This window comes from Cetorhinus maximus, chromosome 21, assembly GCF_964194155.1.
Source record: "Cetorhinus maximus chromosome 21, sCetMax3.hap1.1, whole genome shotgun sequence".
Classification (NCBI taxonomy): domain Eukaryota; kingdom Metazoa; phylum Chordata; class Chondrichthyes; order Lamniformes; family Cetorhinidae; genus Cetorhinus; species Cetorhinus maximus.
Genome location: NC_135899.1, coordinates 16152733 through 16224450, shown reverse-complemented (window position 1 = coordinate 16224450; position 71718 = coordinate 16152733). Strand labels below are relative to the sequence as shown.

The window sequence follows — 71718 nt, the reverse complement described above, 5'->3', positions numbered from 1 at the left end:
GTGTTAACCCCACTGTGTTAACCCCCACTGTGTTAACCCCGCTGTGTTAACCTCACTGTGATAACCCCACTGTGTTAACCCCACTGTGTTAACTCCGCTGTGTTAACCCCACTGTTAAGCCCCACTGTGTTAACCCCACTGTGTTAATCCCGCTGTGTTAACCCCGCTGTGTTAACATCGGTGTGTTAACCCCGCTGTGTTACCCCCGCTGTGTTAACCCCACTGTGTTACCCTCGCTGTGTTAACATCACTGTGTTAACCCCATTGTGTAAACCCCACTGTGTTAACCTCACTGTGTTAACCCCACTGTGTTAAACCCACTGTGTTAACCCCACTGTGTTAACCTCACTGTGTTAACCCCACTGTGTTAACCCCACTGGGTTAACCCCCACTGTGTTAACCCCGCTGTGTTTACCCCTCTGTGTTAACCCCCACTGTGTTAACCCCACTGTGTTAACCCCACTGTGTTAACCTCACGGTGTTAACCCCGCTGTGTTAACCTCGCTGTATTAACCCTGCTGTGTTAACCCCACTGTGTTAACCTCACTGTGTTAACCTCACTGTGATAACCCCACTGTGTTAACTCCACTGTGTTAACTCCGCTGTGTTAACCTCACTGTTAAGCCCCACTGTGTTAACCCCACTGTGTTAACCCCACTGTGTTAACCTCATTGTGTTAACCCCGCTGTGTTAACCCCACTGTGTTAACTCCACTGTGTTAACCTCGCTGTGTTAACCTCGCTGTGTTAACCTCACTGTGTTAACCCCACTGTGTTAACCTCACTGTGTTAACCTCACTGTGTTAACCCCACTGTGTTAACCCCACTGTGTTAACCCCACTGTGTTAACCCCACTGGGTTAACCCCCACTGTGTTAACCCCGCTGTGTTTACCCCTCTGTGTTAATCCCCACTGTGTTAACCCCACTGTGTTAACCCCACTGTGTTAACCTCACGGTGTTAACCCCGCTGTGTTAACCTCGCTGTATTAACCCTGCTGTGTTAACCCCGCTGTGTTAACTCCACTGTGTTAACCTCACTGTGTTAACCTCACTGTGTTAACCTCACTGTGATAACCCCACTGTGTTAACTCCGCTGTGTTAACCTCACTGTTAAGCCCCACTGTGTTAACCCCACTGTGTTAACCCCCACTGTGTTAACCCCACTGTGTTAACCCCACTGTGTTAACCCCACTGTGTTAACCCCACTGTGTTAACCCCGCTGTGTTAACCCCACTGTGTTAACTCCACTGTGTTAACCTCGCTGTGTTAACCTCACTGTGTTATCCCCACTGTGTTAACCTCACTGTGTTAACCTCACTGTGTTAACCCCACTGTGTTAACCCCACTGTGTTAACCCCACTGTGTTAACCTCACTGTGTTAACTCCACTGTGTTAACCTCGCTGTGTTAACCTCACTGTGTTAACCCCACTGTGTTAACCTCGCTGTGTTAACCCCACTGTGTTAACCCCACTGTGTTAACCTCGCTGTGTTAACCCCACTGTGTTAACCTCACTGTGTTAACCCCACTGTGTTAACCCCACTGCGTTAACCTGGCTGTGTTAACCAAACTGTGTTAACCCCGCTGTGTTAACCCCGCTGTGTTAACCTCACGGTGTTAACCCTGCTTTGTTAACCCCCACTGCGTTAACCCCACTGTGTTAACCTCACTGTGTTAACCCCACTGTGTTAACCTCACTGTGTTAACCCCACTGTGTTAACCTGGCTGTGTTAACCAAACTGTGTTAACCCCGCTGTATTAACCTCACGGTGTTAACCCCACTGTGTTAACCTCACTGTTTTAACCTCACTGTGTTAACCCCGCTGTGTTAACCTCACTGTGTTAGCCCCACCGTGTTAACCCCACCGTGTTAACCCCACAGTGTTAACCTCACTGTGTTAACCCCACCGTGTTAACCTCGCTGTGTTAACCTCACTGTGTTAACCACACTGTGTTAACCTCACTGTGTTAACCTCACTGTGTTAACCCCACTGTGTTAACCTCACTGTGTTAACCTCACTGTGTTAACCTCACCGTGTTAACCCCACCGTGTTAACCTCACCGTGTTAACCTCAATGTGTTATCCCCACTATGTTAACCCCACTGTGTTAACCTCACTATGTTTATCTCACTGTGTTAACCCCAGTGTGTTAACCCCACTGTGTTTATCTCAGTGTTAACCCCATGGTGTTTATCTCACTGTTTTAACCCTGCTGTGTTATCCTCACTGTGTTAACCCCACTGTGTTAACCTCATTGTGTTAACCTCACCGTATAAATCCCACTGTGTTAACCTCACTGTGTTAACCACACTGTGTTAACCTCACTGTGTTAACCTCACCGTGTTAACCCCACTGTGTTAACCTCACTGTGTTAACCCCACTGTGTTAACCTCACTGCGTTAACCTCACCGTGTTAACCCCACCGTGTTAACCTCACCGTGTTAACCTCACTGTGTTAACCTCACTGTGTTAACTCCACTGTGTTAACCCTACTGTGTTAACCTCACCGTGTTAACCTCACCGTGTTAACCCCACCGTGTTAACCTCACTGTGTTAACCACACTGTGTTAACCTCACTGTGTTAACCTCACTGTGTTAACCCCACTGTGTTAACCCCACTGTGTTAACCTCCCTGTGTTAACCCCACTGTGTTAACCTCACTGTGTTAACATCACCGTGTTAATCCCACTGTGTTAACCTCACCGTGTTAACCTCACTGTGTTAACCCCATTGTTAACCCCACTGTGTTAACCCCGCTGTGTTCACCTGTGTTAACCTCACTGTGTTACCCTCACTGTGTTAACCTCACTGTGTTAACCCCAGATTGTTAACCCCACTGTGTTTATCTCACTGTGTTAACCCCACAGTGTTTATCTCACTGTGTTAACCCCACTGTGTTAACCTCATTGTGTTAACCCCACTGTGTTAACCTCACTGTGGTAACCTCACTGTGGTAAACTCACTGTGTCAACCCCAATGTGTTAGCCTCACTCTGTTAACCCCACTGCCTTAACTGCGGAGCAGTCTGAGTGGGTCAGTGTTATCACTAGTTTTACTCTTACAAGGATTAAAAATGGGATAGAGTTTCTCAGTGAATGTGTTAGTGAATGTGTGCAGGTGAGACATGTCTTCAGCATCGTAAAATGACACTCGTCCTCCCTCATAGTCCAGGTAAACTCCCAACTTCCGGGGTTTCACTTTCAGCTGGGAGATGACATCTGGGATTTTCAATGATTTGCATTCAGGAAGTCGGGCGATGACCCAGAATCCATTATCAGGTGAAGGAATGATTCTTCCTTTCCTCTTGATAGACTCTCTGCAAACACCAACAATCCACTTAGACTTCTTTCCAAGACCCACCTCCCAGTAATGTCTCCCTGATGTGAAACTCTGTGAGCTCAAAACATAAAAATAGCAATCAAATCTCTGTGGCTGATCAGGAAGATTTTGCTTCTCGTTTATGCGGCTCACACTGGTCAGATCCTGGGAAATGCTGAGTAGATTGTTTGCTGTCTCTGGGTCCAGGGTGAGAGATGCTGGAACTGGAAGGGAACACGAATGGGAAGCTGTTACTATAAGAAAAACAGGAGTGAATCATGAGACGTGTACAGACGGTGATGGGACATCAGCACTTCCCTCAGCCCCAGAACTGTGGAAGATCAGAGACAGAGAGCCTGAAGAAATGTCTCCCCATTCCCTCAGCCCTATTTACTCAGCACCGATCTGCATCAATTTATATAAAATAAAGAGCTCGCTCCAGTACAACTCAGCTGTGACAAGTTGTAGGAACTCGGTCCCCGTCCCTGAGCCCAGCCTGCTGGATTCTGACACTTTCTGGCCAATGTTGATAACTTCAAAACTCTGCTGCCCACACCCTAACTCCCACTGAGACCCATTCACCCACCACCCGCGTGCTCACTGACCCATATCGCCTTCTGGACCAGCAACGTCTCAAACTTCAAATTCCCCCTCCCGTGTCTACATTGGCTCCACCCTCTTTACTCTGTGACCTCCTCCAGCTCTACAACCCCCTCTGCGATCTCAGTCAGGACAAGGGGGAGGGCTCTGCTGCTCTTCCTCAAACTCCTGCCACGGTCCCACGGATCTCCAGCTAAGAAGGTGCAAAGCCTCAGCTCAGAGACGGGGCTGCAGCACTTCCTCAGTCCTGCACCGGAGTGTGAGTCTGGATTTTCTGCTCAAGGTTCTGGGATGGAGCTTAAATTTGCTCCTTCTGACTCTGACTCAGTCCTTGACCCAGCGATGAGGTAACATGGCCGTCAGCCAAATTCCCACCAGGACTTCCACTCCATGGGAGGAGAGAGACCAGTGGAAAACGCAGATCCAAATTGCCGAGAATGGCTCGAGTTATCTCAATAAAATGGCTGCTCTGAAACTTCCTTGGAGATTCCCTGGTCTCCGTGGCAACAGGTGAACAGTGGAATTCACTCGGAACCAGTTTGTGAAGAATATTGAGGGCTGGAACTTTGAGCCGGGCCTAACAGACCGATAGACAGAAAGATATAGAATAAAAGGGACAGGAGAGTACATAAGAACAGACGAATTAGGAACAGGAGTAGGCCACTCGGCCCTTTCAGCCTGCTCCCCCATTCAATGAGATCATGGCTGATCTGATGAACAACAAGTGTATGAAACTGGCTGAGTGACAGGAGACAGGGAAGTGGTGAACGGCTGTTTTTCAGGCTGGGGGAAGATTTAGGCCGGAATTTCCCGACCCCTCCCGTCAGCCGGATCTTCCGGACCCACCGGAGCCAATGGCTGTTTGAAATGGCTCGGCACATCCGCTGCCGGGGCAACGCGCCACCGGGAGGCTGGAAAATCCCGACTGTACAGCGGGATTCCACAGGGGGCAGCGTTAGGACCCCAGCTCTTCCTGATGTACATTAATGGCCGAACCCTTGATGTCCGGGGCACAGTTTCAAAATGACACGGAACTTGGAAATATTGTGAACTGTGAGGAGGAGAGTGTAGAAGTTCAAAAGGACATGGACAGGCTGTTAGGATGGGTGGACAAGGGGAAGATGAAGTTGAATGCTGAGGAATGTGAAGTGATTCATTTTGGTAGGGAAAACATGGAGAGATGAAAAACATAAAGGGAACAATTATAAAGGGGGTGCAGGAGCAGAGAGGCCTGGGAGTATAGGTGCATAAATCATTGAAGGTGGCAGGGCAGGTTGAGAGAGCGGTTAATAGAGCACGCAGCGTCCCCGGCTTTAGTAATAGGGGCAAAAAACCATAATGGGAGTTATGTACAGGCCTCCGAACAGGAGTCAGGATGTGGGGCACAAGATACACCAGGAGATAGAAAAGGTGTGTAAGAAAGGCAAGGTTACAGTGATCATGGGGGATTTCAATATGCAGGTAGACTGGGAAAATCAGGTTGGTAGTGGATCCCAAGAAAAAGAATTTGTGGAATGTTTACGAGATGGCTTTTTGGAGCAGCTTGTGGTGGAGCCCACTGGGGAACAGGCAATTCTAGATTTAGTGACGTGTAATGAGGCAGATTTGATAAGGGAGCTTAAGGTGAAGGAACCCTTAGGAGGAAGTGACCATAATATGATAGAATTTACCCTGTAATTTGAGAGAAAAAAGCTGCAATCAGATGTAACGGTATTACAGTTGAATAAAGGCAACTACAGAGGCATGAGGGAGGAGCTGGCCAGAATTGACTGGGAGATGAGCCTAGCAGGAAAGGCAGTGGAACAGTAATGGCAGGAGTTTCTGGGAGTAATCTGGGAGACACAGCAAAAATTCATCCCTAGGAAGAAGAAGCATACTAAAGGGAGGATGAGGCAACCATGGCTGACAAAGGAAGTCAGGGACAGCATAAAAGCTAAAGAGAAAGCATACAATACAGCAAAGGGCAGTGGGAAACCAGGGGATTGGGAAGCCTACAAAGACCAACAGAGGACAACTAAAAAAGAAATAAGGAGGGAGAAGATTAAATATGAGGGTAAACTAGCCAGTAATATAAAAGAAGATTGCAAGAGTTTTTTTAGATATATAAAGGGTAAGAGAGAGGCAAAAGTGGACTTGGGGCCGCTGGAAAATGACTCTGGAGAAGTACTAGTGGGGAACAAAGAAATGCTGGAGGAACTGAATAGGTACTTTGCGTCAGTCTTCACAGTGACATCCCCAAAGTTCAAAAGAGTCGGGGGGCAGAGGTGAGTATGGTGGCCATTACCAAGGAGAAGGTGCTAGGAAAACTGAAAGGTCTGAAGGTGGATAAATCACCTGGACCAGATGGATTACACCCCAGAGTTCTGAATGAGATAGCTGGAGAGATAGTGGAGGCGTTAGTGATGATCTTTCAGGAATCACTGGAGTCAGGGAGGGTCCCAGAGGACTGGAAAATCGCTAATGTAACCCCCCCTGTTTAAAAAGGGAATGAGGCAAAAGACGGGAAATTACAGGCCGATTAGCCTGACCTCGGTCGTTGGTAAGATTTTAGAGTCCATTATTAAGGATGAGATTTCAGAATACTTGGAAGTGCATGGTAAAATAGGGCAAAGTCAGCATGGTTTCATCAAGGGGAGGTCATGCCTGACAAATCTGTTGGAATTCTTTGAGGATGTAACGAGTAGGTTAGACAAAGGAGAACCAATGGATATTATCTACTTGGACTTCCAAAAGGCCTTTGACAAGATGCCGCACAGGAGGCTGCTCAGTAAGTTAAGGGCCCATGGTGTTAGAGGCAAGGTACAAGCATGGATAGAAGACTGGCTGTCTGGCAGGAGGCAGAGAGTGGGGATAAGGGGGTCCTTCTCAGGATGGCGGCCGGTGACTAGTGGAGTTCCGCAGGGGTCAGTGTTGGGACCACAACTTTTCACTTTATACATTAATGATCTAGATGAAGGAACTGAGGGCATCCTGGCTAAGTTTGCAGGTGATACAAAGATAGGTGGAGGGACAGGTAGTATTGAGGAGGTGGGGAGGCTGCAGAAGCATTTGGGCAGGTTAGGAGAATGGGCAAAGAAGTGGCAGATGGAATATAACGTGGGGAAGTGTGAGGTCATGCACTTTGGTAGGAAGAATAGAGGCATAGACTATTTTCTAAATGGGGAGAGAATTCAGAAATCTGGAGTGCAAATGGATTTGGGAATCCTAGTCCAGGATTCTCTTCAGGTTAATTTGCAGGTTGAGTCGGTAGTTAGGAAGGCAGATACAATGTTGGCATTTATTTCGAGAGGGCTAGAATATAAAAGCAGGGATGTGCTGCTGAGGCTTTATAAGGCTCTGGTCAGACCACATTTAGAATATTGTGAGCAATTTTGGGCCCCGCACCTCAGGAAGGATGTGCTGGCCCTGGAGAGGGTCCAGAGGAGGTTCACGAGAATGATCCCAGGAATGAAAGGCTTAACATATGAGGAATTTTTGAGGACTCTGGGTCTATACTCAATGGAGTTTAGAAGGATGAGGGGGGATCTGATTGAAACTTACAGAATACTGAAAGGCCTGGATAGAGTAGACGTGGGGAAGATGTTTCCATTAGTAGGAGAGACTAGGACCCGAGGGTACAGCCTCAGAGTAAAGGAAAGACCTTTTAGAACAGAGATGAGGAGAAACTTCTTTAGCCAGAGAGTGTGAATCTATGGAATTCATTGCAACAGAAGGCTGTGGAGGACAGGTCATTGAATGTATTTAAGACCGAGATAGATAGGTTCTTGATTGGTAAGGGGATCAAAGGTTACGGGGAGAAGGCGGGAGATGGGTTTGAGAAACTTATCAGCCATGATTGAATGGCGGAGCAGACTCAATGGGCTAAATGGTCTAATTTCTGCTCCTATGTCTTATGGTCTTATGGCATAGAGCATGAGAGCAAGGATATTATGCTATACTTGTATAAAACACTGGCTCAGTCTCAACTGGAGGTTTGTGTCCAGTTCTGAGGACCACACTTTAGGAAATATGCGAGGGCTTTAGACAGGGTGCAGAAAAGATTCACCGGGTCCCAGGGATGCAGGGCTTCGGTTATGTAGAAGATGAGAGAAGCTGGGGCTCTTCTCCTTCGAGGAGGTTGAGAGGAGATTTGTTGGATGTGTTCAAAATCATGAGGGATCTGGACAAAGTAGATCAGGAGAAACTGTTCCCATAGGTGGAAGGATTGAGGACCAGTGGGCACAAATATATTTTTATTATTCATTCATGGGATGTGGGCATCGCTGGCTAGGCCAGCATATATTGTCCAACCCTAACTGCACTTGTTCAGAGGGCATTTTTAAGAGTCAACCACATTGCTGTGGGTCTGGAGTCACCTGTAGTCAGACCAGATAATGACAGCAGATTTCCTTCCCTAAAGGACATTAGTGAACAAGATGGGTTTTTACAACAATCAGCAATGGTTCTGTGGTCACCCACAAAAAATTCCAGATGTTTATTGAATTCAATTTCCACCATCTGCTGTGATGGGATTTGAACCCAGGTCCCCAGAGCATTACCCTGGGTCTCTGGGTTACTAAGGTGAGGCAAACAAACAAAAGAGACAACAGCAGCAGGAATAAAACCTTTCTCACGCTGTGAATGTTTAGGATCTGGAATGCACTGCGATGGAATCCATTTCACTCCTGGCTTTCATAGAGAATGAACATTATCTGAAGAGGAAACATTTGCAGGACTATGTAGGAAAGTGGAAGGGTGGGACTGGCTAATTGTTCTTGCAGTGAGCCAGCACAAGCACAATGGGCCGAATGATCTCCTCCTGTGTTGTAAACATTCGGTGGTTCTCTGATTCACAGAAAGAGGCCATTTCAGACCAGCGTGTGAGTGCCGGTTGATAAAGAGCCATCTAGCCTAATGCTGCTTTCCACTTCCTTGTCTGTAACCCTGTCGGCTATGGCACTGTCAGTGCATACCTGATTATTTTGTGAATAGTATGAGGGTTTCTGCAACAAGCATCCTTTCAGGCTGTGAGTTCCAGAAACAGAGCACACTCTGGGTGAAAATAATCCCCTTTAACCCTCCCATCTCTTACCCTATATCTATTCCCCCTGATTATAGACTCCTCAGACAATGGGAATAGGGGTTTCCAACCACTCTATCTAGACCCCTCATAATTTTACACACTTTAATTCGGTCTCCCCTCAGCCTCCTCTGATCCAAGAAAACAACCCCTGTCTATCCAATCTTTCCTCATAACTCAAGTTCTCTAATCCACCCATCACCCTTGTTAATCTCTTCAATAACCTCTCCATTGCATTGACCAGAACTATACAAAGTACTCTAGCTGTGGACTAACTAGTGTTTAATACAGTTCCTGCATTACCTTCCAGCTGTGATTTTCTATCCCTTAGTCAATACAGGAAAGAATCCAGTATGTTGTCTTAACCACCTTATCTACCTGTCCTGCTACCATCAGGACATAAACTCCAAGGCTCTCTGTTCCTCTTCACCCCTCAGTATATAAGCATTCATTGTATCTTCCCTTGCCATGTCTGCCCTTTACAAATACATTAACCTCACATTTCTTTGAGAATTACAAAATCTTTACAATGCAGAAGGAGGCCATTCAGCCCATCGAGTCTGCACTGGCTCACTGAAAGAGCATTCTACCCAGTCCCACTCGTGCCATATCCCCCTAACCTTACGCATTTTTTCCTTTCTGGTATCAATCCAATTCGCATTTGAATACCTCGATCGAACCTGCTTCCACCACCCTCTCAGGAAGTTCGTTCCAGACTCCAACCACCCTTTGGGTGAAAAAATTTTCCTACCATCACTTCTCCTCCCTTTGCCAATTATTTTGAATCTAGTCCCTCTAGTTCTTGATGTAGTCTTGAGCGGGAACTGTTCCTCACTATTTACCCTGTCCATACCCCTCAGCATCTTGAATACCTCCATCAAGTCTCCTCTCAACCTTCTTTTCTCAAAGGAAAACAGTTCCACACTCTCCAATCTATCCTCATAGCTACAGTTGTTTATTCATGGAATCATTCTTGTGAATACCCTCTGTACTCACTCCAATCGCTTCACTTCCTTCCTCAAGTATGGTGCCCAGAACTAGACGCAGTACTCCAGATGAGGTCTAACTAGTGTCGTATATGAATTCTTACACTCCCCTATTAATGTCCCTATTAATAAAGCTGAATATACTGTATGCTTTATTAACTGATCTCTATATAGGCCCTGCCATCTTCAATGACCTTTGTACATATATATCAAGGTCCCTCTGTTCCTGCACCTCCTTTAGAGTTTCTCCATTTATTTTTTACTCTCCCTCCACAGTCTTCCTGAGAAAATGCACCACCTCATACTTCTCTGCATTAAACTTCATCTGCCACTTGTCTGCCCAATCCACCACAATGTTTTCAACTTTCGTACCATCTGCAAATTTTGAAATCATGCCCTGAATACCACAGTCTAGGTCATTACCCCTGGGGAAATCCACTGCAGACCCTCCTCCAATTTGAAAAACAAACATTTATCACTTCTATTTGTTTTCTGTCACTCAACCAATTCCTTATCCAAATGCCTAGGCTGAACTGAATTCCATTTACTACAAGACAAAGTCCTGAGGAAGAGATAAAAGGTGAAGTCTAACAAAGTTGGGAGTTCCTGTCCTTGGTCACAGGAGGGGTCTGGCACACAGAGTGAGGGGAAATGTATCGGCCTTGACAATGGGACACGTGGGGCCCCAATCGGTGGGTCTGTGCTGATATCTGGTGATCTCACTTTGAAATGACTGAAGATCATTAAATACCTGTCTTTTCTTAACCTGGTGGCATGAAAATACCCAACAATATACCAACAACAACACCTGGGGTCATCCAGTGTGGTAGAAAAGCAGGGGGCCAAAGGGAGGGAGGAACTTAAACAACCATGATCACCAGAGAACAACTATCAGGAAAACTGATGAGACTAAGGGCTGACAAGTTCCCTGGAACCAATGGCCTGCATCCGAGGGTCTTAAAGGAAGTGGCTGCAGGGATAGATGATGCATTGGTTGTAATCTTCCGAAATTCCCTAGTTTCTGGGAAGGATCCAGAAAATTGGAAAACTGCAAATGTAGCACCATTGATCAAAAAAGGCGCCAGACAGAAAGCAGGAAAACAGGAATATATAGGCCAGTTAGTCGAACATATGTCACTCGCAAAATGCTAAAATCCATTACAAAGGAGGTAGTAGCAAGACATTTAGAAAATCATGATACAATCAGCAGAGTCAATCTAGGTTTCTGGAAGGAAAATTGTGTTTGACAAATTTATTAGACTTTTTGAAGGATGTGGATAAATGGATAAAAGGGATGTGGATGATGGATAAAAGGGAACCAGTAGTTGTTGTGTAACAAATTTGATGAATTTTTTGAGGAGGTGACCAGGTGCGTAGATGAGGGTAGTGCAGTTGTTGTAGTTTACATGGATTTCAGCAAAGCCTTTGACAAGGTCCCACATGGGAGATTTATAAAGAAGGCAAATGCACATGGGATACAGGGTAATTTAATAAGGTGGATTCAAAATTGGCTTAGTTGTAGGAGACAGAGGGTGATGAAAGAAGGATGCTTTAGTGCCTGGAAGCCAGTGTCCAGTGGCGTACCACAGGGATCTGTGCTGGGTCCCCTCTTATTTCGTCATTTATATAAATGACATAGATGACTATGTGGTGGGAGGATTAGTAAGTTTGGGGATGAGACAAAGATTGGCCGGGTGGTTAACAGTGAGGTTGAGCGTCTTGGGCTACAGGAAGATATAGATGGACTGGTCAAATGGGCAGATAAGTGGCAGACGGAATTTAACTCTGAAAAGTGTGAGGTGGTACATTTTGGAAATGAGTAATTTGACAAGGAAGTATTCAATGAATAGCAAGACACAAGGAAGTTCTGAGGAACAAAGGGACCTTGGCGTGTGTGTCCATAGATCTCTGAAGGCGGAGGGGCATGTTAGTGGGGTGGTGAAAAAGGCATATGGGACACTTGCCTTTATCAATCGAGGGATAGATTACTAAAGTATGGAGGTCATGCTGGAGTTGTATAGAACCTTGGTGAGGCCACAGCTGGACACTGAGTGCAGTTCTGGTCGCCACATTATAGGAAGGATGTGATTGCACTGGAGGGTGTGCAGAGGAGATTCACCAGGATGTTGTCTGGGATGAAACATTTAGGTTATGAAGAGAGGTTGAATCGACTTGGGTTGTTTTCATTGGAGCAGAGAAGACAGAGGGGCGACCTGATCAAGGTGTGCAAGATTATGAAATGTTGTCCAATCATGGAATCACACCTAATGTTGGACGCTGTGTTTTGAGTTTTACAAGCACGGGCTGGTTGTGTACGGTAATCTAGACTGGGCACATTTCAGGGCCGAAAGTGACCACTTTGGGCCCGTTCATGAGTTTGTGAGGTGTACAGCACAAAATGATCCTATCAGGGTGGCCATTATCCCACAGGATGCGTTTGATTAGCCCGATTTCAGCATCAAGCTCACATGGTGAGCAAATGGCTCAGGCCCTATTTACAAGGTTACCGATAAGACTAATGTTATAGTGAGAGGAAGTGTAACAATCCCAACCTGTATATTGACCAGTGAAGGTTGGTTTGCTGTAGACTGTGGTAGAGAATCCCCTGGCAGCTTCCTCAACTACTACGTTATGAAAGGGGAGTTCATTTGACTGCTTTATTTCAAAGGTGAATTTGAGTGCAGGATGGAGACATTAAGACATGTGAGGAAATTATTACTTGCAGCTGCGGATTTAAATACGGCGAAGATATCATCCACATATGTGCGAAGCATTAAGCTGATACCCAATTTAAGATTGTCAGTCGGGCTTGCAGCATGTACTGGAAGCTATATATATTAATACACAGGGCCCTGTTCTTTGCAGACAGAAAGGACATGGACACACAATACGCCTGTTTCAGATAAACAAAATAAGTCACTGGTTCGTCCCTCAGGGCAATGCTTTGACCAATCAGAGTCAAGCTACCTGGTTTAAATTTCAAACAATGCTTTGCAGTTAAATGTCATTCACCATCAACTGGTACAATCTCCATGGCAATGACTCTACCAATCAGATTCCACTTGCCAACCAAACAGTACCCTCCTCTTCTACAGTATAAATTTGTTGTTTTCCCTTAAACTGTTTTATTTTGAGAATTGTCCTGATGAGTGCAAGATGAAAAGCTTTGACAAATATCACTTTTTTCAGCTATACTCAAGTTCTGTACTACCATACAAACATTATTTAAACAGAGAGAGACTGCAGAATGCTGCAATACAGGGCATCTGGGTGTCCTTGTACATGAATCACAAAAGGCTAACATGCAGGTACGGCAAGTAATTAGTCAGGCAAATGAAATGTTGGACTTCATTGCAAGAGGGATGGAGGATAAAAGGAGGGGAGTCTTGCTCCATTTATACAGGGCATTGGTGAGACCACATCTGGAACACTGTGAACAGTACTGATCTCCTTACTTAGGAAGGATATAGTTGCTTTGGAAGCAGGTCAGAGATGGTTCACTCGGCTGATTCCCGGGATGAAGAGGATGTCTTATGAGCGATAGTTTAGCAGGTTGGGCAGATTGGAGTTCAGAAGAATGAGAGGTGATCTTATTGAAGCATATAAGATTTTGTGGAGGTTTGGCTGGGAGGATGTTTCTTGCATTGGGGGAATCTAAAGATAGGGGACATAGGTTTATAATAAGGGGTTTGGCATTTAAGATGGAGTTGAAGAGAAATTTCTTCTCTCAGAGGGTCATTAGTATTTGGAATTCTCTTCCACAGAGAGCAGTGGAGGCTGGGTCATTGAATATATTTAAGGCTGAGTTAGACAGATTTTTTTGATTGACAAGGGAGTTAAGGGATATGAGGGGGACAGGCAGGAAAGGGGAGTTTAGCCCACAATCAGATCAGCCATGATCTTATCGGATGGTGGAGTAGGCTCAAAGGGCCGAATGGCCTACTCCTGCTCTTATGTCTTATCATCCTATGGTCAGTGTATCAAACCTCATTAGTCATGTGGATCACAGTAGGGAGAAGGTGATATACAGAGAATGTTACCTGGGGAAATCACTGCTCTCATTTCCCTCCACACATTGATGTATTTGAATGGTTCATCAATTATAGTCACAGGTAACTGAGTGGAGGCAGCTCCAGGATTGTGAAACTCCATCTGACTCCTGTAAAAACAGGCCTGGAAATCAGTCCATGTTAGAGAGACAACGGTGAACAAATCACAACAGTTTCTTTAAATCTGCTTACCTCTTCAAAAGAACTTGAATGTCCTGAGGGGAAAGAAACAGGATAGATATTACTGAGTCAGATTAAAGAGCTGTTGATGTAAATCTCTTGGGAAAGTTAAGAAGAGGGACAGAATCGAGAATTTTACTTTTTCACTTCATTCCCATTTGACCTCATCTTGTCCATGAGACCCACCTCCTGTTCCCTCCATCCTATTCCCACCAAATAACTGATCACCCAACTTCCGCTCCTGATCCCCATGTTAGCCCATATTGTAAACCGTTCTCACTCATGGAGTGTTGTGTGTCTCTCCTTTAAATTTGTGTCAGCACTCCCTCCCCAAAAACAACTCTTGACCCCACCATCCTTGCAATCATCCATCCCATCACCATTGTCGCTTTCCTCTCCAAAGTCCTTGATCTCCTCCCAAATCCATGCCCATCTTTTCCAAAGTCCATGTTTGAATTCTGTTTGAATCCCTCCAATCGGGTTTTAACTCTGCCACAATACTGAAACAGCTCTTATGAAAATCGGAAATGAATGTGTTTGAATAGCTGTCTGTGACGTAGGTAAACTTTCCCTCCTCATCTTTCTCCACCTGTCTGCAGTCTTTCATACGGTTGACCACAATATCCTACTCCAACTCCTCCCCACTGTCGTCCAGCTGGATGGAACTTCTCTCATCTGGATCCATCCTTATCTATTTAACTGTAGCCACAGAATCACCTGGATTCACTTTCCTTCTCGCTCCAGCACCCTTACCTCTGATGTCCCCCAATGATCTTTCCTTGACCCCTTCCTATATCTCATTTACATGCTGCCCCTTGGCACCATCTTCTGAAGGCACAGTGTTAGTTTTCACATGTATGCTGATGACACCCAGTTCTACCTCTCCACCACCTCTCCTAACTCTCCCACTGTTGCTAACTTGTCAAACTGCTTATCCGATATCCAGTTCTGGATGAACAGAAATTTCCTTCAGTTAAATACTGGGAAGAGTGAAATCATTGGTTTTGCTCCTCGCTCAAAACTCCATTCCCTAGTCACTGATTCCATGCTTCTGACTGGCAATAGTCTGAGATTAAGTCAGTCTGTTCACAATCTTGGAGTCACATTCGAACGTGCGATGAGCTTCCAACCTCAAATTCCTGAAATATCACTAACATCACCAGTTTATCTCTGTAATAATACCTAACGTTGCCCCTGTCTCTGCTCATTAAACCCTCATCTACACCTCTAGACTGGACTATTCCAATGCACGCTTGCCTTGTCTTTCACATTCTAACCAACTTAAATTCTACCGACTCTGCTTCACCAGTGCACCCTAACCCCATCTTCAGAAGAGCCCCATCTGCACCAGTGTAAACTTCTCCAGTTCCCAGCCCTTCCCTCTCTGAGTCCAATCATCAATCAGTACCGTGGTTACACGAATTGCACTGAGGTTGCCTCACCTCATTTCCGTTGGACCCTGACTGTTAGCAGAAAGAGAAAAGCATCCTAGCAATCAGATTGGGGCCTATCCCATGCCCCAGAGGTTGAAAGTCAGTGTGTCAGCCCTCAGTCCCCTTGAATGTTTCAGGTTCCTACTTTCCTGGTCTCAGGGAGGGAGCTGTTATTTTCATTCAGTCGTCAGGTTTGGGCATCACTGGCTTGGCCAGCATTTATTGCCCAAGTTCAGAGAGCATTTAAGAGTCAACCACATTGCTGTGATCCTGGAGTAACCTGTAAGGTAGATTAGGTAAGGACAGCAGATTTCCTTCCCCTAAAGTGCATTACTGAACCAGATGGGTTTTCACAACAATCAGTAATGGTTTCTTGATAATCATCAGACTTTTAATTCCACATGTTTATGGAATCAAATTTCACCATCTGCCTGTGGTGGGATTTAAACCCAGGTCACCAGAACATTACCCTGGGAACACTAGTCTAGTGACAATACCACTACTCCATTTACCTTCCTGCACTCCCACTGACAGATATTTAATTGTTGGTTCAGATTCCCTGTACAAGGGGAGAGACACTTTGTACCTTCAGGAGCTCTGGGGCCTCTTGTATCTCCAGCCTCGAATTAAGATCTGTTATTGTTCCTTCAAGAGCAGACATTTGTTCCAAGGTTCTCTTTAAATTGTTCTCCATTTCCTCCAATATTTTATTGCTTTTTCGCTCCAACTCTGCTTTCATCAACTCTTCCTTCTCAAACAGGAACTTGTGCATCTTTTCAAATTCATTGTTGATTTCATTTCTCAGACTATCAGTTTGAGCCTGGAACACATTGAATACAGGATGGAATAAACACCGTCTATAATCCCAGTGTCTCTGGACTCTGTGCGCCCTCTACAGGATAACATCTTGTATCCAAAATGGATTTGTCATCGGTTTAAATTGAGAGTCACATTGTGTATGATAATGTATGTTACACCGGATTTGTCACTGACTGACACACAAACTGGGCTGGACAAAGAGGTTCATAAAAAAGATGACAAACAATAATAACACTGCGGGCTGACCGACGTGATGGAATATCAGCGACGTGGGAGTGAGTTACAACCAAACATAATGAAATCATTCAAATGGTTTATTATGAAATAATAGATTATAAGGAGTGAGTTGAAGACAGGAATTTGATCGAAGTATTCAGGTGGTTTATGTTCAGAATATTGGATACCAGTGAATGAGTTATAGACTGGAATTTAATCGAAGGCTTCAGGTTGTTTACAAAAAGATTAATGGATGTCTGGGAGAGAATTAAAGACTGGAATGTAATGGAGGGATTCAGATGGTTTATATATAGAATAATGGATGCCTGGGAGCGAGTTAGAGACTGGAATCTAATTGGCGGGGACACCGATTGTTTATGTATAGGATAATGGATATCTGTGAGTTGTGTGATCTGTAAGGGAAACCTGGCAGGAGAGAGGGGATCAGTGATACACGGACACTCTGCAATGTGGAAAAGGATATCTTCAAATCATTGATTGTAGTCAAACTTCCAGTTTAGATGAAGAAAGGAAATTTGTCCTTTATTCGTTACTATAATGATTATCAATTTGTGGACAGTCCCTAATATTGCAGTTCAGGGAGCAGCCTGCAGTGTGCTTTCGACAAACTGCATTTCATTCAGTAAAACTCTCTCACCCTGTGAGAAGCTCATTCACTCTCAATCACAAACGCAGGGAACTTTACACAAAGCCTAAAGGAACAATCCTACCTTCATCTGTAAAATCCCATCCTCTCCTTCTCTTTTACTTTGAAGACTGAGGTCCATTTGCTTCTGCAGAAACTCCAGTGATTTTTCTAACTTGTTCTGAAAGACAGAAAGGACACAAAGGGGTTTGTGAAGGGGAACACTCAGTGTGACTTTCTGGAGGTGTTTGCTGTTTTTAAATACACCGGCACTTGTGAAGTAGGGAAGGAGAAATTCTCAGGACTGATTACAGTCAACGTCTGGGATAAATTGATAAATAGAAACTGTCTTTTAATTTTAACTGTTGCAATTATCCTCCTCCACCTCCTTCTCCATCAGCCCTCTCCTCCCCCAAACCCTCCCCACCTCCCTCTCCTCACCCCTACCCACTCTCTCCCGCCCTCTCCTCCCCGCATTCCCTCATTCTAAACTCCACATTTCCCCACCCCCTCTCCCTTTATACTCCCCCTCCCCCATTCCCTATCTACCTGTGCCAGCAGCAGTGATACAGTACCTTGAATATCTGGGCTGCCTCCTTTATTGGGATCAAACTGTGCGACTTATGAGCCCGAGACATTCCACACACCACACAGATCGCTTCCTGCTCCTCTTCACAGAACAGTTTCAGCTTCTCCTCGTGTTCCTGACAGTAAAACTCCTCCTCTGGCTGTGTCCCCTTCACCTTGAGCAGCCTGAGTTTCTCGATGACGTTGCCCAGGGTCCGAGCGGTCCTGATGTTCTTCTGGGTGAAGACCTGCCGACACTGGGGGCAGGAAACATCTCCCGGGACCTTGTCCCAACTCTGAGAGATGCAGGACCTGCAGAAGTGATGCTCACATTCTAGAAACACCGGGTCGGTGAATGTCTCCAGGCAGATGGGGCAGGTCAACTCATGGGTGAGATCTGCAGACGCCATCTCAGTGCTCAGAGTCTCTCTCCTTCCCTGTTCCAGCACTTTCACTTTCAATTCTCGTTCAGGGCTGCACTTCCTGGATTTGACTTCACGTGATCAGAGACCAACCCAGTGTCAGGCATTTTGTCCCTGAATCAAACTGACTCCCTTTATTGTGTCCGGAGTATTTTCACTGTTATGAAGCCAGGTTGATAACAGTCTTTCCTTTTCTCTCTCTGCCAACCCACTCCTCCCCCTCCCCCGCTCCCCACCCACCCCCCTTAACCTGAACAAGTGTGAGGAGCTCACAAATTTATTTTTCAGTAATATTGAGACCATCCTCTCAGCTGCCTCAGCCCCTAACCTCCTGCCCCCTCGCCCAACGATCAACCATCACCCCCTCGCCCCCCACATCCGTCTCTAGTTTCTCTCTGTCGCTCCCCTCATGTCCTTTCCAAATTCCTCTCACCCTCCGAGACCCACCTTTTCCTCCTTCGACCCTCCCGCCAACTGCGCCCCTTTCTGGAGAAGCCAACCTTTCACCCCCTCTGCCCTCGCCAACTGCCCCCCACCCCCTCCCCCCATCTCCAGCCTCCCCAGGTTGTGTGAAGTCCGGGAAAGTGTCGCTGCCTCCCAATTCCGTGCACATCTTTCCCGCAATCGGATTTGACGCTCTCCAATCAGCTTCTCGGTGGGAAGATGAACAGCTCCTGCTGGCCTCTCCTGCAACGCTCAGGGAAACACTTGCTCAGTCTGAGGAATGGAGCTGCGGAGACAGTACATGAGTCAGGCAGCATCGCAGCTGTGGTGAGGCCATGTCAACAGTCAGCTCCGTCTGAGAGGATTGTGGGGCACAAGTTGCGGAGGAAGGGGTGACAGAGGCTTTGAGCCATCAGTCTGAAGATGTTTCAATCAGAAGAGCAGAGCTGGAAGATTGAGTGTTGCCTGGAGAAGGAAGACAAACCCGGGATCCTGAATCAGGGACGTCAGTGAAGACCAGTGAAGAAAGTTTCTCCTCCCACTATGAGGACTGATCTCCCTCCACAATCGAGGCACAAAGCCCGGTTAAAGGTTGTATTTGTTTATGTAGTAATTATGGTTTTGTTAAATGTTGCACTGTGCCTTTAAGAATAGACCGGCGATGTAAGATCAAATAATCTGTGTAAACCAGTGTGTTAGCAGCGTGGGGAACCCCCACAGTCAGTGTAGAGATAGAGATGGAGCTGAAAGCACACGTGTAGTAGCTGCTGGCTGCTTTGTAAATAAACATCATGTTTCCACTCAGAAAGTTGTCTGTACATCACATCTATTACAAATAGGCGACTTGGCGACGCTACAACAGTTTATATCTGGGTCTAGCTTATAATCGACTTGAGTGAAAAGGAACAATCCTGCATTAGAGATTCTTGCTTCTGTACAGGTGAATACCAATGCTGCCATCGAGTCCAACTTTAAAACAGTTTCACCTGAAACAAGGGCCTCGTACCCATCCCCAAACCAGGTCAGAGTGAGTCCGGCGCTGAACTGGTGGCAAAGACCCTCTGCCCACTCTCTGTTTTAACCCCTTCCCTCTTACTGTTCTCATTGAATAGTAGTGAGTTCCTCATTCTAACCACTCTCGGGGTAAAGATGTTTCTCCTGAATTCCCTGTTGGATTTGTCCGTGACTCGCTAAATCAGTTCCTGCAGTTTAAAGGCAGCTGATGGGTCATTCATAGCAGTGCCAGCAGATGGCGGTACTGCTCCATTGTAAACTCCCTTCCCACCAACATGGGGAAACTGCCCATCAGGATGAGACAGTTCAAGGGGGATTTCAGGAAGTATTTCTTCACACAAAGGGTTAAACGTTATTAACCCAAAGTGAGTAAATGTGGTTAAGATACAGATCAGCTATGATCTAACTGAATGCTGGAACAGGTTGGAGGGGCTCAATGCTCTCCACCTTTTGTAAAATTGTCCAGTTTGGATTGAGGATCGCAGGATATTTTTTAAAAGACGAGAGATTTGCAAATGTTGGGAAACAGAGGGATTTGGGTGTCCATGAAGCACAGAAAGTTAACATGCAGATAGAGTGAACAATTGGGAAGGGAAATGGTACGTTAGACTTTATTACAATGGGGTTGAAATATAAGATTATAAGTCTTTTTGCAATTATACAGGGATTTGATGAGGCCACAGCTGGAGGACTGTGTACAGTTAGGAACATACGAAATAGGAACAGGAGTAGGGCATTTGGCCCCTCGAGCTTGCTCTGCCATTTGATAAGATCATGGCTGATCTGTTGGTATTTCTGATTCCACATTCCCATCTACCCCGATAACCTTTGACCCCTTTGCCTAACAAGAATCTATCTACCTCTGCCTTAAAAATATTCAATGACCCCACCTCCACCACCTTCTGAGACAGAGAGTTCCAAGTCACACAAGCTTCAGAGAAGAACTTTCTCCTCATCTCTGTCCTAAAAGGGTGACCCCTAATTTTAAAACAATGCCCCCTAGTTCTGGACTCACCCACAAGTGGAAACATCCTTTCCACATCCACCTTGTCAAGATCATTCAGGGTCTCGTATACTTCAATCAAATCACCCCTCACTCTTCTAAACTCCAGTGGAAACAAGCCCAGTCTGTCCAGCCTTTCCTCATAAAACAACCCACTCATTCCGGGTATCAATCTAGTAAACCACCTCTGAATCTGCCTCCAACACATTGACATCCTTCCTTAAATAAGGAGACCAGAACTGTTCACAGTATTTGAGACGTGGTCTCACCAATGTCCGATATAACTGAAGCATAACATCCTTACTTTTATGTTTAATTCCTCTCACAATATAGGAAAGCATTCCATTCGCCTTCTTAATTACTTGATGTACCTGCATACCAACTTTTTGTGACTCATTAACTAGAACAACTAGATCCCTCTGAACCTCGGAATTCTGCAGTCATTCTCTTTAAGTAATGCTCTGCTTTTTTTATTCTTCCGGCCAAAGTGAACAACTTCACATCTTCACACGTTATGCTCCATCTGCCAGATTTTTACCCCCTTACTCAACCTATCCATATCCGTCTGCAACCTCCTCATGTCCTATTAAGCTCCTTAGCTTAGACGTGTGCAATGAAGCTTCATTGAATTGAATTTTGGGATAAAGGGTTGTCCTATGAGGAGAGGTTGAGTATAATGGATCTACATTCTCTGATGTTTAGAAGAGTGAGAGCTGATCTCATTGAAACAGAGACAATTCTTAGAGGTCCTGACCGGGCAGCTGCTGAGACGGGTCTGGAACTAGGGGTTCACAGAGTCTGGATAAGGTGATAAACATTTAAGATTGAGATGAGGAGAAACTTCGTCGGGACCTGGAAAAATTTATTAATTTTGCTTCCAATCTCCACCCCTCCATCATTTTCACATGGTCCATCTGTGACACTTCCCTTCCCTTCCTTGACCTCTCTGTCTCAATTTCTGATGATAGACTGTCCACCAATATCTACTTCAAGCCTACCGACTCCCACAGCTGCCTCGACTACAACTCCTCACACCCCGCTTCCTGTAAGGACTCCATCCCATTCTCTCAGTTCCTTCGCCTCCGTCGCATCTGTTCTGATGACGCTACCTTCAAAAACAGTTCCTCTGACATGTCCTCCTTCTTCCTTAACCGAGGTTTTCCACCCACGGTGGTAGACAGGGCCCTCAACCGTGTCCGGCCCATCTCCAGCGCATCCACCCTCACGCCTTCTCCTCCACTCCCAGAAACATGATAGGGTCTCCCTTGTCCTCACTTATCACCCCACCAGCCTCCGCATTCAAAGGATCATCCTCCGCCATTTCCGCCAACTCCAGCATGATGCCACTACCAAACACATCTTCCCTTCACCCACCCTGGCGGCATTCCGTAGGGATCGTTCCCTCCGGGACACCCTGGTCCACTCCTCCATCACCCCCTACTCCTCAACCCCCACCTATGGCACCTCCCCATGCCCACGCAGAAGATGCAACACCTGCCCCTTCACTTCCTCTCTCCTCACCGTCCAAGGGCCCAAACACTCCTTTCAAGTGAAGCAACATTTCACTTGCATTTCCCCTAACTTAGTCTACTGCATTCGTTGCTCCCAATGCGGTCTCCTCTACATTGGAGAGACCAAACGCAAACTGGGCGACCGTTTTGCAGAACACCTGCGGTCTGTCCGCAAGAAAGACTATAACCTCCCGATCGCTTGCCATTTTAACACGCCACCCTGCTCTCTTACCCACATGTCTTTACTTGGCTTGCTGCATTGTTCCAGTGAAGCCCAACGCAAACTGCAGGAACAGCACCTGATCTTCCAACTAGGCACTTTAAAGCTTTCCAGGCTGAATATTGAATTCAACAACTTTAGATCTTAAACTCCGTCCCCCATCCCCACCCCCTTCCAGTTTCTTCCCCCTCCCTTTTGTCTTTTCCAATAATTTATATAGATTTTTCTTTTCCCACCTATTTCCATTATTTTTAAATCTATAACTGTAATACCCTGATGTCAGTCTTTCCACCCCACCCCCACTAGAGCTGTACCTTGAGTGTCCTGCCATCCATTCTTAATTAGCACAAATTCTTAGATAATATCACCACCTTTAACCCCCGCTTGTTCCTTTTGTCAGTGACATCTTTTGATTATCTGCTCCTATCATGCCTGCTTGTCCCTACAACCACACCCACCCAATTTCTCTCCACCAACCCCACCACCAACCCCCCCCACCCCTCCCCCTCCCCCCCCCCCCCCCCCCCCGCCCCCCCCACCAACCTTAAACCAGTTTATATTTCACCCCTCCCCTAACTTTACTCAGTTCTGCCGAAGGGTCATGAGGCCTCAAAATGTCAACTCTTTTCTTCTCCGCCGATGGTGCCAGACCTGCTGAGTTTTTGCAGGTAATTCTGTTTTTGTTTTGGATTTCCAGAATCCGCAGTAGTTTTTTGTTTTTATTTATATGAGGGGAAACTTCTTCACTCAGAGAGTTGTGAATCTTTGGAATTCTCTGTCCCAGTGAGCTGTCAATGAGTAAATTCAACACCGAGATCGATATATTCTTGGTTACAAAGAGAATGAAGCGACAGGGGGATAGGGTGAGAAAGTGGATTTGATGTTGATGTTCAGCCAGGCTCTTACTGAATGGCCATGTGTCCTACTCCTGTATCTATTTCTTATATTCTCCTTCCTCATTCTTTCTACTCATTCTCTCAATCAACAATCAGCACACCCGGTGTCAGTCCAGTCTACAAATAAAACATTTATTAACTGGAGAAAATGAATTCAGATTCACAATAAGATTGATTTTATTCATTCATGGGATGTGAGGGTGACTGGTTAGGCCAGCATTTATTGCCCATCTCTAATTGCCCTTTGTTTAGAGGGCACTTAAAATTCAACCACATTGCTGTTGGTCTGGAGTCACACACAGGCCAGAGCAGGTAAGGACAGCAGAATTTCCTTCACTAAAGGACATTAGTGAACTAGATGGGCTTTTTTGACAATCAGCAATGGATTTATAGACATCATCAGACTTTTAATTCCAGATTTTTATTGAATTCAAATTTCACCCTCTGCTGTAGGGGAATTTAATCCCCAGGTTCCCAGATCATTCCCCTTTGTCACTGGAATACTAGCCCAGTGGCAATACCACTAAACCACCACCTCCCCACAGCTTGGGAGTGGGACACAGTTAGCACAATCAGGGGGTTATTTCATTTCATTTTATTTCAGTCCAATGTGTCTGGGTCCCAGTCGGTTCAGAGAGGGTCAGATAGGGACGGGTAGAGAATGTGAATTAATTGTACAGAGTAAACAACCACAACAAACACATTCAGTCCCCCACAGCACAGGGCGGAGAATCGGGGAACCGTGATCTTCTCGGGCAGTGGGGCAGGCGGCTCACCACAGCTCCGACTTCAGAAACCATGCCCACTGTGTTAACCCCACTGGGTTAACCCCACTGTGTTAACCCCCACTGTGTGAACCCCGCTGTGTTAACCCCACTGTGTTACCCCCCACTGTGTTAACCCCACTGTGTTAACCCCACTGTGTTAACCCCCACTGTGTTAACCCCACTGTGTTAACCCCCACTGTGTGAACCCCGCTGTGTTAACCCCACTGTGTTACCCCCCACTGTGTTAACCCCACTGTGTTAACCCCACTGTGTTAACCCCCACTGTGTTAACCCCGCTGTGTTAACCTCACTGTGATAACCCCACTGTGTTAACCCCACTGTGTTAACTCCGCTGTGTTAACCCCACTGTTAAGCCCCACTGTGTTAACCCCACTGTGTTAATCCCGCTGTGTTAACCCCGCTGTGTTAACATCGGTGTGTTAACCCCGCTGTGTTACCCCCGCTGTGTTAACCCCACTGTGTTAACCTCACTGTGTTAACCCCACTGGGTTAACCCCCACTGTGTTAACCCCGCTGTGTTTACCCCTCTGTGTTAACCCCCACTGTGTTAACCCCACTGTGTTAACCCCACTGTGTTAACCTCACGGTGTTAACCCCGCTGTGTTAACCTTGCTGTATTAACCCTGCTGTGTTAACCCCACTGTGTTAACTCCACTGTGTTAACCTCACTGTGTTAACCTCACTGTGTTAACCTCACTGTGATAACCCCACTGTGTTAACCCCACTGTGTTAACTCCGCTGTGTTAACCTCACTGTTAAGCCCCACTGTGTTAACCCCACTGTGTTAACCCCCACTGTGTTAACCCCACTGTGTTAACCCCACTGTGTTAACCCCACTGTGTTAACCCCACTGTGTTAACCTCATTGTGTTAACCCCGCTGTGTTAACCCCACTGTGTTAACTCCACTGTGTTAACCTCGCTGTGTTAACCTCGCTGTGTTAACCTCACTGTGTTAACCCCACTGTGTTAACCTCACTGTGTTAACCTCACTGTGTTAACCCCACTGTGTTAACCCCACTGTGTTAACCCCACTGGGTTAACCCCCACTGTGTTAACCCCGCTGTGTTTACCCCTCTGTGTTAACCCCCACTGTGTTAACCCCACTGTGTTAACCCCACTGTGTTAACCTCACGGTGTTAACCCCGCTGTGTTAACCTCGCTGTATTAACCCTGCTGTGTTAACCCCACTGTGTTAACTCCACTGTGTTAACCTCACTGTGTTAACCTCACTGTGTTAACCTCACTGTAATAACCCCAGTGTGTTAACCCCACTGTGTTAACTCCGCTGTGTTAACCTCACTGTTAAGCCCCACTGTGTTAACCCCCACTGTGTTAACCCCACTGTGTTAACCCCACTGTGTTAACCCCACTGTGTTAACCCCACTGTGTTAACCCCGCTGTGTTAACCCCACTGTGTTAACTCCACTGTGTTAACCTCGCTGTGTTAACCTCGCTGTGTTAACCTCACTGTGTTAACCCCACTGTGTTAACCTCACTGTGTTAACCTCACTGTGTTAACCCCACTGTGTTAACCCCACTGTGTTAACCTCACTGTGTTAACTCCACTGTGTTAACCTCGCTGTGTTAACCTCACTGTGTTAACCCCACTGTGTTAACCTCGCTGTGTTAACCCCACTGTGTTAACCCCACTGTGTTAACCTCGCTGTGTTAACCCCACTGTGTTAACCTCACTGTGTTAACCCCACTGTGTTAACCCCACTGCGTTAACCTCACTGTGTTAATCCCACTGTGTTAACCCCACTGTGTTAACCCCGCTGTGTTAACCCCGCTGTGTTAACCTCACGGTGTTAACCCTGCTTTGTTAACCTCACTGTGTTAACCCCACTGTGTTAACCTCACTGTGTTAACCCCACTGTGTTAACCTGGCTGTGTTAACCAAACTGTGTTAACCCCGCTGTATTAACCTCACGGTGTTAACCCCACTGTGTTAACCTCACTGTTTTAACCTCACTGTGTTAACCCCGCTGTGTTAACCTCACTGTGTTAGCCCCGCCGTGTTAACCCCACCGTGTTAACCTCGCTGTGTTAACCTCACTGTGTTAACCACACTGTGTTAACCTCACTGTGTTAACCTCACTGTGTTAACCTCACTGTGTTAACCCCACTGTGTTAACCTCACTGTGTTAACCTCACCGTGTTAACCTCACCGTGTTAACCCCACCGTGTTAACCTCACCGTGTTAACCTCACTGTGTTATCCCCACTATGTTAACCCCACTGTGTTAACCTCACTATGTTTATCTCACTGTGTTAACCCCAGTGTGTTAACCCCACTGTGTTTATCTCAGTGTTAACCCCATGGTGTTTATCTCACTGTTTTAACCCTGCTGTGTTATCCTCACTGTGTTAACCCCACTGTGTTAACCTCATTGTGTTAACCTCACCGTGTAAATCCCACTGTGTTAACCTCACTGTGTTAACCACACTGTGTTAACCTCACTGTGTTAACCTCACCGTGTTAACCCCACTGTGTTAACCTCACTGTGTTAACCCCACTGTGTTAACCTCACTGCGTTAACCTCACCGTGTTAACCCCACCGTGTTAACCTCACCGTGTTAACCTCACTGTGTTAACCTCACTGTGTTAACTCCACTGTGTTAACCCCACTGTGTTAACCTCACCGTGTTAACCTCACCGTGTTAACCCCACCGTGTTAACCTCACTGTGTTAACCACACTGTGTTAACCTCACTGTGTTAACCCCACTGTGTTAACCCCACTGTGTTAACCTCCCTGTGTTAACCCCACTGTGTTAACCTCACTGTGTTAACATCACCGTGTTAATCCCACTGTGTTAACCTCACCGTGTTAACCTCACTGTGTTAACCCCATTGTTAACCCCACTGTGTTAACCCCGCTGTGTTCACCTGTGTTAACCTCACTGTGTTACCCTCACTGTGTTAACCTCACTGTGTTAACCCCAGATTGTTAACCCCACTGTGTTTATCTCACTGTGTTAACCCCACAGTGTTTATCTCACTGTGTTAACCCCACTGTGTTAACCTCATTGTGTTAACCCCACTGTGTTAACCTCACTGTGGTAACCTCACTGTGCTAAACTCACTGTTTCAACCCCAATGTGTTAGCCTCACTCTGTTAACCCCACTGCCTTAACTGCGGAGCAGTCTGAGTGGGTCAGTGTTATCACTAGTTTTACTCTTACAAGGATTAAAAATGGGATAGAGTTTCTCAGTGAATGTGTTAGTGAATGTGTGCAGGTGAGACATGTCTTCAGCATCGTAAAATGACACTCGTCCTCCCTCATAGTCCAGGTAAACTCCCAACTTCCGGGGTTTCACTTTCAGCTGGGAGATGACATCTGGGATTTTCAATGATTTGCATTCAGGAAGTCGGGCGATGACCCAGAATCCATTATCAGGTGAAGGAATGATTCTTCCTTTCCTCTTGATAGACTCTCTGCAAACACCAACAATCCACTTAGACTTCTTTCCAAGACCCACCTCCCAGTAATGTCTCCCTGATGTGAAACTCTGTGAGCTCAAAACATAAAAATAGCAATCAAATCTCTGTGGCTGATCAGGAAGATTTTGCTTCTCGTTTATGCGGCTCACACTGGTCAGATCCTGGGAAATGCTGAGTAGATTGTTTGCTGTCTCTGGGTCCAGGGTGAGAGATGCTGGAACTGGAAGGGAACACGAATGGGAAGCTGTTACTATAAGAAAAACAGGAGTGAATCAGGAGACGTGTACAGACGGTGATGGGACATCAGCACTTCCCTCAGCCCCAGAACTGTGGAAGATCAGAGACAGAGAGCCTGAAGAAATGTCTCCCCATTCCCTCAGCCCTATTTACTCAGCACCGATCTGCATCAATTTATATAAAATAAAGAGCTCGCTCCAGTACAACTCAGCTGTGACAAGTTGTAGGAACTCGGTCCCCGTCCCTGAGCCCAGCCTGCTGGATTCTGACACTTTCTGGCCAATGTTGATAACTTCAAAACTCTGCTGCCCACACCCTAACTCCCACTGAGACCCATTCACCCACCACCCGCGTGCTCACTGACCCATATCGCCTTCTGGACCAGCAACGTCTCAAACTTCAAATTCCCCCTCCCGTGTCTACATTGGCTCCACCCTCTTTATCTCTGTGACCTCCTCCAGCTCTACAACCCCCTCTGCGATCTCAGTCAGGACAAGGGGGAGGGCTCTGCTGCTCTTCCTCAAACTCCTGCCACGGTCCCACGGATCTCCAGCTAAGAAGGTGCAAAGCCTCAGCTCAGAGACGGGGCTGCAGCACTTCCTCAGTCCTGCACCGGAGTGTGAGTCTGGATTTTCTGCACAAGGTTCTGGGATGGAGCTTAAATTTGCTCCTTCTGACTCTGACTCAGTCCTTGACCCAGCGATGAGGTAACATGGCCGTCAGCCAAATTCCCACCAGGACTTCCACTCCATGGGAGGAGAGAGACCAGTGGAAAACGCAGATCCAAATTGCCGAGAATGGCTCGAGTTATCTCAATAAAATGGCTGCTCTGAAACTTCCTTGGAGATTCCCTGGTCTCCGTGGCAACAGGTGAACAGTGGAATTCACTCGGAACCAGTTTGTGAAGAATATTGAGGGCTGGAACTTTGAGCCGGGCCTAACAGACCGATAGACAGAAAGATATAGAATAAAAGGGACAGGAGAGTACATAAGAACAGACGAATTAGGAACAGGAGTAGGCCACTCGGCCCTTTCAGCCTGCTCCCCCATTCAATGCGATCATGGCTGATCTGATGAACAACAAGTGTATGAAACTGGCTGAGTGACAGGAGACAGGGAAGTGGTGAACGGCTGTTTTTCAGGCTGGGGGAAGATTTAGGCCGGAATTTCCCGACCCCTCCCGTCAGCCGGATCTTCCGGACCCACCGGAGCCAATGGCTGTTTGAAATGGCTCGGCACATCCGCTGCCGGGGCAACGCGCCACCGGGAGGCTGGAAAATCCCGACTGTACAGCGGGATTCCACAGGGGGCAGCGTTAGGACCCCAGCTCTTCCTGATGTACATTAATGGCCGAACCCTTGATGTCCGGGGCACAGTTTCAAAATGACACGGAACTTGGAAATATTGTGAACTGTGAGGAGGAGAGTGTAGAAGCTCAAAAGGACATGGACAGGCTGTTAGGATGGGCGGACAAGGGGAAGATGAAGTTGAATGCTGAGGAATGTGAAGTGATTCATTTTGGTAGGGAAAACATGGAGAGATGAAAAACATAAAGGGAACAATTGTAAAGGGGGTGCAGGAGCAGAGAGGCCTGGGAGTATAGGTGCATAAATCATTGAAGGTGGCAGGGCAGGTTGAGAGAGCGGTTAGGAGAGCACGCAGCGTCCCAGGCTTCAGCAATAGGGGCATAGAGTACGAGAGGAAGGATATTATGCTAGACTTGTATAAAACACTGGCTCAGTCTCAACTGGAGATTTGTGTCCAGTTCTGAGGACCACACTTTAGGACTATGCAAGGGCATTAGAGAGGGTGCAGAAAAGATTCACCGGGTCCCAGGGATGCAGTGCTTCAGTTATGTAGAAGATGAGAGAAGTTGGGGCTGTTCTCCTTCGAGGAGGTTGAGAGGAGATTTGTTGGATGTGCTCAAAATCATGAGGGATCTGGACAAAGTAGATCGGGAGAAACTGTTCCCATTGGTGGAAGAATTGAGGACCAGTGGGCACAAATATATTTTTATTATTCATTCATGGGATGTGGGCGTCGCTGGCTAGGCTAGCATTTATTGTCCATCCTTAACTGCACTTGTTCAGGGGGCATTTTTAAGAGTCAACCACATTGCTGTGGGGCTGGAGTCACATGTAGGCCAGACCAGATAATGGCAGCAGATTTGCTTCCCTAAAGGACATTAGTGAACAAGATGGGTTTTTAAAACAATCGCCAATGGTTCCGTGGTAACCCACATAAAATTCCAGATTTGTATTGAATTCAATTTGCACCATCTGCTGTGATGGGATTTGAACCCAGGTCCCCAGAGCATTACCCTGGGTCTCTGGGTTACTAAGGTGAGGCAAACACACAAAACAAACAACAGCAGCAGGAATAAAACCTTTCTCACGCAGTGAGTGTTTAGGATCTGGAATGCACTGCGATGGAATCCATTTCACTCCTGGCTTTCATAGAGAATGAACATTATCTGAAGAGGAAACATTTACAGGACTATGTAGGAAAGTGGAAGGGTGGGACTGGCTAATTGTTCTTGCAGTGAGCCAGCACAAGCACAATGGGCCGAATGATCTCCTCCTGTGTTGTAAACATTTGGTGGTTCTCTGATTCACAGAAAGAGGCCATTTCAGACCAGCGTGTGAGTGCCGGTTGATAAAGAGCCATCTAGCCTAATCCTGCTTTCCAGTTCCTTGTCTGTAACCCTGCCGGCTATGGCACTGTCAGTGCATACCTGATTATTTTGTGAATAGTATGAGGGTTTTTGCAACAAGCATCCTTTCAGGCTGTGAGTTCCAGAAACAGAGCACACTCTGGGTGAAAATAATCCCCTTTAACCCTCCCATCTCTTACCCTATATCTATTCCCCCTGATTATAGACCCCTCAGACAATGGGAATAGGGTCTTCCAACCACTCTATCTAGACCCCTCATAATTTTACACACTTTAATTCGGTCTCCCCTCAGCCTCCTCTGATCCAAGAAAACAACCCCAGTCTATCCAATCTTTCCTCATAACTCAAGTTCTCTAATCCACCCATCACCCTTGTTAATCTCCTCAATAACCTCTCCATTGCATTGACCAGAACTATACAAAGTACTCTGGCTGTGGACTAACTAGTGTTTAACACAGTTTTTGCATTACCTTCCAGCTGTGATTTTCTATCCCTTAGTCAATACAGGAGAGAATCTAGTATGTTGTCTTAACCACCTTATCTACCTGTCCTGCTACCATCAGGGATCTCTGGACATAAATTCCAAGGCACTCTGTTCCTCTTCACCCCTCAGTATGTTAGCATTTATTGTATATCCCCTTGCCATGTCTGCCCTTTACAAATACATTAACCTCACATTTCCTTGAGAATTCCAAAATCTTTACAGTGCAGAAGGAGGCCATTCAGCCCATCGAGTCTGCACTGGCTCACTGAAAGACCATTCTACCCATTCCCACTCCTGCCTTATCCCCCTAACCTTACGCATTCTTTCCTTTCTGGTATAAATCCAATTCGCATTTGAATACCTCGATCGAACCTGCTTCCACCACCCTCTCAGGCAGTTTGTTCCAGACTCCAACCACCCTTTGGGTGAAAAAAATTTTCCTACCATCACTTCTCCTCCCTTTGCCAATTATTTTGAATCTGTTCCCTCTAGTTCTTGATGTATTCTTGAGCGGGAACTGTTCCTCACTATTTACCCTGTCCATACCCCTCAGCATCTTGAATACCTCCATCAAGTATCCTCTCAACCTTCTTTTCGCAAAGGAAAACAATTCCAACCTCTCCAATCTATCCTCATAGCAACAGTTGTTTATTCCTTGAATCATTCTTGAGAATACCCTCTGTACTCACTCCAATACCTTCACTTCCTTCCTCAAGTATGGTGCCCAGAACTGGACGCAGTACTCCAGATGAGGTCTAACTAGTGTCTTATACAAATTCTTACACTCCCCTATTAATGTCCCTATTAATGAAGCTGAATATACTGTATGCTTTATTAACTGATCTCTCTATAGGCCCTGCCATCTTCAATGAGCTTTGTACATATATATCAAGGTCCCTCTGTTCCTGCACCTCCTTTAGAGCCTCTTCCTTTATTTTTTACTCTCCCTCCACAGTCTTCCTGAGAAAATGGACCACCTCACACTTCTCTGCATTAAACTTCATTTGCCACTTGTCTGCCCAATCCACCACAATGTTTTCAACTTTCGTATCATCTGCAAATTTTGAAATCATGCCCTGAATACCACAGTCTAGACAATTAATATATATCAGGAGGAGAAAGGGTCCCAACACTGACCCCTGGGGAAATCCACTGCAGACCATACTCCAATCTGAAAAACAAACATTTATTACTTCTATTTGTTTTCTGTCATTCAGCCAATTCCTTATCCAAGTGCCTAGCCTGAACTGAATTCCATTTACTACAAGACAAAGTCCTGAGGAAGAGACAAAAGGTGAAGTCTAACAAAATTGGCAGTTCCTGTCCTTGGTCACAGGAGGGGTCTGGCACACAGAGTGAGGGGAAATGTATCAGCCTTGACAATGGGACACGTGGGGCCCCAATCGGTGGGTCTGTGCTGATATCTGGTGATCTCGCTTTGAAATGACTGAAGATCATTAAATTCAGATCTTTTTCTTAACCTGGTGGCATGAAAATAGCCAACAATATACCAACAACAACACCTGGGGTCATCCAGTGTGGTAGAAAAGCAGGGGGCCAAAGGGAGGGAGGAACTTAAACAACCATGATCACCAGAGAACAACTATCAGGAAAACTGATGGGACTAAGGGCTGACAAGTTCCCTGGAACCAAAGGTCTGCATCCTAGGGTCTTAAAGGAAGTGGCTGCAGGGATAGCTGATGCATTGGTTGTAATCTTCCGAAATTCCCTAGTTTCTGGGAAGGATCCAGAAAATTGGAAAACTGCAAATTTAGCACAATTGATCAAAAAAGGTGCCAGACAGAAAGCAGGAAAACAGGAATATATAGGCCAGTTAGTCGAACATATGTCACTCGCAAAATGCTAAAATCTATTACAAAGGAGGTAGTAGCAAGACATTTAGAAAATCATAATACAATCAGCAGAGTCAATCTAGGTTTCTGGAAGGAAAATTGTGTTTGACAAATTTATTAGACTTTTTGAAGGATGTGGATAAATGGATAAAAGGGATATGGATGATGGATAAAAGGGAACCAGTAGTTGTTGGGTAACACATTTGATGAATTTTTTGAGGAGGTGACCAGGTGTGTAGATGAGGGTAGTGCAGTTGTTGTAGTTTACATGGATTTCAGCAAAGCCTTTGACAAGGTCCCACATGGGAGATTTATAAAGAAGGCAAATGCACATGGGATACAGGGTAATTTAATAAGGTGGATTCAAAATTGGCTTAGTTGTAGGAGACAGAGGGTGATGAAAGAAGGATGCTATAGTGCCTGGAAGCCAGTGTCCAGTGGCGTACCACAGGGATCTGTGCTGGGTCCCCTCTTATTTCGTCATTTATATAAATGACATAGATGACTATGTGGTGGGAGGATTAATAAATTTGCGAATGAGACAAAGATTGGTCGGGTGGTTAACAGTGAGGTTGAGTGTCTTGGGCTACAGGAAGATATAGATGGACTGGTCAAATTGGCAGATAAGTGGCAGTCGGAATTTAACCCTGAAAAGTGTGAGGTGGTACATTTTGGAAATGAGTAATTTGACAAGGAAGTATTCAATGAATAGCAAGACACAAGGAAGTTCTGAGGAACAAAGGGACCTTGGCATGTGTGTCCATAGATCTCTGAAGGCGGAGGGGCATGTTAGTGGGGTGGTGAAAAAGGCATATGGGACACTTTCCTTTATCAATCGAGGGATAGATTACTAAAGTATGGAGGTCATGCTGGAGTTGTATAGAACCTTGGTGAGGCCACAGCTGGATACTGTGTGCAGTTCTGGTCGCCACATTATAGGAAGGATGTGATTGCACTGGAGGGTGTGCACAGGAGGTTCACCAGGATGTTGTCTGGGATGAAACATTTAGGTTATGAAGAGAGGTTGAATCGACTTGGGTTGTTTTCTTTGGAGCAGAGAAGACAGAGCGGCGACCTGATCAAGGTGTGCAAGATTATGAAATGTTGTCCAATCATGGAATCACACCTAATGTTGGAAGCTGTGTTTTGAGTTTTACAAGCTCGGGCTGGTTGTGTACGGTAATCTAGACTGGGCACATTTCAGGGCCGAAAGTGACCACTTTGGGCCCGTTCATGAGTTTGTGCGGTGTACAGCACAAAATGATCCTAACAGGGTGGCCATTATCCCACAGGATGCGTTTGATTTTCCCGATTTCAGCATCAAGCTCGCATGGTGAGCAAATGGCTCAGGCCCCATTTACAAGGTTACCGATAAGACCAATGTTATAGCGAGAGGAAGTGTAACAATCCCAACCTGTATATTGACCAGTGAAGGTAAGTTTGCTGTAGACTGTGGTAGAGAATCCCCTGGCAGCTTCCTCAACTACTACGTTATGAAAGGGGATTTCATTTGACTGTTTTATTTCAAAGGTGAATTTGAGTGCAGGATGGAGACATTAAGACATGTGAGGAAATTATTACTTGCAGCTGCGGATTTAAATACGGCGAAGATATCATCCACATATGTGCGAAGCATTAAGCTGATACCCAATTTAAGATTGTCAGTCGGGCTTGCAGCATGTACTGGAAGCGACATATATTAATACACAGGGCCCTTTTCTTTGCAGACAGAAAGGACATGGACACACAATACGCCTGTTTCAGATCAACAAAATAAGTCACTGGTTCGTCCCTCAGGGCAATGCTTTGACCAATCAGAGTCAAGCTACCTGGTTTAAATTTCAAACAATGCTTGGCAGTTAAATGTCATTCACCATCAACTGGTACAATCTCCATGGCAATGCCTCTACCAATCAGATTCCACTTGCCAACCAAACAGTACCCTCCTCTTCTACAGTATAAATTCGTTGTTTTCCCTTAAACTGTTTATTTTGAGAATTGTCCTGATGAGTGCAAGATGAAAAGCTTTGACAAATATCACTTTTGTCAGCTATACTCAAGTTCTGTACTACCATACAAACATTATTTAAACGGAGAGAGACTGCAGAATGCTGCAGTACAGGGCATCTGGGTGTCCTTGTACATGAATCACAAAAGGCTAACATGCAGGTACGGCAATTAATTAGTCAGGCAAATGGAATTTTGGCCTTCATTGCAAGAGGGATGGAGGATAAAAGGAATGGAGTCTTGCTCCATTTATACAGGGCATTGGTGAGACCCCATCTGGAACACTGTGAACAGTACTGATCTCCTTACTTAGGAAGGATATAGTTGCTTTGGAAGCAGTTCAGAGATGGTTCACTCGGCTGATTCCCGGGATGAAGAGGATGTCTTATGAGCAATAGTTTAGCAGGTTGGGCCTATACTCATTGGAGTTCAGAAGAATGAGAGGTGATCTTATTGAAGCATATAAGATTTTGTGGAGGTTTGGCAGGGTAGCTGCTGGGAGGATATTTCTTCCATTGGGGGAATCTAAAGATAGGCAACATAGGTTTATAATAAGGGGTTTGGCATTTAAGATGGAGTTGAAGAGAAATTTCTTCTCTCAGAGGGTCATTAGTATTTGGAATTCTCTTCCACAGAGAGCAGTGGAGGCTGGGTAATTGAATATATTTAAGGCTGAGTTAGACAGATTTTTTTGATTGACAAGGGAGTTAAGGGATATGAGGGGGACAGGCAGGAAAGGGGAGTTTAGGCCACAATCAGATCAGCCATGATCTTATCGGATGGTGGAGTAGGCTCAATGGGCCGAATGGCCTACTCCTGCTCTTATGCCTTACCATCCTATGGTCAGTGTATCAAACCTCATTAGTCACATGGATAACAGTAGGGAGAAGGTGATATACAGAGAATGATACCTGGGGAAATCACTGCTCTCATTTCCCTCCACACATTGATGTATTTGAATGGTTCATCAACTATATCCACAGGTAACTGCGTGGAGGCAGATCCAGGATTGTGAAACTCCATCTGACTCCTGTAAAATCAGCCCTGGAAATCAGTCCATGTTAGAGAGACAACAGTGAACAAATCACAACAGTTTCTGTAAATCTGCTTACCTCTTCAAAAGAACTTGAATGTCCTGAGGGGAAAGAAACAGGATAGATATTACCGAGGCAGATTAAAGTGATGTTGATGTAAATCTCTTAGAAAAGTTATGAAGAGGGACAGAATCAAGAATTTTACTTTTTCACTTCATTCCCATTTGACCTCATCTTGTCCATGAGACCCACCTCCTGTTCCCTCCATCCTATTCCCACTAAATTACTGATCCCCCAACTTCCGCTCCTCATCCCCAAATTAGCCGATGTTGTAAACCGTTCACACTCATGGAGTGTTGTGTGTCTCTCCTTTAAATTTGTGTCAGCACCCCCTCCCCAAAAACAGCTCTTGACCCCACCATCCTTACAATCATCCATCCCATCGCCAATGTCGCTTTCCTCTCCAAAGTCCTTGATATCCTCCCAAATCCATGCCCATCTTTTCCAAAGTCCATGTTTGAATTCTGTTTGAATCCCTCCAATCGGGTTTTAACTCTGCCACAATACTGAAACAGCTCTTATGAAAATCAGAAATGAATGTGACTGAATAGCTGTCTGTGACGTAGGTAAACTTTCCCTCCTCATCTTTCTCCACCTGTCTGCAGTCTTTCATACGGTTGACCACAATATCCTCCTCCAACTCCTCTCCACTGTCGTCCAGCTGGATGGAAATTCTCTCATCTGGATCCATCCTTATCTATTTAATCTTAGCCAGAAAATCACCTGGATTCACTTCCCTTCTCACTCTAGCACCCTTACTTCTGATGTCCCCCAATGATCTTTCCTTGACCACCTCTTATATCTCATTTACATGCTGCCCCTTGGCACCATCTTCTGAAGGCACAGTGTTAGTTTTCACATGTATGCTGATGACACCCAGTTCTACCTCTCCACCACCTCTCCTAACTTTCCCACTGTTGCTAACTTGTCAAACTGCTTATCCGATATCCAGTTCTGGATGAACAGACATTTCCTTCAGTTAAATACTGGGAAGAGTGAAGTCATTGGTTTTGGTCCTCGCTCAAAACTCCATTCCCTAGTCTCTGATTCCATCCTTCTGACTGGCAATGGTCTGAGATTAAGTCAGTCTGTTCACAATCTTGGTGTCACATTCAAACGTGCGATGAGCTTCCAAACTCAAATTCCTGAAATATCACTAACATCACCTGTTTATCTCTGTAATAATACCTAACTTTGCCCCTGTCTCTGCTCATTAAACCCTCATCTACACCTCTAGACTGGACTATTCCAATGTACGCTTGGCTTGTCTCTCACATTCTAACCAACTTAAACTCTACCTACTCTGCTTCACCAGTGCACCCTAACCCCATCTTCAGAAGAGGCCTATCTGCACCAGTGTAAACTTCTCCAGTTCCCAGCCCTGCCCTCTCTGAGTCCAATCATCAATCAGTACCGTGGTTACACCATGTATAGGACTTGCACTGAGGTTGCCTCACCTCATTTCCATTGGACCCTGAAAGTTTGCCGAAAGAGAAAAGCATCCTAGCCATCAGATTGGGGCCTATCCCATGGCCCAGAGATTGAAAGTCAGTGTGTCAGCCCTCAGTCCCCCTGAATGTTTCAGGTTCCTACTTTCCTGGTCTCAGGGAGGGAGCTTGTTATTTTCATTCATTCGTCAGGCTTGGGCATCACTGGCTTGGCCAGCATTTATTGCCCAAGTTCAGAGAGCATTTAAGAGTCAACCACATTGCTGTGATCCTGGAGTAACATGTAGGGTAGATTAGGTAAGGACAGCAGATTTCCTTCCCCTAAAGTGCATTACTGAACCAGATGGGTTTTCACAACAATCAGTAATGGTTTCTTGATAATCATCAGACTTTTAATTCCACATGTTTATGGAATCAAATTTCACCATCTGCCTGTGGTGGAATTTAAACCCAGGTCACCACACCATTACCCTGGGAACACTAGTCTAGTGACAATGCCACTACTCTATTTACCTTCCTGCACTCCCACTGACAGATATTTAATTGTCCGGTCAGATTCCCTGTACAAGGGGAGAGACACTTTGTACCTTCAGGAGCTCTGGGGCCTCTTGTGTCTCCAGCCTCGATTTAAGATCTGTTATTGTTCCTTCAAGAGCAGACATTTGTTCCAAGGTTCTCTTTAAATTGTTCTCCATTTCCTCCAATATTTTATTGCTTTTTCGCTCCAACTCTGCTTTCACCAGTTCTTCCTTCTCAAACAGCCTTCTTAATTACTTGCTGTACCTGCACACCAACTTTTTGTGACTCATGAACTAGAACACCTAGATCCCTCTGAACCTCGGAATTCTGCAGTCGTTCTTTTTAAGTGATGCTCTGCTTTTTTTATTCTTCCGGCCAAAGTGAACAACTTCACATCTTCACACGTTATGCTCCATCTGCCAGATTTTTCCCCCCTTACTCAACCTCCTCATGTCCTATTAAGCTCCTTACCTTAGAGGTGTACAATGAAGCTTTATTGAATTGAATTTTGGGATGAAAGGGTTGTCCTGTGAGGAAAGGTTGAGCACAATGGATCTACATTCCCTGACGTTTAGAAGTGTGAGAGCTGATCTCATTGAAACAGAGACAATTCTTAGAGGTCCTGACAGGGCAGCTGCTGAGACGGGTCTGGAACTAGGGGTGACAGAGTCTGGATAAGCTGATGAACATTTACGGTTGAGATGAGGAGAAACTTCGTCGGGACCTGGAAAAATTTATTAATTTTGCTTCCAATCTCCACCCCTCCATCATTTTCACATGGTCCATCTCTGACACTTCCCTTCCCTTCCTTGACCTCTCTGTCTCAATTTCTGATGATAGACTGTCCACCAATATCCATTACAAGCCTACCGACTCCCACAGCTACGTCGACTACAGCTCCTCACACCCCGCTTCCTGTAAGGACTCCATCCCATTCTCTCAGTTCCTTCGCCTATGTCGCATCTGTTCTGATGACGCTACCTTCAAAAGTATATCCTCTGACATGTCCTCCTTCCTTAACCGAGGTTTTCCACCCACGGTGGTTGACAGGGCCCTCAACCCTGTCCGGCCCATCTCCCGCGCATTCGCGCTCACACCTTCGCCTCCCTTCCAGAAACATGATAGGGTCCCCCTTGTCCTCACTTATCACCCCACCAGCCTCCGCATTCAAAGGATCATCCTCCGCCATTTCCGCCAACTCCAGCATGATGCCACCGCCAAACACATCTTCCCTTCACCCCTCCGGCGGCATTCCGTAGGGACCGTTCCCTCCGGGACACCCTGGTCCACTCCTCCATCACCACCTACTCCTCAACCCCCACCTATGGCACCTCCCCATGCCCATGCAGAAGATGCAACACCTGCCCCTTCACTTCCTCTCTCCTCACCGTCCAAGGGCCCAAACACTCCTTTCAAGTGAAGCAGCATTTCACTTGCATTTCCCCTAACTTAGTCTACTGCATTTGTTGCTCCCAATGCGGTCTCCTCTACATTGGAGAGACCAAACGCAAACTAGGCGACCGCTTTGCAGAACACCTGCGGTCTGTCCGCAAGAAAGACCCAAACCTCCCTGTCGCTTGCCATTTTAACACGCCACCCTGCTCTCTTGCCCACATGTCTGTCCTTGGCTTGCTGCATTGTTTCAGTGACGCCCAACGCAAACTGGAGGAACAGCACCTCATCTTCCGACTAGGCACTTTACAGCCTTCTGGGCTGAATATTGAATTCAACAACTTTAGATCTTAAACTCCCTCCCCCATCCCCACCCCCTTCCCGTTTCTTCCCCCTCCCTTTTGTTTTTTCCAATAATTTATATAAATTTTTGTTTTCCCATCTATTTCCATTATTTTTAAATCTATAACTGTAATACCCTGTCGTCAGTCTTTCCACCCCACCCCCACTAGAGCTGTACCTTGAGTGTCCTGCCATCCATTCTTAATTAGCACATTTTCTTAGATAATATCACCACCTTTAACACCTCTTTGTTCCTTTTGTCTGTGACATCTTTTGATTATCTGCTCCTATCACTGCTTGCTTGTCCCTACAACCACCACCCCCCCCGCAACTTCTCTCCCCTCCCCCAACCTTAAACCAGCTTATATTTCACCCCTCTCCTAACTTTACTCAGTTCTGCCGAAGGGTCACGAGGACTCGAAACGTCAACTCTTTTCTTCTCCGCCGATGGTGCCAGACCTGCTGAGTTTTTCCAGGTAATTCTGTTTTTATTTTGGATTTCCAGCATCCGCAGTAGTTTTTTGTTTTTATTTATATGAGGAGAAACTTCTTCACTAAGAGAGTTGTGAATCTTTGGAGTTCTCTGTCCCAGTGAGCTGTCAATGAGTAGATTCAACACCGAGATCGATATATTCTTGGTTACAAAGAGAATGAAGTGACAGGGGGATAGGGTGAGAAAGTGGATTTGATGTTGATGTTCAGCCAGGCTCTTACTGAATGGCCATGTGTCCTACTCCTGTATCTATTTCTTATATTCTCCTTCCTCATTCTTTCTACTCATTCTCTCAATCAACAATCAGCACACCCGGTGTCAGTCCAGTCTACAAATAAAACATTTATTAACTGGAGAAAATGAATTCAGATTCACAATAAGATTGATTTTATTCATTCATGGGATGTGAGGGTGACTGGTTAGGCCAGCATTTATTGCCCATCTATAATTGCCCTTGTTTAGAGGGCATTTAAAATTCAACCACATTGCTGGTGGTCTGGAGTCACACATAGGCCAGAGCAGGTAAGGACAGCAGAATTTCCTTCATTAAAGGACATTATTAAACCAGATGGGCTTTTTTGACAATCAGCAATGGATTTAGAGACATCATCAGACTTTTAATTCCAGATTTTTATTGAGTTCAAATTTCACCCTCTGCTGTAGGGGAATTTAATCCCCAGGTTCCCAGATCATTCCCCTTTGTCTCTGGAATACTAGCCCAGTGGCAATACCACTAAACCTCCACCTCCCCACAGCTTGGGAGCGGGACACATTTAGCACAATCAGGGGGTTATTTCATTTCATTTTATTTCAGTCCAATGTGTCTGGGTCCCAGTCGGTTCAGACAGGGTCAGACAGGGACGAGTAGAGAATGTGAATTAAATTTACAGAGTAAACAACTACAACAAACACACTCAGTCCCCCACAGCACATGGCGGAGAATTGGGGAACCGTGAGTTCCTCGGGCACTGGGGCAGGCTGCTCGCCACAGCTCCGACTTCAGAAACCGTGCCCACTGGGTTAACCCCACTGTGTTAACCCCGCTGTGTTAACCTCACTGTGTTAACCCCGCTGTGTTAACCTCACTGTGTTAACCCCACTGTGTTAACACCGCTGTGTAAACCTCGCTGTGTTAACCTCACTGTGTTAACCCCACTGTGTTAACCCCACTGTCTTAACCTCACTGTGTTAACCCTACTGTGTTAATCCCACTGTGTTAATCCCACTGTGTTAACCTCACTGTGTTAACTTCACTGTGTTAACCACCCTGTGTTAACCCCACTGTGTTAACCCCACTGTGTTAACACCGCTGTGTTAGCCCCACTGTATTAACCCCACTGTATTAACCCTACTGTGTTATACATATACCCCCACTCCCTTAACCTCACTGTGTTAACCCCACTGTGTTAACCCCACTGTGTTAATCCCACTGTGTAATCTCACTGTGTTAACTTCACTGTGTTAACCCCACTGTGTTAACCCCACTGTGTTAACCTCACTGTGTTAACCTCACTGTGCTAACGCCACAGTGTTAACCCCACCGTGTTAACCTCACCGTGTTAACCCCACTGTGTTAACCCCACTGTGTTATCCCCACTGTGTTAATCCCACTGTGTTTATCCCACTGTGTTAACCTCACTGTGTTAACCCCACTGTGTTAACACCGCTGTGTTAACCTCACTGTGTTAACCCCGCTGTGTTAACCCCACTGTGTTAACCCCGCTGTGTTAACCCCACTGTGTTAACCCCACTGTGTTAACCCCACTGCGTTAACCTCACTGTGTTAACCCCACTGTGTTTACCCCGCTGTGTTAACCTCACTGTGTTAACCCCTGTGTTAACACCGCTGTGTTAGCCCCAGTGTATTAACCCCACTGTATTAACCCTACTGTGTTAACCCCACTGTGTTAGCCCCACTGTGTTAGCCTCACTGTATTAACCCCACTGTATTAACCCCATTGTTAGCCCCACTGTATTAACCCCGGTATTAGCCCCACTGTGTTAACCCTACTGTGTTAGCCTCACTGTTTTAGCCTCACTGTGTTAGCCCCACTGGGTTAGCCTCACTGTATTAACCCCACTGTATTAACCCTACTGTATTAATTCCACTGTGTTAGCCCTACTGTATTAACCCCATTGTGTTATCCTCACTGCATTAACTCCACTGGGTTATCCAGTGAGCAATCTGAGTGGATCAGTGTCATCAGCAGTGTTAGTCTTACAAGGATTAAAGATGGGATAGAGTTTCTCAGTGAATGTGTCAGTGAACGTGTGCAGGTGAGACATGTCCTCAGCATCGTAAAATGACACTCGTCCTCCCTCATAGTCCAGGTAAACTCCCACCTTCCGGGGTTTCACTTTCAGCTGGGAGATGACATCTGGGATTTTCAATGATTTGCAATCAGGAAATCGGGCGATGACCCAGAATCCATTATCAGGTGAACGTGTGATATTTGTTTTCCTGTTGATAGACTCTCTGCAAACACCCACAACCCACTGAGACTTCATTCCAAGACCCACCTCCCAGTAATGTCTCCCTGATGTGAAACTCTGTGAGCTCAAAACATAATAATAGCAATCAAATCTCTGTGGCTGATCAGGAAGATTTTGCTTCTTATTTCTGAGGCTCACACTAGTCAGATCCTGGGAAATGTTGAGTAGATTGTGTGCTGTCTCTGGGTCCAGGGTGAGAGATGCTGGAACTGGAAGGGAACACGAATGGGAAGCTGTTATTATAAGAAAAACAGGAGTGAATCACGAGACGTGTACAGACGGTGATGGGTCATCAGCACTTCCCTCAGCCCCAGAACTGTGGAAGCTCAGACACAGAGAACCTGAAGAAACGTCTCCCCATTCCCTCAGCCCTATTTACTCAGCACCGATCTGCATCAATTTATTTAAAATAAAGAGCTCACTCCAGTACAACTCAGTTATGACAAGTTGTAGGAACTCGGTCCCCGTTCCTGAGCCCAGCCTGCTGGATTCTGACACTTCCTGGCCAATGTTGATAACTTCAAAACTCTGCTGCCCACACCCTAACTCCCACTGAGACCCATTCACCCACCCCCCGCGTGCTCACTGACGCACATCGCCTTCTGGACCAGCAACGTCTCAATCTTCAAATTCCCCCTCCCATGTCTACATGGCCTCCCCCCTCTTTATCTCTGTGACCTCCTCCAGCTCTACAACCCCCTCTGCGATCTCAGTCAGGACAAGGGGGAGAGCTCTGCTGCTCTTCCTCAAACTCCTGCCACGGACCTACGGATCTCCAGCTAAGAAGGTGCAAAGCCTCAGCTAAGAGACGGCGCTGCAGCACTTCCTCAGTCCTGCACCGGAGTGTGAGTCTGGATTTTCTGCTCAAGGTTCTGGAATGGAGCTTAAATTTGCTCCTTCTGACTCTGAATCAGTCCTTGATCCAGCGATGAGGTAACATGGCCGACAGCCAAATTCCCACCAGGACTTCCACTCCATGAGAGGAGAGAGACCAGTGAAAACGCAGATCCAAATTGCCGAGAATGGCTCGAGTTATCTCAATAAAATGGCTGCTCTGAAACTTCCTTGGAGATTCCCACCGGGAGGCTGGAAAATCCCGATTGTACAGCGGGATTCCACAGGGGGCAGCGTTAGGACCCCAGCTCTTCCTGATGTACATTCATGGCCGAACCCTTGATGTCCGGGGCACAGTTTCAAAATGACACGGAACTTGGAAATATTGTGAACTGTGAGGAGGAGAGTGTAGAAGCTCAAATGGACATGGACAGGCTGTTAGGATGGGTGGACAAGGGGAAGATGAAGTTGAACGCTGAGGAATGTGAAGTGATTCATTTTAGGAAGAACATGGGATGTGGCTGTCACTGGCTAGGCCAGCATTTATTGCCAATCCCTGGCTTGTTCAGGGGGCATTTTTAAGAATCAATCACATTGGTGTGGTTCTGGAGTCACATGTAGGCCAGACCAGATAATGACAGCAGATTTCCTTCCCTAAAGGACATTAGTGAACAAGATGGGTTTTTACAACAATCGCCAATGGTTCCGTGGTAACGCACAAAAAATTCCAGATTTGTATTCAGTTCAATTTCCACCATCTGCTGTGATGGGATTCGAACCCAGGTCCCCAGAGCATTACCCTGGGTCTCTGGGTTACTAAGGTGAGGCAAACAGACAAAACAAACAACAGCAGCTGGAATAAAACCTTTCTCACGCAGTGAGTGTTTAGGATCTGGAATGCACTGTGATGGATTCCATTTCACTCCTGGCTTTCATAGAGAATGAACATTATCTGAAGAGGAAACATTTGCAGGACTATGTAGGAAAGTGGAAGGGTGGGACTGGCTAATTGTTCTTGCAGTGACCCAGCACAAGCACAATGGGCCGAATGATCTCCTCCTATGTTGTAAAGATTTGGTGGTTCTCTGATTCACAGAAAGAGGCCGTTTCAGACCAGCGTGTGAGTGCCGGCTGAATTTAACCCTGCAAAGTGCGAGGTGATACACATTGGGAGGAGTAATTTGACAAGGAAGTATTCAATGAACGGCATGACACTAGGAAGTTCTGAGGAACAAAGGGACATTGGCGTGTGTGTCCATACATCTCTGAAGGTGGAGGGGCATGTTAGTGGGGTGGTGAAAAAGGCGTATGGGACACTTGCCTTTATCAGTCGAGGCATAGATTACAAAAGTAGGGAGGTCATGTTGGAGTTGTATAGAACCTTGGTGAGGCCACAGCTGGAGTACTGTGTGCAGTTCTGATCACCACATTATATGAAGGATGTGATTGCACTGGAGGGGGTGCAGAGGAGATTCACCAGGATGTTGCCTGGGATGAAACATTTAAGTTATGAAGAGAGGTTGGATCGACTTGGGTTGTTTTCATTGGAGCAGAGAAGACTGAGGGGCGACCTGATCGAGGTGTACAAGATTATCAGGGGCATGGACAGGTTGGATAGGGAGCAGCTGTTCCCCTTAGATGAAGGGTCAGTCACAAGGGGACATAAGTTTAAGGTGAGGGGCAGGAGGTTTAGGGGGGATGTGTGGAAAAACTTTTTTACCCAGAGGGTGGTGACGGTCTGGAATGCACTGCCTGGGAGGGTGGTGGAGGCGGGTTGCCTCATATCCTTTAAAAAGTACCTGAATGAGCGCTTGGCACGTCATAACATTCCAGGCTATGGGTCAAGTGCTGGTAAATGGGATTAGGTAGGTAGGGCAGGTGTTTCTCATGTGTCGGTGCAGACTCGATGGGCCGAAGGGCCTCTTCTGCACTGCGTGAATCTTTGATTCTGTGTATTTGGATTTCCAAAACGCATTTGATAAGTTGCCGGGGAACAAGTTCCTTGCATAAGATAAGAGCTCATGGTGTTGGGAGTGATATATCAGCATGGACAGAGGATTGGCTAACTAACCGGAAACAGAGTTGAGATAGATGGGTCATTTTCAGGTTGGCAATTTGTAGCCAGTGGATTGCCACAAGATTCGGTGCTGGGGCCTCATCTATATACGACTTATGTTCTTGTCGTGTATGAAGGGACTGAGTGTATGGTGGCTAAATTTGCTGATGACACAAAGATAAGTAGAAAAGCAAGTCGTAAGCAGGACACAAAGGCTCAAAATTTTGCTTCCGAGTCAGGTGGGAGGAGCTGGGAAATCTCACATCTCCGACTTGGGAGAAACTGCCCTGAACTGCTGCATTTTCACTGCAGGAGGCCTGGTGCATGCTCGTGTTGGGCCGACTGACCCTGGAGACAGTGTGGAGGCAGCCACAGGGGCAGTCAGGTGCCAGGCGGGCTGTTTAAAAGGCCCACCTCGGTGCTCTGGGGCTTTGTCCCAGTTATAATAAGCACAAAAATCCCCCTCTAGCCCTTGCTTCAGACCCTCTCACCTCGACACACTCCCCATGTCCCATCCATGTCACCTCTTCCCAATCTTCACTCCTCTACCCAACCCAATGGTACCTCAGACCCACCATGCCAACCTAGGGCCCTCTACTAACCCTCCATGCTAACTCACCCTTGGGAGGACCTCAGGAGCTATGCTGAGATGGAAAAAATTAAAATTCTAAGTATCAATTGCAGACTTCACGCTAGACAAAAAAACATTCTCATTGTTAAAATCCTATTTAATACACTTAAAAACCTTCAAATACTTAATTCGTTATGAAAATAAACATTTGTGATCATAGCCTCACATCAAAGACAACCAATGGTTTATAACCTCTTGAGGCATGCCAACCAAATTATGAACTTACAGGCCCTCGACTATGATAATGATACTTCAGCAAGCAGTCAAACAGCAAGGATAACATAATGATAGCCTTCAGGCTTCTGTCAGCAAACAGCTTTTGAAATTACGAACAGCATTTTTATTTCAACTGAGGGACACAGCAGGCTGGTTTTTTTCAAAAGTTAAAGAGCAGAGGAATTAAATAACTTGACAGCTTGAGAGTTCCGCAAACCTTATCCACCTCTTACGCACATTCATGTCTATTCTTCAAGAGCCCAAAACTGTACCTGACCTCTCCAAAAGGGTACCTGACCTCTGCAAAGTCCTCCAGCAGCTTTAGAAATTTTCCTCAAATGTGAAAATCCCACAGGTTGTTTCAGAAATCTTTGGTGACAAAAATTGCTACTGAGTGAAGGCATCGGCACTTTTAAAGGGGCCACTGCCTCCATGAATCGCACATGTGCAAAATATTTCCCACCACGCTCCAGAAAAAATGGTGTGTGCCGGATACGGGGTCGGGATTTCTAGATTCAAGGCTCCGGCAACATTTTGGAAAAGACACATGGCCCTTCATTCTCCACGGAAATTAGAGCTAAAGAGTCCACAAACCAATATAGGTAGGTGATGTGAGTGGGTGAAAATTTGACAGATGGAGAATAATATGGGGAAATTTGCAGTTGTCCATGTTGGCAGGAAGAATAGAAACTCGAAATATTCTTTAAGTATTGCTGAAAGAAGAGACATTGTGGAAGCTTTTTGACTTGCACTCCTCAGGATAATTCGCAAGAATACCTCATTGGTTGGCAAGTTGACTTTGATTGGCAGAGGCATTGCCATGGAGAATGCACCAGTCAAGGATGACTGACAGTTAACTGACAAGCATTGTTTGAAATTTAAACAAGGCAACTTGACTCTGATTGGTCAAGACATTGCCCTGAAGAATGAACCAGCGAATGGCTGTCACTTTTTTTGTTTAGCTGAAACAGGCACAATATGTGTACAAGTTCATTCTGTCTGGAAAGAACAGGGCCCTGTGTATTAATATATGTAGCTTCCAGGACACGCAAATGTGCCAGACTGCGAACCTGACTGACAATCTTAAATTGTTTGTCAGCGTAATTCTTAGCACAATGAGGATTATTCAACAAATGTTGTCCAATCACGGAATCACACCTAATGTTGGACGCTGTGTTTTGAGTTTTACAAGCACGGGCTGGTTGTGTACGGTAATCTAGACTGGGCACATTTCAGGGACGTAAGTGACCACCTTGGGCCCGTTTGTGAGTTTGTGCAGTGTACAGTGCAAAACGATCCTATCAGGGTGGCTATTATCCCACAGGATGCGTTTGATTCGCCCGAGTTCAGCATCAAGCTCGCATGGTGAGCAAATGGCTCAGGCCCCATTTACAAGGTTACCGATAAGACCAATGTTATAGCGAGAGGAAGTGTAACAATCCCAACCCGTATATTGACCAGTGAAGGCAGGTTTGTTGTAGACCGTGGTAGAGAATCCCCAGGCAAATTCCTAATCAACTACGTTAAGAAAGGGAAATTCATTTGACTGCTTTATTTCAAAGGTGAATTTGAGTGCAGGATGGAGACATTAAGACATGTGAGGAAATTATTACTTGCAGCTGCGGATTTAAATACGGCGAAGATATCATCCACATATGTGCGAAGCATTAAGCTGACACCCAATTTAAGATTGTCAGTCGGGCTTGCAGCATGTACTGGAAGCGACATATATTAATACACAGGGCCCTGTTCTTTGCAGGCAGAAAGGACACAGACACACAATGCTCCTGTTTGAGATAAACAAAATAAGTCACTGGTTCATTGCTCAGGGCAATGCTTTGACCAATCAGAGTCAAGCTACCTGGTTTAAATTTCAAACAATGCTTGGCAGTTAACTGTCAGTCACCATCAACTTGTTTATTCTCTATGGAAATGCCTCTGCCAATCAGAGCCTGCTTGCCAACCAAACAGCACCCTCCTCTTCTACAGTATAAATTCGTTGTTTTCCCTTAAATTGTTTTATTTTGAGAATTGTCCTGATGAATGCAAGATGAAAAGCTTTGACAAATATCACTTTTTTCAGCTATACTCAAGTTCTGTACTACCATACAAACATTATTTAAACGGAGAGAGACTGCAGAATGCTGAAGTACAGGGGATCTGGGTGTCCTTGTACATGAATCACAAAAGGCTAACATGCAGGTACGGCAAGTAATTAGTCAGGCAAATGAAATGTTGGACTTCATTGCAAGAGGGATGGAGGTTAAAAGGAGGGGTGTCTTGCTCCAATTGTACAGGGCATTGGTGAGACCACATCTGGAACACTGTGAACAGTTTTGATCTCCTTACTTCGGAGGGATATAGTTGCTTTGGAAGCAGTTCAGAGATGGTTCACTCGGCTGTTTCCTGAGATGAAGAGGTTGCCTTATGAGCAATGGTTTAGCAGGTTGCGCCTGTACCCATTGGAGTTTAGAAGAATGAGAGGTGATCTTATTGAAACATATAAGATTTTGAGGAGGTTTGGCAGGGTAGATGCTGGGAGGGTGTTTCATCCCTTGTGGGAATCTAAAAATATGGGACATAGGTTAAAAATAAGGGATTTAGAGTTTAAGACAGAGAAGAAGAGAAATTTCTTCTCTCAGAGGGTCATTAGTATTTGGAATTCTCTTCCACAGAGAGCAGTGGAGGCTGGGTCTTGGAATATATTTAAGGCTGAGTTAGACAGATTTTTTTGATTGACAAGGGAGTTAAGGGATATGAGGGGGACAGGCAGGAAAGGGGAGTTTAGCCCACAATCAGATCAGCCATGATCTTATCGGATGGTGGAGTAGGCTCAATGGGCCGAATGGCCTACTCCTGCTCTTATGTCTTATCATCCTACGGTCAGTGTATCAAACCTCATTAGTCACCTGGATAACAGTAAGGAGAAGGTGATATACAGAGAATGATACCTGGGGAAATCACTGTTCTCATTTCCCTCCACACATTGATGTATTTGAATGGTTCATCAATTATATCCACAGGTAACTGAGTGGAGGCAGCTCCAGGATTGTGAAACTCCATCTGACTCCTGTAAAAACAGGCCTGGAAATCAGTCCATGTTAGAGAGACAACAGTGAACAAATCACAACAGTTTCTTTAAATCTGCTTACCTCTTCAAAAGAACTTGAATGTCCTGAGGGGAAAGAAACATGATAGATATTACTGAGTCAGATTAAAGAGCTGTTGATGTAAATCTCTTGGAAAAATTAAGAAGAGAGACAGAATCGAGACAAGGAGTCAGCCAGAAAAGGAATTTTACTTTTCACTTCAATCCCTCTCTGAGCTCATCTTGTCCATGAGACTCACCTCCTGTGCCCTCCATCCTATTCCCACTAAATTACTGATCCCCCAACTTCCTCTCCTGATCCCCATGTTAGCCGATATTGTAAACCATTCTCACTCTTAGGGTGTTGTGTGTTTCTCTTTTAAATTTGTGTCAGCACCCACCTCTCCATAAACAACTCTTGACCCCACCATCCTTGCAATCGTCCATCCCATCGCCAATGTCGCTTTCCTCTCCAAAGTCCTTGATCTCCTCCCAAATCCATGCCCATCTTTTCCAAAGTCCATGTTTGAATTCTGTTTGAATCCCTCCAATCAGGTTTTAACTCTGCCTCAATGCTGAAACAGCTCTTATGAAAATCAGAAATGAATGTGATTGAATAGCTGTCTGTGACGTAGGTAAACTTTCCCTCCTCATCTTTCTCCACCTGTCTGCAGTCTTTCATACGGTTGACCATAATATTCTCCTCCAACTCCTCTCCACTGTGGTCCAGCTGGATGGAACTTCTCTCATCGGGATCCATCCTTATCTATTTAATTGTAGCCACAGAATAACCTGGATTCACCTCCCTTCTCACTCCAGCACCCTTACCTCTGATGTCCCCCAATGATCTTTCCTTGACCCCCACCTATATCTCATTTACATGCTGCCCCTTGGCACCATCTTCTGAAGGCACAGTGTTAGTTTTCACATGTATGCTGATGACACCCAGTTCTACCTCTCCACCACCTCTCCTAACTCTCCCACTGTTGCTAACTTGTCAAACTGCTTATCCGATATCCAGTTCTGGATGAACAGAAATTTCCTTCAGTTAAATACTGGGAAGAGTGAAGTCATTGGTTTTGGTCCTCGCTCAAAACTCCATTCCCTAGTCACTGATTCCATCCTTCTGACTGGCAATAGTCTGAGATTAAGTCAGTCTGTTCACAATCTTGGAGTCACATTCGAACGTGCGATGAGCTTCCAACCTCAAATTCCTGAAATATCACTAACATCACCTGTTTATCTCTGTAATAATACCTAACTTTGCCCCTGTCTCTGCTCATTAAACCCTCATCTACACCTCTAGACTGGATTATTCCAATGCACGCTTGGCTTGTCTCTCACATTCTAACCAACTTAAACTCTACCTACTCTGCTTCACCAGTGCACCCTAACCCCATCTTCAGAAGAGCCCCATCTGCACCAGTGTAAACTTCTCCAGTTCCCAGCCCAGCCCTCTCTAAGTCCAATCATCAATCAGTACCGTGGTTACACCGTGTATAGGAATTGCACTGAGGTTGCCTCACCTCATTTCCGTTGGACCCTGACTGTTTGCAGAAAGAGAAAAGCATCCTAGCAATCAGATTGGGGCCTATCCCATGCCCCAGAGGTTGAAAGTCAGTGTTTCAGCCCTCAGTCCCCCTGAATGTTTCAGGTTCCTACTTTCCTGGTCTCAGGGAGGGAGCTTGTTATTTTCATTCATTCGTCAGGCTTGGGCATCACTGGCTTGGCCAGCATTTATTGCCCAAGTTCAGAGAGCATTTAAGAGTCAACCACATTGCTGTGATCCTGGAGTAAAATGTAGGGTAGATTAGTTCAGGACAGCAGATTTCCTTCCCCTAAAGTGCATTACTGAACCAGATGGGTTTTCACAACAATCAGTAATGGTTTCTTGATAATCATCAGACTTTTAATTCCACATGTTTATGGAATCAAATTTCACCATCTGCCTGTGGTGGGATTTAAACCCAGGTCACCAGAACATTACCCTGGGAACGGTACTCTAGTGACAATACCACTACTCCATTTACCTTCCTGCACTCCCACTGACAGATATTTAATTGTCCGGTCAGATTCCCTGTACAAGGGGAGAGACACTTTGTACCTTCAGGAGCTCTGGGGCCTCTTGTATCTCCAGCCTCGATTTAAGATCTATTATTGTTACTTCAAGAGCAGACGTTTGTTCCAAGGTTCTCTTTAAATTGTTCTCCATTTCCTCCAATATTTTATTGCTTTTTCGCTCCAACTCTGCTTTCATCAGCTCTTCCTTCTCAAACAGGAACTTGTGCATCTTTTCAAGTTCACTGTTGATTTCATTTCTCAGACTATCAGTTTGAGCCTGGAACACATTGAATACAGGATGGAATAAACACCGTCTATAATCCCAGTGTCTCTGGACTCTGTGCGCCCTCTACAGGATAAAACCTTGTATCCAAAATGGATTTGTCATCGGTTTAAATTGAGAGTTACATTGTGAATGATAATGTATTTTACACTGGATTTGTCACTGACTGACACACAAACTGGGCTGGACAAAGAGGTTCATAAAAAAGATGACAAACAATAATCACACTGCGGGCTGACCGACGTGATGGAATATCAGCGACGTGGGAGTGAGTTACAACCAAACATAATGAAATGATTCAAATGGTTTATTATGAAATAATAGATTATATGGAGTGAGTTGAAGACTGAAATTTGATCGAAGGATTCAGGTGGTTTATGTTCAGAATATTGGATACCAGTGAATGAGTTATAGACTGGAATTTAATCGAAGGCTTCAGGTTGTTTACAAAAAGATTAATGGATGTCTGGGAGAGAATTACAGACTGGAATGTAATGGAGGGATTCAGATGGTTTATATATAGAATAATGGATGCCTGGGAGCGAGTTAGAGACTGGAATCTAATTGGCGGGGACTCCGATTGTTTAGATATAGGATAATGGATATCTGTGAGTTGTGTGATCTGTAAGGGAAACCTGGCAGGAGAGAGGGGATCAGTGATACATGGACACTTTGCAATGTAGAAAAGTATGTCTTCAAATCATTGATTGTAGTCAAACTTCCAGATTAGATGAAGAAAGAAAATTTGTCGTTTATTCGTTGTTATAATGATTATCAATTTGTGGACGGTCCCTAACATTGCAGTTCAGAGAGCAGCCTGCAGTGTGCTTTCGACAAACTGCATTTCATTCAGTAAAACTCTCTCACCCTGTGAGAAGCTCATTCACTCTCAATCACAAACACAGGGAACCTTACACAAAGCCTAAAGGAACAATCCTACCTTCATCTGTAAAATCCCATCCTCTCCTTCTCTTTTACTTTGAAGACTGAGGTCCATTTGCTTCTGCAGAAACTCCAGTGATTTTTCTAACTTGTTCTGAAAGACAGAAAGGACGCAAAGGGGTTTGTGAAGGGGAACACTCAGTGTGACTTTCTGGAGGTGTTTGCTGTTTTTCAGTACACCGGCATTTGTGAAGTAGGGAAGGAGAAATTCTCAGGACTGATTACAGTCAACGTCTGGGATAAATTGATAAATAGAAACTGTCTTTTAATTTTAACTGTTGCAATTATCCTCCTCAACCTCCCTCTCCATCAACCCTCTCCTCCCCCAAACCCTCCCCACCTCCCTCTCCTCCCCCCTCTCTCTACCCTCTCTCCCTTAATAGTCCTCCCCCTTGCCCCTTCCATGTCTACTTGTGCCAGCAGCAGTGATCTGGTACCTTGTATTTCTGAACAGCCTCTTTGATATGTAGATCTTTGTGAGTTTGATGTTCTGAACTCCAGCAGTCCACACAGATCGCTTTCTGCTCCTCTTCACAGAACAGTTTCAGCTTCTCCCCGTGTTCCTGACAGTAAAACTCCTCCTCTGGCTGTGTTACCTTCACCTTGAACATCCTGAACTTCTCCACGATGTTGCCCAGGGTCCGAGCGGTCCTGATGTTCCTCTGGGTGAAAACCCGCCGACACTGGGGGCAGGAAACATCTCCCGGGACCTTGTCCCAACTCTGAGAGATGCAGGACCTGCAGAAGTGATGCTCACATTCTAGAGACACCGGGTCGGTGAACGTCTCCAGGCAGATGGGGCAGGTCAGCTCATGGGTGAGATCTGCAGACGCCATCTCAGTGCTCAGAGTCTCTCTCCTTCCCTGTTCCAGCACTTTCACTTTCAATTCTCGTTCAGGGCTGCACTTCCTGGATTTGACTTCACGTGATCAGAGACCAACCCAGTGTCAGGCATTTTGTCCCTGAATCAAACTGACTCCCTTTATTGTGTCTGGAGTATTTTCACTGTTATGAAGCCAGGTTGATAACAGTCTTTCCTTTTCTCTCTCTGCCAACCCACTCCTCCCCCTCCCCGCTCCCCACCCAGCCCCCTTAACCTGAACAAGTGTGAGGAGCTCACAAATTTATTTTTCAGTAATATTGAGACCATCCTCTCAGCTGCCTCAGCCCCTAACCTCCTGCCCCCTCGCCCAACGATCAACCATCACCCCCTCGCCCCCCACATCCGTCTCTAGTTTCTCTCTGTCTCTCCCCTCATGTCCTTTCCAAATTCCTCTCACCCCCCGAGACCCACATTATCCTCCCTCAACACTCCCGCCATCTGTGCCCCTTTCTGGAGAAGCCAACTTTTCACCCCCTCTGCCCTCACCAACTGCCCCCCACCCCCTCCCCCCATCTCCAGCCTCCCCAGGTTGTGTGAAGTCCGGGAAAGTGTCGCTGCCTCCCAATTCCGTGCACATCTTTCCCGCAATCGGATTTGACGCTCTCCAATCAGCTTCTCGGTGGGAAGATGAACAGCTCCTGCTGGCCTCTCCTGCAACGCTCAGGGAAACACTTGCTCAGTCTGAGGAATGGAGCTGCGGAGACAGTACATGAGTCAGGCAGCCTCGAAGCTGTGGTGAGGCCATGTCAACAGTCAGCTCCGTCTGAGAGGATTGTGGGGCACAATTTGCGGAGGAAGGGGTGACAGAGGCTCTGAGCCATCAGTCTGAAGATGTTTCAATCAGAAGAGCAGAGCTGGAAGATTGAGTGTTGCCTGGAGAAGGAAGACAACCCGGGATCCGGTATCCTGAATCAGGGACGTCAGTGAAGATCGGTGAAGAAAGTTTCTCCTCCCACTATGAGGACTGATCTCCCTCTACAATCGAGGCACAAAGCCTGGTTAGAGGTTGTATTTGTTTATGTAGTAATTATGGTTTTGTTAAATGTTGTACTGTGCCTTTAAGAATAGACCGGCGATGTAAGATCACATGATCTGTGTAAACCAGTGTGTTAGCAGCGTGGGGAACCCCCACAGAAAGTTGTCTGTACATCACATCTATTACAAATAGGCGACTTGGCGACCCTACAACAGTTTATATCTGGGTCTGGCTTATAATCGACTTGAGTGAAAAGGAACAATCCTGCATTAGAGATTCTTGCTTCTGTACAGGTGAATACCAATGCTGCCATCGAGTCCAACTTTAAAACAGTTTCACCTGAAACAAGGGCCTCGTACCCATCCCCAAACCAGGTCAGAGTGAGTCCGGCGCTGAACTGGTGGCAAAGACCCTCTGCCCACTCTCTGTTTTAACCCCTTCCCTCTTCCTGTTCTCATTGAATAGTAGTGAGTTCCTCATTCTAACCGCTCTCGGGGTAAAGATGTTTCTCCTGAATTCCCTGCTGGATTTGTACGTGACTCACTAAATCAGGCCCTGCAGTTTAAAGGCATCTGACGGTGCAAGTGGTCATTCATAGCAGTGCCAGCAGATGGCGGTGCTGCTCCATGTTAAACCGCCTTCCCACCAACATGGGGAAACTGCCCATCAGGATGAGACGGTTCAAGGGGGATTTCAGGAAGCATTTCTTCACACAAAGGGTTAAACGTTATAAAAACAAAGTGAGTAAATGTGGTTAAGATACAGATCAGCTATGATCTAACTGAATGCTGGAACAGGTTGGAGGGGCTCAATGCTCTCCACCTTTTGTAAAATTGCCAGTTTGGAATGAGGATCGCAGGATATTTCTTAAAAGACGAGAGATTTGTAAATGTTGGGAATGAGAGGGATTTGGGTGTCCATGAAGCACAGAAAGTTAACACGCAGATAGAGTGAACAATTAGGAAGGGAAATGGTACGTTAGCCTTCATTACCATGGGGTTGAAATATAAGATTATAAGTCTTGTTGCAATTATACAGGGATTTGATGAGGCCACAGCTGGAGGACTGTGTACAGTTAGGAACATACGAAATAGGAACAGGAGTAGGGCATTTGGCCCCTCGAACTTGCTCTGCCATTTGATAAGATCACGGCTGATCTGTTGGTATTTCTGATTCCACATTCCCATCTACCCCGATAACCTTTGACCCCTTTGCCTAACAAGAATTTATCTACCTCTGCCTTAAAAATATTCAATGACCCCAACACAACCACCTTCTGAGACAGAGAGTTCCAAAGTCGCACAAGCTTCAGAGAAGAACTTTCTCCTCATCTCTGTCCTAAAAAGGGTGACCCCTAATTTTAAAACAGTGCCTCCTAGTTCTGGACTCACCCACAAGTGGAAACATCCTTTCAACGTCGACCTTGTCAAGATCATTCAGGGTCTCGTGAACTTCAATCAAATCACCCCTCACTCTTCTAAACCCCAGAGGAAACAAGCCCAGTATGTCCAACCTTTCCACATAACACAGCCCACTCTTTCCAGGTATCAATCTAGTAAACCTGCTCTGAATCCTTCTCCAACGCATTTAAATCCTTCCTTAAATAAGGAGGCCCGAACTGCTCACAGTATTTGAGATGTGGTCTCACCAATGCCCTGTTTAACTGAAGCATAACATCCTTACTTTTAAGTTTAATTCCTCTCACAATAAAGGAAAGCATTCCATTAGCCTTCTTAATTACTTGATGTACCTGCATACCAACTTTCTCTGACTCATGAACTAGAACAACTAGATCCCTCTGAACCTCGGAATTCTGCAGTCATTCTCTTTAAGTGAAGCTCTGCTTTTTTTATTCTTCCGGCCAAAGTGAACCACTTCACATTTTCCCACATTATGCTCCATCTGCCAGATTTTTACCCCCTTACTCAACCTATCCATATCCGTCTGCAACCTCCTCATGTCCTTATAAGCTCCTTACCTTAGAAATGTGCAATGATGCCTCATTGAATTGAATTTTGGGATGAAAGGGTTGTCCTATGAGGAGAGGTTGAGCACAATGGATCTACATTCTCTGATGTTTAGAAGAGTGAGAGCTGATCTCATTGAAACAGAGACAATTCTTAGAGGTCCTGACAGGGCAGCTGCTGAGACGGGTCTGGAACTAGGGGACACAGAGTCTGGATAAGGTGATGAACATTTAAGATTGAGATGAGGAGAAATTTCTTCGCTCAGAGAGTTGTGAATCTTTGGAATTCTCTATCTCAGTGTTCTGTCAATGAGTAGATTCAACACCGAGATCGATATATTCTTGGTTACAAAGAGAATGAAGTGACAGGGGGATAGGGTGAGAAAGTGGATTTGATGTTGATGTTCAGCCAGACTCTTACTGAATGGCCATGTGTCCTACTCCTGTATCTATTTCTTATATTCTCCTTCCACATTCTTTCTACTCATTCTCTCAATCAACAATCATCACACCCGGTGTCAGTCCAGTCTACAAATAAAACATTTATTAACTGGAGCAAATGATTTCAGATTCACAATAAGATTGATTTTATTCATTCATGGGATGTGAGGGTGACTGGTTAGGCCAGCATTTATTGCCCATCTATAATTGCCCTTGTTTAGAGGGCATTTAAAATTCAACCACATTGCTGTTGGTCTGGAGTCACACACAGGCCAGAGCAGGTAAGGACAGCAGAATTTCCTTCACTAAAGGACATTAGTGAACTAGATGGGCTTTTTATGACAATCAACAATGGATTTATAGACATCATCAGACTTTTAATTCCAGATTTTTATTGAATTCAAATTTCACCCTCTGCTGTAGGGGAATTTAATCCCCAGGTTCCCAGATCATTCCCCTTTATCTCTGGAATACTAGCCCAGTGGCAATACCACTAAACCACCACCTCCCCACAGCTTGGGAGTGGGACACAGTTAGCACAATCAGGGGGTTATTTCATTTCATTTTATTTCAGTCCAATGTGTCTGGGTCCCAGTCGGTTCAAAGAGGGTCAGACAGGGACGGGTAGAGAATTTGAATTAAATTTACAGAGTAAACAACTACAACAAACACGCTTAGTCCCCCACAGCTCAGGGCGGTGAATCGGGGAACCGTGAGTTACTCGGAAACGGGGGCAGGCTGCTCACCACAGCTCCGACTTCAGAAACCGTGGCACTGTGTGAACCCACTGTGTTAACCTCACTGTGTTATCCCCATTGTGTGAACCCCCACTGTGTTAACCTCACTGTGTTAACCCCATTGTGTTAACCCCCACTGTGTTAACCTCGCTGTGTTAACCTCACTGTGTTAACCTCACTGTGTTAACCCCACTGTGTTAACCCCGCAGTGTTAACCCCGCAGCGTGAACCCCGCTGTGTTAACCCCACTGTGTTAACCCCCACTGTGTTAACCTTGCTGTGTTAACCCCACTGTGGTAACCCCGCTGTGTTAACCCCGCTGTGTAAACCCCACTGTGTTAACCCCACAGTGTTAACCTCACGTTGTTAACACCACTGTGTTAACCCCACTGTGTTAACCCCCACTGTGTTAACCCCACTGTGTTAACCCCCACTGTGTTAACCTCACTGTGTTAACCCCGCTGTGTTAAGCCCACTGTGTTAACCCCACTGTGTTAACCTCAATGTGTTAACCCCATTGTGTTAATCTCACTGTGTTAACATCACTGTGTTAACCCCACTGTGTTAACCCCACTGTGTTAACCCCGCTGTGTTAACCCCGCTGTGTTAACCCCGCTGTGTTAACCTCGCTGTGTTAACCCCAGTGTTAACGCCACTGAGTTAACCCCGCTGTGTTAACCCCACAGTGTTAACCCAGCTGTGTTAACCCCACTGTGTTCACCCCACTGTGTTCACCCCACTGTGTTAACCCCACTGTGTTAATCTCACTGTGTTAACCTCACTGTGTTAACCTCACTGTGTTAAACGCACTGTGTTAACCTCACTGTGTTAACCCCACTGCGTTAACCTCTCTGTGTTAACCTCACTGTGTTAACCCCACTGTGTTAATCTCACTGTGTTAACCTCACTGTGTTAACCCCACTGTGTTAACCCCACTGTGTTAACCCCACTGCGTTAACCTCTCTGTGTTAACCTCACTGTGTTAAACCCACTGTGTTAACCTCACTGTGTTAACCCCACTGCGTTAACCTCTCTGTGTTAACCTCACTGTGTTAACCCCGCTGTGTTAACCCCACTGTGTTAACCCCACTGTGTTCACCCCACTGTGTTAACCTCACTGTGTTAACCCCACGGTGTTAACTGCACTCTTTTAACCGCACTGTGTTAACCCCATTCTTGACCCCGCTGTGTTAACCCCACTTTGTTAACCTCACTGTGTTCTCCTCAGCGTTAACCCCATTGTCTTAACCCCACTGTGTTAACCTCACTGTGTTAACCCCACTGTGTTAACCCCACTGCGTTCACCCCATTGTGTTAACCCCACTGTGTTATCCCCACTGTGTTAACCGCACTCTTTTGACTGCACTGTGTTAACCTCATTCTTGACCCCGCTGTGTTTACCCCACTGTGTGAACCTCACTGTGCTATCCCCACTATATTAACCCCACTGTGTTAGCCCCACTATGTTAGCCCCACTGTATTAACCCCAATGTGTTAGCTCCACTGTATTAACCCCACTGTATTAACCCTACTGTGTTAACTCCACTGTGTTAGACCCACTGTGTTAGCCTCACTGCATTAACCCCACTGTATTAACCCCACTGTGTTAGCCCTACTGTATTAACCCCACTGTATTAACCCCACTGTATTAACACCACTGTGTTAACCCCACTGTGTTAACCCCACTGTGTTAGCCTCACTGTTTTAGCCTCACTGTATTAACCCTACTGTATTAACCCCACTGTGTTAGCCCCACTGTAGTAACCCCACTGTATAAACCCTACTGTATTAACCTCACTGTGTTAACCCCACTGTTAGCCCCACTGTGTTAACCCCACTGTATTAACCCCACTGTGTTATCCCCACTGCATTAACTCCACTGGGTTATCTAGTGAGCAATCTGAGTGGATCAGTGTTATCAGCAGTGTTAGTCATACAAGGATTAAAGATGGGATAGAGTTTCTCAGTGAATGTGTCAGTGAACGTGTGCAGGTGAGACATGTCCTCAGCATCGTAAAATGACACTTGTCCTCCCTCATAGTCCAGGTAAACTCCCAACTTCCGGGGTTTCACTTTCAGCTGGGAGATGACATCTGGGATTTTCAATGATTTGCATTCAGGAAGTCGGGCGATGACCCAGAATCCATTATCAGGTGAACGTGTGATATTTCTTTTCCTGTTGATAGACTCTCTGCAAACACCCACAAGCCACTCAGACTTCATTCCAAGACCCACCTCCCAGTAATGTCTCCCTGATGTAAAACTCTGTGAGCTCAAAACGCACAAGACGCGTTCAAATCTCTGTGGCTGATCAGGAAGATTTTGCTTCTCATTTCTGAGGCTCACACTAGTCAGATCCTGGGAAATGTTGAGTAGATTGTTTGCTGTCTCTGGGTCCAGGGTGAGAGATTCTGGAACTGGAAGGGAACACGAATGGGAAGCTGTTACTATAAGAAAAACAGGAGTGAATCACGAGACGTGTACAGACGGTGATGAGACATCAGCACTTCCCTCAGCCCCAGAACTGTGGAAGCTCAGAGACAGAGAGCCTGAAGAAATGTCTCCCCATTCCCTCAGCCCTATTTACTCAGCACCGATCTGCATCAATTTATATAAAATAAAGAGCTCACTCCAGTACAACTCAGTTATGAGAAGTTATGACTGCGATCTCAGTCAGGACTTGGAAATATTGTGAACTGTGAGGAGGAGAGTGTAGAAGCTCAAAAGGACATGGACAGGCTGTTAGAATGGGTGGACAAGCGGAAGATGAAGGTGAATGCTGTGGAATGTGAAGTGATTCATTTTAGGAAGAATACGGAGAGATGAAAAACATAAAGGGAACAATTGTAAAGGGGGTCCAGGAGCAGCGAGGCCTGGGGGTATATGTGCATAAATCTTTGATGGTGGAAGGGCAGGTTGAGAGAGCGGTTAATAGAGCAAGCAGTGTCCCAGACTTTAGTAATAGAGGCATAGAGTACGAGAACAAGGACATTATGCTGTATTTGTATAAAACACTGGCTCAGTCTCAGCTGGTGGCTTGTGTCCAGTTCTGAGGACCACACTTTAGGAATATGCAAGGGCTTTAGACAGGGTGCAGATAAGATTCACCGGGTCCCAGGGATGCAGGGCTTCAGTTATGTAGAAGATGAGAGAAGCTGGGGCTCTTCTCCTTCGAGGAGGTTGAGAGGAGTTTTGTTGGATGTGCTCAAAATCATGAGGGATCTGGACAAAGTAGATAGGGAGAAACTGTTCCCATCGGTGGAAGGATTGAGGACCAGTGGGCACAAATTTATTTTTATTATTCATTCATGGGATGTGGGCGTCGCTGGCTAGGCCAGCATTTATTGTCCATCCCTAACTGCACTTGTTCAGGGGGCATTTTTAAGAGTCAACCACATTGCTTGGGTCTGGTCACATGTAGGCCAGACCAGATAAGGACAGCAGATTTCCTTCCCTAAAGGACATTAGTGAACAAGATGGGTTTTTACAATAATCAGCAATGGTTCTGTGGTCACCCACAAAAAATTCCAGATGTTTATTGAATTCAATTTGCACCATCTGCTGTGATGGGATTTGAACCCAGGTCCCCAGAGCATTACCCTGGGTCTCTGGGTTACTAAGGTGAGGCAAACAGACAAAACAAACAACAGCAGCAGGAATAAATCCTTTCTCACGCAGTGAGTGTTTAGGATCTGGAATGCACTGCGATGGAATCCATTTCACTCCTGGCTTTCATAGAGAATGAACATTATCTGAAGAGGAAACATTTGCAGGTCTATGTAGGAAAGTGGAAGGGTGGGACTGGCTAATTGTTCTTGCAGTGAGCCAGCACAAGCACAATGGGCCGAATGATCTCCTCCTATGTTGTAAACATTTGGTGGTTCTCTGATTCACAGAAAGAGGCCATTTCAGACCAGCGTGTGAGTGCCGGCTGAATTTAACCCTGCAAAGTGCGAGGTGATACACATTGGGAGGAGTAATTTGACAAGGAAGTATTCAATGAACGGCATGACACTAGGAAGTTCTGAGGAACAAAGGGACATTGGCATGTGTGTCCATACATCTCTGAAGGTGGAGGGGCATGTTAGTGGGGTGGTGAAAAAGGCATATGGGACACTTGCCTTTATCAGTCGAGGCATAGATTACAAAAGTAGGGAGGACATGTTGGAGTTGTATAGAACCTTGGTGAGGCCACAGCTGGAGTACTGTGTGCAGTTCTGGTCGCCACATTATATGAAGGATGTGATTGCACTGGAGGGGGTGCAGAGGAGATTCACCAGGATGTTGCCTGGAATGAAACATTTAAGTTATGAAGAGAGGTTGGATCGACTTGGGTTGTTTTCATTGGAGCAGAGAAGACTGAGGGGCGACCTGATCGAGGTGTACAAGATTATCAGGGGCATGGACAGGTTGGATAGGGAGCAGCTGTTCTCCTTAGATGAAGGGTCAGTCACAAGGGGACATAAGTTTAAGGTGAGGGGCAGGAGGTTTAGGGGGGATATGAGGAAAAACTTTTTTACCCAGAGGGTGGTGACGGTCTGGAATGCGCTGCCTGGGAGGGTGGTGGAGGCAGGTTGCCTCACATCCTTTAAAAAGTACCTGAATGAGCACTTGGCACGTCATAACATTCCAGGCTATGGGCCAAGTGCTGGTAAATGGGATTAGGTAGATAGGGCAGGTGTTTCTCACGTGTCGGTGCAGACTCGATGGGCCGAAGGGCCTCTTCTGCACTGTGTGAATCTGTGATTCTGTGTATTTGGATTTCCAAAACGCATTTGATAAGTTGCTGGGGAACAAATTCCTTGCATAAGATAAGAGCTCATGGTGTAGGGAGTGATATATCAGCATGGACAGAGGATTGGCTCACTAACCGGAAACAGAGTTGAGATAGATGGGTCATTTTAAAGTTGGCAATTTGTAACCAGTGGATTGCCACAAGATTCGGTGCTGGGGCCTCATCTATATACGACTTATGTTCTTGTCGTGTATGAAGGGACTGAGTGTATGGTGGCTAAATTTGCTGATGACACAAAGATAAGTAGAAAAGCAAGTCGTAAGGAGGACACAAAGGCTCAAAATTTTGCTTCTGAGTCAGGTGGGCGGAGCTGGGAAATCTCACATCTCCGACTTGGGAGAAACTGCCCTGAACTGCTGCATTTTCACTGCAGGAGGCCTGGTGCATGCTCGTGTTGGGCCGACTGACCCTGGAGACAGTGTGGAGGCAGCCACAGGGGCAGTCAGGTGCCAGGCGGGCTGTTTAAAAGGCCCACCTCGGTGCTCTGGGGCTTTGTCCCAGTTATAATAAGCACAAAAAACCCCCTCTAGCCCTTTCTTCAGACCCTCTCACCTCGACACACTCCCCATGTCCCATCCATGTCACCTCTTCCCAATCTTCACTCCTCTACCCAACCCAATGGTACCTCAGACCCACCATGCCAACCTAGGGCCCTCTACTAACCCTCCATGCTAACTCACCCTTGGGAGGACCTCAGGAGCTATACTGAGATGGAAAAATTTAAAGTTCTAAGTATCAATTGCAGACTTCACACTAGACAAAAAAAACATTCTCATTGTTAAAATCCTATTTAATACACTTAAAAACCTTCAAATACTTAATTCGTTATAAAAATAAACATTTGTGATCATAGCCTCACATCAAAGACAACCAATGGTTTATAACCTCTTGAGGCATGCCAACCAAATTATGAACTTACAGGACCTCGACTATGATAATGATACTTGTGCAAGCAGTCAAACAGCAAGGATAACATAATGATAGCCTTCAGGCTTCTGTCAGCAAACAGCTTTTGAAATTACGAACAGCATTTTTATTTCAATTGAGAGACACAGCAGGCTGGTTTTTTTCAAAAGTTAAAGAGCAGAGGAATTAAATAACTTGACAGCTTGAGAGTTCCACAAACCTTATCCACCTCTTACGCACATTCATGTCTATTCTTCAAGAGCCCAAAACTGTACCTGACCTCTCCAAAAGGGTACCTGACCTCTGCAAAGTCCTCCAGCAGCTTTAGAAATTTTCCTCAAATGTGAAAATCCCACAGGTTGTTTCAGAAATCTTTGGTGACAAAAATTGCTACTGAGTGAAGGCATCGGCACTTTTAAAGGGGCCACTGCCTCCATGAATCGCACATGTGCAAAATATTTCCCACCACGCTCCAGAAAAAATGGTGTGTGCCGGATACGGGGTCGGGATTTCTAGATTCAAGGCTCCGGCAACATTTTGGAAAAGACACATGGCCCTTCATTCTCCACGGAAATTAGAGCTAAAGAGTCCACAAACCAATATAGGTAGGTGATGTGAGTGGGTGAAAATTTGACAGATGGAGAATAATATGGGGAAATTTGCAGTTGTCCATGTTGGCAGGAAGAATAGAAACTCGAAATATTCTTTAAGTATTGCTGAAAGAAGAGACATTGTGGAAGCTTTTTGACTTGCACTCCTCAGGATAATTCGCAAGAATACCTCATTGGTTGGCAAGTTGACTTTGATTGGCAGAGGCATTGCCATGGAGAATGCACCAGTCAAGGAAGACTGACAGTTAACTGACAAGCATTGTTTGAAATTTAAACAAGGCAACTTGACTCTGATTGGTCAAGACATTGCCCTGAAGAATGAACCAGCGAATGGCTGTCACTTTTTTTGTTTAGCTGAAACAGGCACAATATGTGTACAAGTTCATTCTGTCTGTAAAGAACAGGGCCCTGTGTATTAATATATGTAGCTTCCAGGACACGCAAATGTGCCAGACTGCGAACCTGACCGACAATCTTAAATTGTTTGTCAGCGTAATTCTTAGCACAATGAGGATTATTCAACAAATGTTGTCCAATCACGGAATCACACCTAATGTTGGACGCTGTGTTTTGAGTTTTACAAGCACGGGCTGGTTGTGTACGGTAATCTAGACTGGGCACATTTCAGGGACGTAAGTGACCACCTTGGGCCCGTTCGTGAGTTTGTGCAGTGTACAGCGCAAAACGATCCTATCAGGGTGGCTATTATCCCACAGGATGCGTTTGATTCGCCCGAGTTCAGCATCAAGCTCGCATGGTGAGCAAATGGCTCAGGCCCCATTTACAAGGTTACCGATAAGACCAATGTTATAGCGAGAGGAAGTGTAACAATCCCAACCCGTATATTGACCAGTGAAGGCAGGTTTGCTGTAGACCGTGGTAGAGAATCCCCAGGCAAATTCCTAATCAACTACGTTAAGAAAGGGAAATTCATTTGACTGCTTTATTTCAAAGGTGAATTTGAGTGCAGGTTGGAGACATTAAGACATGTGAGGAAATTATTACTTGCAGCTGCGGATTTAAATACGGCGAAGATATCATCCACATATGTGCGAAGCATTAAGCTGACACCCAATTTAAGATTGTCAGTCGGGCTTGCAGCATGTACTGGAAGCGACATATATTAATACACAGGGCCCTGTTCTTTGCAGGCAGAAAGGACACAGACACACAATGCTCCTGTTTGAGATAAACAAAATAAGTCACTGGTTCATTGCTCAGGGCAATGCTTTGACCAATCAGAGTCAAGCTACCTGGTTTAAATTTCAAACAATGCTTGGCAGTTAACTGTCAGTCACCATCAACTTGTTTATTCTCTATGGAAATGCCTCTGCCAATCAGAGCCTGCTTGCCAACCAAACAGCACCCTCCTCTTCTACAGTATAAATTCGTTGTTTTCCCTTAAACTGTTTTATTTTGAGAATTGTCCTGATGAATGCAAGATGAAAAGCTTTGACAAATATCACTTTTTTCAGCTATACTCAAGTTCTGTACTACCATACAAACATTATTTAAACGGAGAGAGACTGCAGAATGCTGAAGTACAGGGGATCTGGGTGTCCTTGTACATGAATCACAAAAGGCTAACATGCAGGTACGGCAAGTAATTAGTCAGGCAAATGAAATGTTGGACTTCATTGCAAGAGGGATGGAGGTTAAAAGGAGGGGTGTCTTGCTCCAATTGTACAGGGCATTGGTGAGACCACATCTGGAACACTGTGAACAGTTTTGATCTCCTTACTTCGGAGGGATATAGTTGCTTTGGAAGCAGTTCAGAGATGGTTCACTCGGCTGTTTCCTGAGATGAAGAGGTTGCCTTATGAGCAATGGTTTAGCAGGTTGCGCCTGTACCCATTGGAGTTTAGAAGAATGAAAGGTGATCTTATTGAAACATATAAGATTTTGAGGAGGTTTGGCAGGGTAGATGCTGGGAGGATGTTTCATCCCTTGCGGGAATCTAAAAATAGGGGACATAGGTTTAAAATAAGGGATTTAGCGTTTAAGACAGAGAAGAAGAGAAATTTCTTCTCTCAGAGGGTCATTAGTATTTGGAATTCTCTTCCACAGAGAGCAGTGGAGGCTGGGTCATTGAATATATTTAAGGCTGAGCTAGACAGATTTTTTTGATTGACAACAGAGTTAAGGGATATGAAGGGGACAGGCAGGAAAGGGGAGTTTAGGCCACAATCAGATCAGCCATGATCTTATCGGATGGCGGAGTAGGCTCAATGGGCCGAATGGCCTACTCCTGCTCTTATGTCTTATCATCCTATGGTCAGTGTATCAAACCTCATTAGTCACGTGGATAACAGTAGGGAGAAGGTGATATACAGAGAATGATACCTGGGGTAATCACTGCTCTCATTTCCCTCCACACATTGATGTATTTGAATGGTTCATCAATTATATCATGGGTAACTGAGTGGAGACAGCTCCAGGATTGTGAAACTCCATCTGACTCCTGTAAAAACAGGCCTGGAAATCAGTCCGTGTTAGAGAGACAACAGTGAACAAATCACAACAGTTTCTTTAAATCTACTTACCTCTTCAAAAGAACTTGAATGTCCTGAGGGGAAAGAAACAGGATAGATATTACTGAGTCAGATTAAAGAGCTGTTGATGTAAATCTCTTGGAAAAATTATGAAGAGGGACAGAATCGAGACAAGGAGTCAGCCAGAAAAGGAATTTTACTTTTCACTTCATTCCCTCTCTGAGCTCATCTTGTCCATGAGAACCACCTCCTGTTCCCTCCATCCTGTTCCCACTAAATTACTGATCCCCCAACTTCCTCTCCTGATCCCCATGTTAGCCGATACTGTAAACCGTTCTCACTCTTAGGGTGTTGTGTGTCTCTCCTTTAAATTTGTGTCAGCACCCACCTCCCCTAAAACAACTCTTGACCCCACCATCCTTGCAATCGTCCATCCCATCGCCAATGTCGCTTTCCTCTCCAAAGTCCTTGATCTCCTCCCAAATCCATGCCCATATTTTCCAAGGCCCATGTTTGAATTCTGTTTGAATCCCTCCAATCTGGTTTTAACTCTGCCACAATACTGAAACAGCTCTTATTAAAATCAGAAATGAATGTGACTGAATAGCTGTCTGTGACGTAGGTAAACTTTCCCTCCTCATCTTTCTCCACCTGTCTGCAGTCTTTCACACAGTTGACCACAATATCCTCCTCCAACTCTTCTCCACTGTCGTCCAGCTGGATGGAACTTCTCTCATCTGGATCCATCCTTATCTATTTAACTGTAGCCACAGAATCACCTGGATTCACTTCCCTTCTCGCTCCAGCACCCTTACCTCTGATGTCCCCCAATGATCTTTCCTTGACCCCCTCCTATATCGCATTTACATGCTGCCCCTTGGAACCATCTTCTGAAGGCACAGTGTTAGTTTTCACATGTATGCTGATGACACCCAGTTCTACCTCTCCACCACCTCTCCTAACTCTCCCACTGTTGCTAACTTCTCAGACTGCTTATCCGATATCCAGTTCTGGATGAACAGAAATTTCCTTCAGTTAAATACTGGGAAGAGTGAAGTCATTGGTTTTGGTCCTCGCTCAAAACTCCATTCCCTAGTCTCTGATTCCATGCTTCTGACTGGCAATAGTCTGAGATTAAGTCAGTCTGTTCACAATCTTGGAGTCACATTCAAACGTGCGATGAGCTTCCAACCTGAAATTCCTGAAATATCATTAAGATCAGCTATTTCTATCTCTGTAATAATGCCTAACTTTGCCCCTGTCTCTACTCATTAAAACCTCATCTACCCCTCTAGACTGGACTATTCCAATGCACGCTTGGCATGTCTCCCACATTCTAACCAATGTAAATTCTACCTACTCTGCTTCACCAGTGCACCCTAACACCATCTTCAGAAAAGCCCCATCTGCACCAGTGTAAACTTCTCCAGTTCCCAGCCCAGCCCTCCCTGAGTCCAATCATCAATCAGTACCGTGGTTAGACTGTGGAAAGGAACTGCGCTGAGGTTGCTTCACCTCATTTCCATTGGACACTTACTGTTAGCACAAAGAGATACGCATTCAACCATTCAGATTGGGGCCAAACCCATCCCCAAAGGTTAAAGGTCAGTGTGTCAGCCCTCATTCCTCCTGAATATTTCAGGTTCCTGCTTACCTGGTCTCAGGGAGGAAGCTTGACTTTTTCATTCATTTGTCAGGTTTGGGCATCCCTGGCTTGGCCAGCATTTAATACCCATTCCGAATTGCCCAAGTTCAGAGGGTATTTAAGAGTCAACCACATTGCAGTGTGTAGGGTAGATCAGGTAAGGACAGCTGATTTCCTTCCCTTAAAGTGCATTACTGAACCAGGTGGGTTTTCACAACAATCAGTAATGGTTTCATGATCATCATCAGACTTTTAATTCCACATGTTTATGGAATCAAATTTCACCATCTGCCCGTGGTGGGATTTAAACCCAGGTCACCAGAACTTTACCCTGGGAACACTAGTCTAGTGACAATACCACTACTCCATTTACCTTCCTGCACTCCCACTGACAGATATTTAATTGTCCGGTCAGATTCCCTGTACAAGGGGAGAGTCACTTTGTACCTTCAGGAGCTCTGGGGCCTCTTGTATCTCCAGTCTCGATTTAAGATCTGTTATTGTTCCTTCAAGAGCAGACATTTGTTCCAAGGTTCTCTTTAAATTGTTCTCCATTTCCTCCAATATTTTATTGCTTTTTCGCTCCAACTCTGCTTTCATCAGCTCTTCCTTCTCAGACAGGAACTTGTGCATCTTTTCAAATTCACTGTTGATTTCCTTTCTCAGACTATCAGCTTGAGCCTGGAACACATTGAATAAGGATGGAATAAACAACGTCTATAATCCCAGTGTCTCTGGACTCTCTGCGCCCTCTACAGGATAAAACCTTGTATCCAAAATGGATTTGTCATCGGTTTAAATTGAGAGTCACATTGTGTATGATAATGTATGTTACACCGGATTTGTCACTGACTGACACACAAACTGGGCTGGACAAAGAGGTTCATAAAAAAGATGACAAGCAATAATCACACTGCGGGCTGACCAACGTGATGGAATATCAGCGACGTGGGAGTGAGTTACAACCAAACATAATGAAATGATTCAAATGGCTTATTTTGAAATAATAGAATTTAAGGAGTGAGTTGAATACTGGAATCTAATCGACGGGTTCAGATGGTTTATGTATAGAATAATGGATTCCTGACAGTGAGTTACAGACTGGAATCTAATTGAGGGGTCCAGATGGATTATATATAGAATAATGGAGACCTGGGAGGGAGTCACAGACTCGAATCTAATTGGCGGTGGCTCCGTTGATTCATGTATAGGATAATGGATATCTGTGAGTTGGCTGCACAGTATGGGAAACCTGAGAGGAGAGAGGGGATCAGAGATATATAGACCATAAGACATAGGAGCAGAAATTAGGCCATTCAGCCCATCAAGTCTGATCCGCCATTCAATCATAGCTGATAAGTTTCTCAACCCCATTCTCTCGCCTTCTCCCCGTAACCTTTGATCCCCTTACCAATCAAGAACCTATCTATCTCGGCCTTAAATACACTCAATGACCTGGCCTCCACAGCCTTCTGTGGCAATGAATTCCATAGATTCACCACACTCTGGCTAAAGAAGTTTCTCCTCATCTCTGTTCTAAATGGACTTCCCTTTACTCTGAGGCTGTGCCCTCGGGTCCTAGCCTCTCCTACTAATGGAAACATCTTCCCCACGTCCACTCTATCCAGGCCTTTCAGTATCCTGTAAGTTTCAATCAGATCCCCCCTCATCCTTCTAAACTCCATCGAGTATAGACCCAGAGTCCTCAAACGTTCCTCATATGTTAAGCCTTTCATTCCTGGGATCGTTCTCATGAACCTCCTCTGGACCCTCTCCAGGGCCAGCACATCCTTCCTGAGATACGGGGCCCAAAATTGCTCACAATATTCTAAATGTGGTCTGACCAGAGCCTTATAAAGCCTCAGCAGCACCTCCCTGCTTTTATATTCTAGTCCTCTCGAAATAAATGCCAACATTGCATTTGCCTTCCTAACTACCAACTCAACATGCAAGTTAACCTTAAGAGAATCCTGGACTAGGACTCCCAAGTCCCTTTGCACTCCAGATTTCTGAATTCTCTCCCCATTTAGAAAATAGTCTATGCCTCTATCCTTCCTACAAAAGTGCATGACCTCACACTTCCCCTCGTTGTATTCCATCTGCCACTTCTTTGCCCATTCTACTAACCTGTCCAAATCCTTCTGCAGCCTCCCCGCCTCCTCAATACTACCTGTCCCTCCACCTATCTTTGTATCATCTGCAAACTTAGCCAGAATTCCCTCAGTTCCTTCATCTAGATCATTAATGTATAAAGTGAAAAGTTGTGGTCCCAACACTGACCCCTGTGGAACTCCACTAGTCACCAGTCGCCATCCTGAGAAGGACCCCCTTATCCCCACTCCTGCCAGACAGCCAATCTTCTATCCATGCTAGTACCTTGCCTTTAACACCATGGGCTCTTATCTTACTGAGCAGCCTCCTGTGCGGCACCTTGTCAAAGGCCTTCTGAAAGTCCAAGTAGATAATCTCCATTGGCTCTCCTTTGTCTAACCTACTCATTACCTCCTCAAAGAATTCTAACAGATTTGTCAGGCATGACCTCCCCTTGATGAAACCATACTGACTTTGCCCGATTTTACCATGCACTTCCAAGTATTCTGAAATCTCATCCTTAATAATGGACTCTAAAATCTTACCAACGACCGAGGTCAGGCTAATCGGCCTGTAATTTCCCGTCTTTTGCCTCACTCCCTTCTTAAACAGGGGGGGTTACATTAGCGATTTTCCAGTCCTCTGGGACCCTCCCTGACTCCAGTGATTCCTGAAAGATCACCACTAACGCCTCCACTATCTCTTCAGCTATCTCCTTCAGAACTCTCGGGGTGTAATCCATCTGGTCCAGGTGATTTATCCACCTTCAGACCTTTCAGTTTTCCTAGCACCTTCTCCTTGGTAATGGCCACCATACTCACCTTTGCCCCCCAACTCTCTTGAACTTTGGGGATGTCACTCGTGCCTTCCACTGTGAAGACTGAAGCAAAGTACCTATTCAGTTCCTCCGCTATTTCTTTGTTCCCCACTACTACTTCTCCAGCGTCATTTTCCAGCAGCCCAATATCCACTTTTGCCTCTCTCTTACCCTTTATATATCTAAAAAAAACTCTTGCAATCTTCTTTTATATTACTGGCTAGTTTACCCTCATGTTTAATCTTCTCCCTCCTTATTTCTTTTTTAGTTGTCCTCTGTTGGTCTTTGTAGGCTTCCCAATCCCTTGGCTTCCCACTGCTATTCGCCGCATTGTATGCTTTCTCTTTAGCTTTTATGCTGTCCCTGACTTCCCTTGTCAGACATGGTTGCCTCGTCCTCCCTTTCGTATGCTGCTTCTTCCTATGGATGAATTTTTGCTGTATCTCCCAAATTACTCCTAGAAACTCCTGCCATTGCTGTTCCACTGTCTTTCCTGCTAGGCTCATCTCCCAGTCAATTCTGGCCAGCTCCTCCCTCATGCCTCTGTAGTTGCCTTTATTCAACTATAATACCGTTACTTCTGATTCCAGATTTTT

At 45.6% G+C, this 71718-nt stretch overlaps 3 protein-coding genes and 1 pseudogene across 3 annotated transcripts; all 4 read right to left on the bottom strand.

Moving 5' to 3' along the window:
* Nucleotides 1–3009: 3009 nt before the first annotated feature.
* LOC144695338 (nuclear factor 7, brain-like) lies at nt 3010–18388 on the bottom strand. Its single transcript, XM_078566238.1, has 6 exons — nt 17882–18388; nt 17392–17487; nt 16212–16445; nt 14205–14227; nt 14004–14122; nt 3010–3542 (listed from the first exon to the last, which is right to left on the bottom strand). Exons 1-6 carry the CDS (start codon nt 18281–18283, stop codon nt 3010–3012), a joined length of 1407 nt encoding a protein of 468 aa, XP_078422364.1. The 5' UTR covers nt 18284–18388.
* Nucleotides 18389–27302: 8914 nt separating this feature from the next.
* Nucleotides 27303–38383, bottom strand: LOC144695444 (E3 ubiquitin-protein ligase TRIM69-like). The gene is made up of 5 exons (XM_078566330.1): nt 38376–38383; nt 38000–38174; nt 35983–36005; nt 35782–35900; nt 27303–27835 (listed from the first exon to the last, which is right to left on the bottom strand). The coding sequence occupies exons 1-5, from the start codon at nt 38381–38383 to the stop codon at nt 27303–27305; spliced, it is 858 nt and encodes a 285-aa protein (XP_078422456.1).
* A 2104-nt stretch (nt 38384–40487) lies between these two features.
* Nucleotides 40488–53816, bottom strand: LOC144695337 (nuclear factor 7, brain-like). The gene is made up of 6 exons (XM_078566237.1): nt 53200–53816; nt 52761–52856; nt 51581–51814; nt 49541–49563; nt 49340–49458; nt 40488–42860 (listed from the first exon to the last, which is right to left on the bottom strand). Exons 1-6 carry the CDS (start codon nt 53596–53598, stop codon nt 42328–42330), a joined length of 1404 nt encoding a protein of 467 aa, XP_078422363.1. The 5' UTR covers nt 53599–53816; the 3' UTR covers nt 40488–42327.
* Nucleotides 53817–59606: 5790 nt separating this feature from the next.
* Nucleotides 59607–71718, bottom strand: part of LOC144695528 (zinc-binding protein A33-like) — a 12923-nt pseudogene continuing 811 nt past the window's right edge.

Coding starts and splice junctions, on each gene's coding strand:
- LOC144695337 (XM_078566237.1), bottom strand. CDS start 53,598: ATGGCGTCTGCAGATCTCACCCATGAGCTGACCTGCCCCATCTGCCTG. Junction 49,459..49,540: donor ATTCAAGTTCTTTTGAAGAG/GTAAGCAGATTT, acceptor CTGTTTTTACAG/GAGTCAGATGGAGTTTCACA. Junction 42,861..49,339: donor GAGAACAGTGATTTCCCCAG/GTATCATTCTCT, acceptor GTTCCCTTCCAG/TTCCAGCATCTCTCACCCTG.
- LOC144695338 (XM_078566238.1), bottom strand. CDS start 18,283: ATGGCGTCTGCAGATCTCACCCATGAGTTGACCTGCCCCATCTGCCTG. Junction 16,446..17,391: donor ATGGGATTTTACAGATGAAG/GTAGGATTGTTC, acceptor AATGTGTTCCAG/GCTCAAACTGATAGTCTGAG. Junction 14,228..16,211: donor AGGCCCCAGAGCTCCTGAAG/GTACAAAGTGTC, acceptor CTTTCCCCTCAG/GACATTCAAGTTCTTTTGAA.
- LOC144695444 (XM_078566330.1), bottom strand. Junction 36,006..37,999: donor AGGCCCCAGAGCTCCTGAAG/GTACAAAGTGTC, acceptor CTTTCCCCTCAG/GACATTCAAGTTCTTTTGAA. Junction 27,836..35,781: donor GAGAGCAGTGATTTCCCCAG/GTATCATTCTCT, acceptor GTTCCCTTCCAG/TTCCAGCATCTCTCACCCTG.